This window comes from Stegostoma tigrinum, chromosome 19 (genome assembly GCF_030684315.1).
Source record: "Stegostoma tigrinum isolate sSteTig4 chromosome 19, sSteTig4.hap1, whole genome shotgun sequence".
Taxonomy (NCBI): domain Eukaryota; kingdom Metazoa; phylum Chordata; class Chondrichthyes; order Orectolobiformes; family Stegostomatidae; genus Stegostoma; species Stegostoma tigrinum.
The window spans coordinates 470666-536266 of NC_081372.1; the positions used below are offsets into that span (position 1 = coordinate 470666).

Here is a 65601-nt window from a genome sequence, read left to right on the forward strand (position 1 = left end):
AGATCCCCTGAAGTTGGTCCGGAGGGAGGAGCTTGCCTTCTTTCGAAGAGGCATTGAGTATAAGGATAGACATGTTATGCTGCAGCTTTATAGAACATCAGCTAGGCCACACATGGAATACTGGGTGCAGTTCTGGTCACCACACTGCCAGAGGGATGTGGATGCTTTGGAGAGGATACAGAAAAGGTTCACCAGGATGCTGCCTGGTATGGGGGATTTTTGTTGTGAAGAAAGGTTGGATAGTTGGGGTTTGTTTTCACTGGAATGCAGGAGTTCGCAAGGCAACCTGATATAAATTTATAAGATTGTGAATGGTGTGGAAAATATGAGGCTTTTCCCCAGGTTTGAGGGGTCAATAACTAGGGGGCACAGGTTCAAGGTGCAGGGGTGGGGTTGAGGGGGGGGTGAGTTTAAAAGATAGTGTGAGGTACGTTTTTCACACAAAGGGTGGTGAGTGCCTGGACCGTGCTGCCAGAGGAGGTGGTGAAAGCAGACAATAGCAGCATTCACAAAATACCTGGATGAATACATGAATAGGAGGGGAACAGAGGGATACCAATCCTGTAAGTGCAGACACTTTCCTATCCACCCACTCCCCCAATCGCCCCACTGCTCCCGATCACATGTTCCCCTCCTGATCTCCTACTCCACCCAGACCATCAACTCCCCTAATTGCCAGCTCCCCTGAACAGCCCACTTCGCCCCAACACCCCCACTCTCCCCAACTGCCCATATCCCAATCACCCAAGCCCCTTGGTCGCTAACTCCCCCCAGTCACCTATTTCTCCTTTGCCTTGCCAGTGAAAAGTCCTCGCTACTGTAATGCTAAAAAAGTATAGCCAATTTGCATTTAGGTAGGACCTCAAACAGTAAATAAAATATTAAAAGGATCTATTTTGGAATATTGATTGGGGGATAATATTGGCCAGGCATTTTGGAGATTCCTGCACTGCTTTAAACATGCTTTGGGATCTCTCAACAGTCTGGACCTCAGCTTAAGTCCTCATCAGAGACTGATTTTGAACAAAAATTGTGACATTTTAAAATATATCCTCAACCAATCACTTTCCAGATTTGCAAAGCTTCCTGGTGCTTGTGATTTATTTATTTGATAATAGATTCCAAGCTCTCCACCCAACTTTGTTCAAGGTGGGGCAGATTCTACGTAACACAAATGTATTAACTCAACCACAGGGCAGCTGAGCAGGACTCACTGCTAAATTATGGAATAAATGCTGCAACACATTATGACTCACTTATTGAGCCTTTTCTAGTACATTCTGCATAAAGCTCTCATTGCCTGTCCCACACTGGAGGTGTAGACATCTGAAAGAATATGCTAGTCAACAGGTCCAAAATGCTAAGAGAAAAATATTTTAAAAATTCTTTTGATGCACTTTTGAGATTTAACAGTGAAAAATTGAATGCAATACAATTTCAAAGTGTAAGCATCTCTGGGTCGTCTTAAATCAGCTGGATGCAGAATGAAACTGTTTTGACTTTGTTGTCCAGTGCCATTTGCCTGTGTGTTTTTTGGTCTCCATTTCCATCTTTATTCGGCCATGCTAAATCAAAATTTTTTTTTCCAGGAGGAGTAGGTTCAGAACCACTGAAGACTGGGATGTAATATCACACACTCAGTTCACCTTGGCCTCATGCATGAGGAAATGCCCATATATTTCCCTGACGTAGAGATTCACAATGTCGGGATTTGTAAACATTCCAACTTGACCCAAGGTTGACAAACAGCACTGCAATGCATAAAAGCAATCACTGTTCACCACAAACACACCCAGGTTCACTAGTGAATGTAGATAGTAACTAGATTCCTATCCACTTACATACTGACAAATTGACAATAGCATTGCACTAACTGAAAGGATCTAATTCTTCACCCTAATTAGAAATGTTAGTGAAATATCACTTGAATGACATGCCCACTGGTGGTGATTCACTGGTGTATTACAGGTGGAGAGGGGAAGGAACAATTCAGTTGCCATTATGAACAGAGGATTTCTCTGCTGGATGGGATTACCTTTCAAACCACCCCTTCTCCTTATGGGCTACACTGGTTATTTGAAAGAGTGTACGTAGGCTCTACCCCCACCTCTTTGACCTGTCTGTCTGCTCTCCACCTATCTTCTCCTCTACCTATCTTCTATCTGCCTCCCCCTCTCTCCCTATTTATTTCAGAACCCTCCTCCTCTCCCCCATTTCTGAAAGAGGGTCTAGGCCCAAAACATCAGCTTTCTTGCTCCTCTGATGCTGCTTGGCCTGCTGTGTTCATCCAGCTCTACAACTTGTTATCTCAGATTCTCCAGCATCGGCAGTTCCTACTAACTGAGATTAAATGTTCTGGATGTAAGTTTGCTCGCTGAGCTGGAAGGTTCATTTTCAGACGTTTCATCACCATTCTAGGTAACATCATCAGTGAGTCTCCAATGAAGCGCTGGTGTTATGTCCCGCTTTCTATTTATCTGTTTAGGTTTCCTCGGGTTGGCTGCTGTTTTAGTGTGTTGGTTACAGCAGCTAATGAACTTAAAAGACCCTATACCGACAACAAGCAAAACAAACGTCATTTACAAAATACCTTGCAAGAACTGTGACAAACACTACATTGGACAAACAGGGAGAAAGCTAGCCACCAGGATACATGAACATCAACTAGCCACAAAACGACATGACCCAATATCACTAGTATCCTTACATACAGATGAGGAAGGACACCACTTTGATTGGGACAACACATCCATCCTAGGACAAGCCAAACAGATACACGCACGAGAATTCCTAGAAGCATGGCATTCCAACCGGAACTCCATCAACAAACACATTGATTTGGAGCCCATCTACCACCCTGAGAAAAAGAACATGAAATGACGTCACCAATACAGGAAATGACATCACCAACCCAAGGAAACCTAAACGGGTAAATAGAAAGCGGAACATAACACCCGCTTCACCAGAGGAACACTGATGATGTTACCTAGAATAGTGGCAAAACGTCTGAAAACGAACCTTCCAGCTCAGCGAGCAAACTTACATCCAGAACCTCAACCTGAGCTACAAATCTTCTCAAAACTTGCTGAGATTAAATGTGCTGCCAGACATTTTAACAAACTAAACAGTCCCTGTTTTAGCCCCAATGTATATGTGTGCTTATTATTTAATGAACAGCTACTCTTAATTAATTCTTCATATTAATCACGCATATGACTCAGCTCCTGATCGCAAGCCGGCGATTCTGTTTTAGTGAATACTGTTGGACAAAGTGTTTTGGGGGCACTGATGTCTTTCTTGGTGAAATATTCTAACAGTGTTGATTAACATTGTCAGAAAGTCAGTTTAGTTCATGCCTGCAAAAGAACAACACATTGACTGTAACCTATAGACTTGTGATTCATGAGTTGCTTTTGTCCAGCAAAAACATCCCAAAAGAAACAGAAAGTTTTGATATAATTGACAAGTCTATCAGTTGTTGGTTGTATGGCATAAATGTTTCTTCTCTGGGACTTGAGGTTAACATAATTAATATGAAAACTATATTTGAAATCTTACCTCATTGAAGACAGCTTCATATTCACATTTCACTTTCCTGGTCAAGTGCGTATAACCTAAGAACACATGAAGCCACACTGTTACTTTCCACATCAGTAATGACAGGTTTCTACAGTCAAATGAGTTAAGTAATTCTAAGAAGTGATTGTCTATTCTATCCGGTTGAAGTGTGGGAACAGTTCATTTGTCAATTTGAGAAATTGTCAATATCCATCTTGTTCACTTTCTATCATCCTGGTAACCATACTACAATACAACAAAGTGTGGAGCTGGATGAACACAGCAAGCCAAGCAGCATCTTAGGAGTACAAAAGCTGACGTTTCGGGTCTAGACCCTTCATCAGAAAAGGGGGATGGGGAGAGGATTCTGAAATAAATAGGGAGAGAGGGGGAGGCGGACTGAAGACGAATAGAGAAGGTAGGTGGAGAGGAGAGTATGAGTGGTGAGACGGAGAGGGGATAGGTCAGTTCGGGGAGGACGGACAGGTCAAGGGGGCGGGATGAGGCTAGTAGGTAGGAAATGGAAGTGTGGCTTGAGGTGGGAGGAGGGGATGGGTGAGAGGAAGAACAGGTTAGGGAGGCAGGGATGAGCTGGGCTGGTTTTGGGATGCAGTGGGAGGAGGGGAGATTTTGAAGCTGGTGAAATCCACATTGATACCATTGGGCTGCAGGGTTCCCAAGTGGAATATGAGTTGCTGTTCCTGCAACCTTCGGGTGGCATCATTGTGGCACTGCAGGAGGCCCATGATGGACATGTCATCTAAGGAGCGGGAGGGGGAGTTAAAATGGTTCGCGACTGGGACGTGCAGTTGTTTACTACAATAATGGACTTACTAACTCATCACAATTTCTATCTCTAGTTTGCTCTACAGGAGGGTTAAGAGTAACAGCTGGGAGACAGGGACAAAAAGATAGAATTAGTGTGAAATCAAACCAACTATGGGCATTAGCAAAATAAACTTGCAGAGATATGGAATTAGAGCGGGAGAATCAGATTGTTCTGCAGAGTGTCAGCGTGGTCTTGATGGGTTGAATGTTTTCCTTCTTTACCGTAAAGGCTCTGCAGCTCTAAAATTGTTGCTGTTGGATCAGACTGCTGTCTATCTTTGTATTGTCTAAATACAAGTCTGATTTCATTTCTTATTTTTGTCAGTAATTGATAACACAAGGGCTATCTAACCTCCGGTGCTACCTTAGGTTTCGGGTTCAGCACAACATTGTGGGCCGAAGGGCCTGTACTGTGCTGTACTGTTCTATGTTTTATGTTCTAATGCTCATTAAGTCATCACACTGTTAGGACCCATTATTTTCTGTTTAATGATGAACATCAAAAGGATGTGGACAGGTTGGCGAAATGGGTGGAATAGTGTGAGATGAAGTTAACGCAGAGAGGTTGGAGTGATTTATTTTGGCAGGAAGGATACAGGCATAAAATATAAAGATACAATACTACAGATGAACATGAGCAGAAGGACCTCATGCATAGAGCACAAATCATTGAAGGCTGTAAGATAATTTGAAAAAAACAGTTAATAAAGTGTTCAGCTTTATAAGTAAAAATGCAGAGTACAAAAGCAAGCAAATTATAGTGAACATTTTATAAACACTGGTCAAAATCAAATGGAATACTTTGTAACAATGAGCTGAATGACCTCCAATTGTACCGTAACGATTGTAAGACTTTAATCTATATTTAATTCCAGAATCAATATTTTTACCTGGAAATATTACAAATACAAGGTGTTGTAAAATTGTTTTATTGCAATGTTTCTGATATAGGGTAAAATAAAGAGGGTCATGTGATCTGCTTTGCATTCTGCCAACAAAGAACCAGGGTGTCTTTGTTATTAAAGCTTCAAAGGCCCAGGTTGTTTCACTGGGAAGAAGTTGCAAGATGGTGTTGTCTATAAACAATGATTAAGGCATCATATTGACTTTTGTTCCTTAAAATAAGAAAAATGTTGGGATTGTTGTGTTTTATATATGTATAAGCATTTACTTATACTTTAAACAGTCCACTGAGTTCCAAGAACTACTGAAGTTAGGAGTTTAAAGGACATCTAATTTACCCTTCCACCTGTATACAAGGACATGTAACCATGCACATTAACTCAGGGAAGGGGGAGCTGAAGTCCATGGAGGACACTGGAGAACTGGTGTTCAGTTTGTCTGATAGTGTCAGTCTGCCAGATCTGAGACTGGAATACACAGAGAGCAGAGAAAGAGAACAACAATAGAGACAGCAACTCTTTTTGTTCATTATCTCTGAATCTGTTAGTAGCTCATGGTCATAATGAAGAAAAAGGATTCACAAGGAATTAAATAAAACTGGAACAATTGCCTAGCTTTGGTTAGACACAAGATCAATGAATCTTGATGAATTCAATCATTCCTAAGTTAAATTGAATTCACATTTCACCAACAAAGGAATGGTTATGGGATCAATCATCTCAGCTCCTGGACATCATTGCAGGCGTTCCCTCAGGGTAGTGTCCCAGACTCAACCACCTTCAGCTGCTTCATCAAGGACCTTTCATCCATCTTAAGGTCAGAAGTGGGGATGTTCACCGATGATTACACAATATCCAGTACCATTTGTAACTCCTCAGATACTGAAGATGTCCAAAATGCAACAAAATCTAGACAATATCCAGGCTTGACCTGACAAATGGAATTTAAAATTTGCATCACACAAGTGCATGCAAAGATCATCTCCAACAAAAGATGATCTAGCTATCCGCTCTTGACAATCAATGGTAGAACCACAACTAAATCCCAACTATCAACGCCCTTGGGTTGCCACTGTCCAGAAACTGAACTGGATGAGTCATAAAAGTACCATGGCTACAACAGCAGGACATAAGTTAGGAATCTTGAAATGAGTAACTCACCACCTGATTTTCTAAAGCCTGCACGCCATCTATAAGATGCATATCAGAAGTGTGATGGAATTCTCCCCACTTGCCTGATGTGTGCACTCTAAAAGCTGGACACCATCAAGGACAAAGCAGCTGATACAATTGTTGGTGGATGTGGAGCCATTCAGTCCCTACACAACCACTCTGTACCAGTAGTGTGCACAATCTACAAGATGTACTGCAGATATTCACCATCTCAGACAGCATCTTCCAAATCCATTACTACTACAATCTAGAAGGACAAGGGCAGCAAACGTATGGGAATACCTGCAACTTGCCTCCAAGCAATTCACCATTCTGACTTGGAAAATTATCGCCATTCCTTCACTATCACTGTGTCAAAATCCTGGAATTTCCTCCCTAATGGCATTGTGGGTCAATCTGCAGTAGATACAGTGCAGCAGTTCAAGAAGGCAGCTCACCACCACCTTCCCAAGGGCAACTAGGGACAGGTAATAAATGCTGGCCCAATCAGTGACACCCAGATCCCATGAGTGAATTTTAAAAAAGGTCTGCTTGGCCTGCTGTGTTCATCCAGCTCCACACTTTGTTATCTCGGATTCTCCAGCATCTGCAGTTCCCATTCTCTCTAACATACAAACATATCAATTACGAACAGGAGTAGGCCATTCAGCCCCTCAAGCCTATTCCTCCACTCAATCAGATCTGATTGCAAACTCAAATGTGCATTCTTACCAACATTTACATTAATATTTCTTCCAAATGTCCAATGAATACAACATGAAAAACTTAAATAAAAGCAATGCTCAAATAAAGTTGATTGTGGATTTTGTTAATTAGACGTGCTGAATATTTAGAATAATCTTTTGGATTAACTTACCCGAAATAAAGACATTAGCTTCACCCAAGATGCAGCTTAGTACTGGAAAAGGAATCTAATGTTTCAGTAATAGCATGGCAGTCTTTGATACATAAATGACCAATTCCCATTTTATTGTTTTCTCTGGTTCTCCTGTCTGGTTTCTTGTCTTAAGTGTACAATAGAGGCAAAGGCAGTAGATCGCGGAAGTGTCAGAGTTCACCTCCCAGTCATGAACCATTTTTACTCCCCCTCCCAAACCTCAGACGATATGCCCAACCTGGGCCTCCTGCAGTGCCACAATGATGCCACCCGTAGGTTTCAGGAACAGCAACTCATAGACCCCATCGGTGCCCCATTGATACATTGACCGGGATGAACCTTCGTGGAATCTCGACACAGCAGAAAATGGCCGTTCGAGCCTGAACGACCCTCCGACGAACAGCTGATGCTGTAAATCAGGAACAAAACCACAAGTTGCTGAAAAAGCTCAGCAGGTCTGGCAGCATCAGTGAAGAAAAAATCCAGAGTTAAAGTTTCAGGTCCGGCGATCCTTGCAGTTTCTTGTTTCCATTTTGTGGGCTGTGGGTGACACTATGCCAGCATTTATTACCTGTCTGTAACTGCCTTGGAGGAGGCAATGGTGGGGAAGTAGCATCTCTTACTGCAGGTGAACCCACAATGCCGTTTGGGAGGGAGCACTAAGGTTTGAAGTCCGTTACGGTGAAGGTGGTGAACATGTTGTAATTCAGGACGGTGATGGGCCATGGTGCTCCTGCTATGCATGTGAAAAAACTGCTGAGTGCAGGGCAGGAAAGGCCCCGCAAGGAGTTTCAGCCCTGGCACAACAACATGACACTATTGAAGGTAAAATCGCCATAGGGCTGTTTGCGCATTACAGAGACGACTGGTGGTTTAACCTGACACAGACCCGCCGTCCAGCTAACTGAGCTAACCGACCTCCTACTGCAGCACTGTCGACAATCTGATACTTTTTCCCTAAACTCCCGAATGGCGCTGAGACTGTCCCCGGTTTTCCCAAAACCGCTGGGACAGTGTCCCTCGGAAAAGCCGCTTTCGTCTCGCTCCTTACCTCGGAATGTGATGTGCACCTGGCGGTCATACCTCCCGCTCAGGTTGGAAACTTTCTTCAGAAGCAAAGTGAGAGACATGGTGAGCTTCAACCCGCGCTGCTACAATTGGAAACCTTGTTATTTCCCCTTTCGGAAAGTGCTAATGTCGTCCCATCTTGGTGAAATGCAGCCTGCCGCTTCGGGGGAACCGTGAGGCGGATACTTCTAGCTGGGAGTTGCCTGGTTTTGTGCCTCCTCGCTGCGTAAAACAAGTTGCTCAATCAGATTCCAGGTTTATCTGTCAAAACACACACCCAATCCAACAGCTTCACAATTAAAGCTGATGTTTCCGCCCTCCAGCCGCACATGGAGCGCTAACACGACGAATGATCGAAATAGACAGGTAACTTAGTTCTTAAAAAAAACAAACATACATTAAGAATTTTCAATTTTCACATCTTTATACGTCAGTTTTGAATTCAAACTCCCGGATTCTCTGCTTTGTATTTTGGCTATTTCTGAGTGGGGACTTTATTTTGTTATTCCAACCATTATCGCGAATGTGGCCAAGCCCATCACTGCTAGCACTTTGTCCTGAATGCCAACTCTGACTCACTAAACTGTGAATAAACTTAGTAAAGAATGGTTATCATGTTTCACACGTACTTGCGACATAAATAACAAAGAACTGTCCAGGTAAAGTATTCCTTTACCTCCCATCCTTCTATTAATAACTGCCTTTTACTAAAGAAAGGTTATGACTAGATGGGACTGCATCCTAAAACAGCAAGTTTACAGCATCAGGTGATGTTCTAATTTTTCACAATTGACTCTTTCAACACTGACAGGGAAACTGAAACCTAAACTGACGAATGACACTGCTGAAGGTCCATGAAGGGAGATGATGGCCTACTGCTATTATCACTGACTATTAATCCAGAGACTCAGGTTATGTCCGGGGGAGAGATAATGGGAACTGCAGATGCTGGAGAATCCGAGATAACAAGGTGTACAGCTGGATAAACACAGCAGGCCAAACAGCATCTAAGGTGCAGGAAAGCTGACGTTTCAGGCCTAGACCCTTCATCAGAACTTTTTTTTTCCGATGAAGGGTCTAGGTCCTGATCTTAGGAAAGATATTATTGCAGAGGAGTGCAACAAAAGTTCTGAAGGTCTATTATAATTCTATGGCTTTATGACTTGTTTCTGAGATGATGGGGCTGAGGAGAGATTGGGTAAACTGGACCTGTTTCCTATAGTTTCAATGAATGACTGGTGATCTCATTGAAACTTAGAAAATATTTAAAGGAATAGACAAGATAGATGCAAATATGTTTCCACCAGTTGTGAAGTCTAGAACCAGGCAACACAATTTAAAAATATGGACACTTCCACTTAGGTCAGAGATGAGCGGAGTTGCGAACCTTTGGAATTCTCTTCCACAGAGGACTGTGGAGGCTCGGTTTTTGAGTATGCTTAAGGTAGTGATTGATAGATTTTTGATTACCAGTGGTGTGCAGGGTTAAAAGGATGGGGTGACAAAAGATGATGAAAAGTTTGATCATTTACAATCATGTTGAATGGTGGGGCAGGCTCAAAAGGCTGAATCGCTCCTGCTCCTATTTCCTTCACAAAAGGTCATTTGTGTAGCCAGATGGCTTTGTACGGCTATTGGCATTGAGGTCATCATGGGACTTTTGCTTCGAGACATTGAAAATGTAAGTGTTACCATCTGCTGTGGTAGGATTTGAAGCTGGGTTCAAAATATTACCTGAGTCTCTGGACTATTAATACAGCAACTGCATCACTATATCATCAGCTCCCCCATTGGAGGTAACCTATTGCTATGGGCAGGCAATCACCCTTGAGCATGCAGGACCAATAGATAAAGTGGTCAAGATGGTAAAGCATAGTTTCCTATCGCTCCTGTACTCTAGGACTTGGCCAAAGAAGGTATGATGGAACTACATAAAACCACAAATGTTTTGTGAACAGTTCTATTTAATGACTTAAAGGAAGCTTGTAGTCACATTCATGCTCCAGAGGTGTACAGAGGAGATTTTTTAATCATGTTTCAAGAAACAGCTGAGGGGCAAGACTGGATACACAGGGGTTATTTTCTTTAGAACAGAGAACCTGAGAGATTTAACTGAATTCCTCGAAACATCATTAATGGGACTAGTTCAGTTCAGGAAACCTGGTAGGCATGACTGATTTGGACCAAAGGGCCTGTTTTGGTACTCTGGACTTCTATGACCCTCTATGACTCCATCAGGGTACTGACTAGATGATACGAAGTTAAATACAATGGGTGTCCAAAGAGACTTGGGGGGCTCAGGTGCAAGGATCTTTAAATGCCAAAAACAGGTGCAGAAAATAATCAGAAAGCTAATGGAAGGCTGGCCTTTACATCTTGAGGACTGAAGTATAAGGATGCAGTAGTATAAGGATGCAGCTACACAAAATCCTGGTTAGACTCTAAAATTACTTTGTGCAGGTCTGGACACCATAACTTAGGAAGGATACACTGGCCTTAGAGGGGGTACAAGGTGGTTTTACATAAATGATAACTTAATTCCTGAAGTCCAGATATGAAAAGAGATATTATAAATGTAGCCTGTTTTCCTGGAATTTAAAAAGTTAAGGGGGGATCTGATCAAGGTCTTTAAAATAATAACAGGAAAATATCATGTCAATAAAGATAAACTATCTCCACTGGTTGGAGACTGTAGAACTAGGGAACTTAGCCTAAGAATTATGGCCAGGCTATTCAGAAGAGCTGTCAGAAACAGTGATAGGCATTTGGAAATATCTTCCACAAACAAGAGTGGATGCTGGATCAGTTGTTAATTTTAAACCTGAGACAGATAAAGCTCAGCAGGTCTGGCAGCATCTGTGGAGAAAAAAGAAATCAGAGTTAACATTTTGAGTCCAGTGACCCTTCCTCAGAACCTCAGATAAATTTTTGTTAAGCAAAGATATTAAGGGATATAGGCTAAACAGTTGGTACGTGGAGTTAAACCACAGATCAGCTTTTGAATGGTGGAACAGATGAGAGAGTAGAATGGAAGATAGATTAATTTAAAAATTTGACAGAATAGAGACAAATTAATGTTTCTGGTGGGGGATCCAAAACAAAGCATGAGTTGGGGCAGTTAGCTGACCCTTGAAATGAAAGCTCAGCCATTCCAGGATGATGTCAGGAAGAACTTCTTCACACACAGTGGAGAGGAAACCTTTCAACATTAAAACCAAATAACTTTTGTTAGGAATAAGAAACAAGGTGAGAAGATGAAGTCACCCATAATCTGATTGAATGGCAGAACATGCCTGAGGACCTGAATTGTCATCTTGTTCCAAAGGCAGAACCTGGGCCGAAATGCAGGAGGTAACCACAGAGTCAAACCCACCCTGTCCCTGGCTACAAGGAGAGTAAACGTAACTAGAATCCTAACATTCCTTTCACAAACCACACAAACAATATATCATTACAGAAGTGGTGAGGAGGACAAAATCAGTACCAATCATTCTTTACTACCGTTTGCATCACAATGGTGTTTTAGTGGATATGCCACTGCTGTGTAGTGTGAGTGAGTGATAATGGGAACTGCAGATGCTGTAGAATCCAAGATAACAAAGTGCGGAGCTGGATGAACACAGCAGGCCAAGCAGCATCTCAGGAGCACAAAAGCTGACATTTCGGGCCTAGACCCTTCATCAGAGAGGGGGATGGGGAGAGGGAACTGGAATAAATAGGGAGAGAGGAGGAGGCGGACTGAAGATGGAGAGAAAAGAAGATAGGTAGAGAGGAGAGTATAGGTGGGGAGGTCAGGAGGGGATAGGTCAGTCCAGGGAAGACGGACAGGTCAAGGAGGCGGGATAAGCTGGTAGGTAGGAAATGGAGGTGCGGCTTGAGGTGGGAGAAGGGATGGGTGAGAGGAAGAACAGGTTAGGGAGGCAGAGACAGGCTGGGCTGGTTTTGGGATGCAGTCGGGGGGAGGGGTCGAGCTGGGCTAGTTTTGTGATGCAGTGTGGGGAGAGGAAGAACTGGGCTGGTTTTGGGATGCAGTGGGGGGAGGGGAGATTTTGAAGCTGGTGAAGTCCACATTGATACCATTGGGCTGCAGGGTTCCCAAGCGGAATATGAGTTGCTGTTTTCTTGCAACCTTCGGGTGGCATCATTGTGGCACTGCATGAGGCACATGATGGACATGTCGTCTGAGGAATGGGAGGGGGAGTTAAAATGGTTCGTGACCGGGAGGTGTTCTGCAAAGCGGTCCCCAAGCCTCCGCTTGGTTTCCCCAAGGAGCGGACAGGGGAGTCGCGGACAGAGTGGTCTCTCCGAAAGGCAGACAAGGGTGGGGATGGAAAAATGGCTTGGGTGGTGGGGTCGGATTGTAGATGGCGGAAGTGTCGGAGGATGATGCGTTGTATCCGGAGGTTGGTGGGGTGGTATGTGAGAACGAGGGGGATCCTCTGGGGGCGGTTGTGGCGGGAGCAGGATGTGAGGGACGTGTCGCGGGAAATACGGGAGACGCGATCAAGGGCATTCTCGACCACTGCGGGGGGAAAGTTGTGGTCCTGGAAGAACGTGGACATCTGGGATGTGCGGGAGTGGAATGCCTCATTCTGGGAGCAGATGCGGCAGAGGCAGAGGAATTGGGAATAGGGTATAGAATTTTTGCAGGAGGCTGGGTGCAAGGAGGTGTATTCTAGGTAGCTCTGGGTGTCAGTGGGCTTGAAATGGACATCAGTTTCTAGCTGGTCGCCTGAGATGGAGACTGAGGGGTCCAGGAAGGTGAGGGATGTGTTGGAGATGGTCCAGGTGAACTTGAGGTTGGGGTGGAAGGTGTTGGTGAAGAGGATGAACAGTTTGAGCTCCTCTGGGGAGCAAGAGGCACCGCCGATGAGGTCATCAATGTAACGGAGGAAGATGTGGGGTTTGGGACCAGTGTAGGTGCGGAAGAGGGACTGTTCCACGTAGCCTACAAAGAGGCAGGCATAGCTTGGGCCCATGTGGGTACCCATGGCCACCCCCGTTGTCTGTAGGAAGTGGGAGGAATCGAAAGAGAAGTTGTTGAGAGTGAGGACGAGTTCAGCTAGGCGGATGAGGGTGTCGGTGGAGGGGGATTGGTCGGGCCTGCAGGATAGGAAAGGCGGATGAGGGTGTCGGTGGAGGGGGATTGCTGTGTAGTATTGAGTTACTGACTGTAAATTTAGTCTCACTCTGCTCCTCCATTTGTACCAGAATTGCTGTTAGAAATCAAAGACACAACAGCCCCATTCCAAATCACCTGTTCCAAATATTAAAGCACAGAGATTAAAAAGCAAAATTTACAAACTGGTGTCATTTCAATTGTGCCCTCAGCCCTGTTCCCCAAAACCTACTTCCATCTAATGCCCCCATTCTTCCATCAAATTATATTCCCTACTTCTCCAGCCATTTCCATCTCCATTCCTTCTTTTACAACTGGTTCACACACCCAGTACTCACACTGAGACAACAAAGGTCTCTAGCCAAGTTGGATTCTCGTTAGAACTTGCTTTGCTGTATCGGGAATAGCTCAAGAACATTTAATGCACGCAATGAAAACACTTTGCCCACACACACATATTCAGACACATAGGCAGACATTATCTCGCAATTTTCTACCCTCAAGTATTTATCCAATTCCTTTTTGATGTTTAATATTACATTTGCTTCCATTTCACAATGCAGCAGTCAAGAAATTGCTCTGGGAATTAATGGTAAAGTTCCACGTTTGCTATAATCAGGGGTCATTTTAGCCAACTTGGAGACAGTGAGGACTGCAGATGCAGTCTCATCTTCCAGTCCACATGGAGCTGGAAGCAGCACAGCCAGTCAGACAGCAACCAAGGAGCAAGAAAGTCAACGTTTCAGGTCCTGATGAAGCGTTTCGGCCTGAAACATTTGTTTTCCTGCTCCTCAGATGATGTCTGACTGGCTGTGCTTTTCCAGTTCCACATTTATTGATTGTATTCTTAGCCAAGCTGCTTCAGTGTCTGCTGATTAACTCAGTTTGTGTTCATGTATTTGTTTTTACTTGTTCATGGGTTGTCACTGGCAGGGCCAGCATTATTGACCATTCCTAATGCTCTGGAGAAGGTGTCGCTGAGCTTCCATCTTGAATTGCTGCAGTCCTCAAGGAAAAGGAATATCCACAGTGCTGTTAGGAAAGGAGGCACAAGGCTTTGTCCCAGCAACAATGAAAGTATGTAACATAGCTCCAAGTCAAGATGGTGTGTAACTCGGAGGGGTATGGCACAAATTCAAAACAGTGACCACACCTACTGCTTTCCAGCCTGCAGAGTTCTCAGACTGAGTGATGACTTCAATGTCTTTTTTTCTGGTTAGAAGCTAATTGCTGCAATATCTCTATTCCATGTGACAAACTTTTCAAACCAAAAGGCCTTCCCATTTTGTTTTTGACCCCAGCCCCAACCAACCCATCCTTTTACTGCTTCTGTAATTGCTTAAAACGTGTTACATCTCCAATTTTTGTCGGTTCTGAAAGACCATTGCTCTGAAACACAAGGATAAATTTAGCCAAATGTCAGTTTTGGGGAACAGTAAGGAGGGTTTCACTCAAAGAACCTTAGTGACTTTCCTCATTCAACTTTACACTCCTCCCTCATTAAGTATTCACCTTGCCTCCGTTCCTGTACTGTCACGTGCTCAGCAGCAGGGAAAGTGACCACACTGGGACCTGCTGACATTCATGCTGCCAGTACCATACTGAACCTTCAGTGCACACCATTCAAACACCGCAGTCTGCTGAGAACGTGCCACCTAGGTCAGTGCAGCATTTCCACTCTGGAAGAATGCACAGCAGTGCCACAAATATGATCTTCTGCATTTTCCAAGGGTAAATGCAACCATCGTCTCTCTGTTATTTCACTCACTCTTTACTCTGCTACTGCAACCATTTCCCACCATGGCTAATGATCTATTGCTAATGCATTCAGCACCTTCTCTCAACGGTTCTCACCCACTCCCTTTATCAGACTCATCCCCTACCACCTATTAATCCTTCCTGTCCCCTGAATTTCATTTTCTCTCACCCAGGATTGGAGGCAGCAAGAACATCCTTGCTAGGGGCCAACAGGAGCAGCAGCTACAACAAATCTCCTCCAGCAATCAGAGGCAACAGCTCTCCAAATGGTTGCTCCAGCAAGGCAACATCACAAAAAAGGACAACCAGAGTGGAACTCTTGGCACCGCAGCAGCCTGGGCAGTTAGCAGACTAAGTAAGGACTCCTGGTTGCGATAAGCACAGAGCAGGGACTCCTGGCATCAGAGGCAACAGTGAAGCCAGGGAAACTTGACTTTGGTCACAATAGGCCTGCAGCAGGGATTTCTGGTTATCAGCAACGAAGTGTTAGAGCAGAGCCAGGGACTCCTGTTGGTTCAGCCTGGAACTCAGCAACAACAAAATGGGCCCAGCGGTGAAGGAATGATGTCTAAAGAGTGGTGACTCTTATGTTGGTGGGTCTGGTGCAGTGGAGGAGGGGTAGCGGCCAAGGTGTACTGGTGAACCAGTTCAAAATTCATGGTGGAGGCAGCAGAACAAAGAGAGACTCTCTTTCAATTATATCTCTTTTACTCTTTTCGTTCTTAAAATACTCAGAATGACCCTGGGCCATGGCGACAGTTGAAGCTTTTCACCATTTTGTTGTATTATTCACTGTAAAACACAAGTGACAATAAATCATTCAACTCTCATCTAACCCTTGAAAACCTAAAATGGAAAATCATACTTTTCTCAACATAAAGAATATAATTTTTTCACTCCACTGCATTTTCCCAACTGTCTCACCATTTCCCACGTCATTCAGGGGTTGGGAAGATTGTATTGATCTTTGTATTTCATTCCAAGGGCACATTGAGTATTTTCAGTATTTTGTGTTTTAAACCAGTAATAATTTTAACTTGAAGCTGATTATTTCTCCCAAAAATAAGTGGGAAAGGAAATGGTGAAGATGACGCAATGAATCTGCAGAGGGATACACAGGTTCAACATGTGGGCAGAAACTTGGATGGAATGTAATGTGGGAAAATGTGACATTATGTACATTGGCAGAAATGGAGGAATTACATATTATTTAAATAGAGAAAGACTGCAGAAATCTACAAGACGGAAGGATTGGAAATCTAAAATTATGCAGAAGGGTTCTGAGGAGGGGTCAGTCAATCCAATTGCTTCCCCCGTCCCCTACAGACGCTGCCAGAATTGCTGGGCTTCTCCAGCTATTTCTGGATTTGGGGGTCTGTGTGCATGAATCACAAAAAGCTAGCATCTAAGTTCTGTGGCTAACAGAGAAAGAAATGGATTGTTAGCCTTTACTGCAAAGAGAATGGAATATAAAAGTGACATTAATAGATGAAGAAGAAAACAAAGATGATTTGGTGATGGGGAATAAAACATTCAGGTGTTGTAAGAACCCCTCTAATCAAAAGAAAAAAAAATGCAGAAACAAAAACAGAAATTGTTGGAAAAGCTCAGCTGGTCTGGCAGTTCCTGTGGAGACAAATCAGAACTCAGGTACTGAGGAAACATCAGCTGACCTGAAACGTTAACGTTAATCTATCCACAGATGCTGCCAGACCAGCTGAGCTTTTCCAACAACTTCTGCTTTCATTTCCAATTTACAGCATCTGTAATTATTTTGGTTTTTATAAAATATATACTGACATCGGGGACAGTCCAGAGAAGGATCACCAGGGAGACACCAGGTATGGAAGGACTGTCTTAAATGGAGACATTGAGTAGGCTGGGCCTGTACTCATTGGAATTCAGTAGAATGAGCTGCAATTTATTGAAATATACAAGATTTTTAGGAACGTGACAGGATAGATGCAGAACAGTTGTTTCTCCATGTGGAACAATCTCAGACCAGAGGACATAATCTCGGAATAAAGGGTCGCACATTTAGAGTTGAGGAGAATTTTTTTTCCCCTCAGAGTAATGAGCCTGTGGAATTCTTTGCTGCAAACGGCAGTAGAGGGTGTATTGTGAAGTACATTCAAGGCTGAGATAGACATTTTTTTAAAATCAATAAGGGAATCAAAGATTATAGGGAAAAGACAGGAAAATGGAGCGAAGGATTAGCAGATCAGCTATGATCTCAATGGACAGTGGAGAGGACTCAATGGGCTGAATGGCTACTTTTGCTCCTAAGTCTTATGGTCTTAGCACCACAAATTAATAAAGTATTCTGCTTCAAACTGGCATTTTCAAACATCTGGTAACCTTTCCATATTCTGAACTAAGTGCACACTTAGCTGACTTGAACAAGTATTCCTGTACATTTAACTCCAGAAGATGGTGCTAGAAATGTTGATTTCTAGCAATAGTTTTGAGATCGTCAAGAGTTTCTAAAACATGAAATTAGCACACTGCTGCTCAGTGAGCTTGTAAAATGAGTTTCACGAATAATTCAGAATTCCCAGAGTGCAGAGCTGCTGCTCATTGTGGTGTGAATTATTTGTCTTTTATGAAGCACCTCACACCACCAGCATTGCACTTATTGTCATCAGAACAAGTTCAACAGAATGGAGTCATAAATGACACAGCACAGGAAGCTATTTGACTCACCATGCTCTTGCAATCTATGGTTAAGATTCTATCCCAACAGTTCCACTCAACTGTTCTTCCCTCAGAGCCCTGATAAGTTTTGCTTTTCAAGTATTTAACTAAATTCTTGAATTATTATATTTGCAACACATTCCAGATCATAACTGATTGCATGAAAACATTCTACTCTTCAGCTTTATTTGCCAGTCATAAGATTCAGCCATCATTGGCTGGGCCACTATTTACTATCTATCGCTAATTGCCTTGCAGAAGATAGATTTGAGCTATGATTTTGAACCACAGCTGTTGTGTGTAGTGACACCTCCAGTGCCATTACGGAGGAAATTTCAGGAACTGACCCAGCAACAGTGAAGGAACAGAAATATATTTCCAGTCACTGTGGCTTGGAACTTGTAGATTGTTGTGTTCTCTGTACTGCTTCCCTTTCCTTTACAAGTGGTAGTTATCACAGGTTTCAAAGATGCTGTCAAAGGAACCTTGGTGAATTTTTGCAGGGCAGGGCATCACGTAGCTGGTACACACTGCTGCTCCTGTGTCAGTGATGTTGGGAGCGAATGTTTAAGGTGATGGATAGCCTACCTTAACTCTGGTTCAGAGGAGGTTTACCAGGATGCTGCCTGGACTGGAGGGCTTATCTTATGAAGAGAGGTTGACTGAGCTCGGTCTCTTTTCATTGGAGAAAAGGAGGAGGAGAGGGCACCTAATTGAGGTATACAAGATAATGAGAGGCATAGATAGAGTTGATAGCCAGAGACTATTTCCCAGGGCAGAAATGGCTAGCACGAGGGGTCATAGTTTTAAGCTGGTTGGTGGAAAGTATAGAGGGGATGTCAGAGGCGGGTTCTTTACACAGAGAGTTGTGAGAACATGGAATGCGTTGCCAGCAGCAGTTGTGGAAGCAAGGTCATTGGGGTCATTTAAGAGACTGCTGGACATGCATATGGTCACAGAAATTTGAGGGTGCATACATGAGGATCAATGGTCGGCACAACATTGTGGGCTGAACGGCCTGTTCTGTGCTGTACTGTTCTATGTTCTATGTTCTAATATAATGAATTGGCTGAAGATACTGAATACTGCAGAAGACTGTGGGCCCTATAGAGTCCACATCTCTATTTTTCTTCAATATCACCAAAGTAGGAAAAAGGATACTCCTGCAGAATTGAAATAAATTACTGGGACACACTATTGCTTTATTCATGCAGTAGAGTAAGGTAACTAACACACCACAGCATCAAGGGTACTTGGAGAGCAAACTTCGCCCAGAGATAGTTTTGTATAATCAGGACTAATTGTGCAGGCCAGAAGTCATCAGCATGCCAAGTACTCTCCAACTGGGTCCTGGACAGATGGACAGTGTGTGTGAACAAAACAGGAGCAGAAATTCTCCAGAATGTAAGAGACAGCATTTTTCTGCAGTGAAGTAACCAAGAACTCAATTGTTAATCATTTCCACTATTAGCTATAAGCTTCATCTCTGAGGAGTGACTGAAAATTAACATGTCAACCTTTTTGTCTTCAACAAATAACTGAAAGGATCAGTAAACAAGGAGATTGGAGATCAAAAAGACTTGGAAAAACACATGGGACGCCTTGTCAAATCTTACAGACAGGTGTTTTTGAATTGTGTTTGCTTGGTATTATTCCATACATCTATAACATCTATGTTGGTCGGTCTGCCTGCATGTGTGTACAGAGGTTTAGAAAGGGGGTAGATCTTAATAATGGTATGAGTTGATCAATCATATTTTGTTTTCCTCTAAATCTTCAAAAAAAATTTAAATTAAATCTTTAATTTTTGTAGCGGCCCCAGAACTAGTGGCACTCAAGTATTACCGCACTTTCAAAGGTTAGTCATGACAAAACAGTGGGATTACTTTGTAACTGAGACAAAGATTTAGTTGCGGTATGAGCAAATGCATCCCACCAGCCTCCAAATCCAAAGGATCATTACTTACTATTTCTGCCAACTGCACCAGGATTTCATCACCAGACATTCTCCTGCCCTCCCTTGTCAGCCTTCTGTAGTGACCGTTCCCTCTGTGATACCATGGTGTACTGCTTCTCTATTCCCAGCACCTCTCCTCACTCCCACAGCAACTTCCCATGCAATCGAACAAGGTGAAACACTTTTCTACCTCGCTATCCAAAGCCCACTACCCAGGCACACCTTCTAGGCAAAGCAGCAATTTACCTGCACTTCACTCAATCTCACCTACTGAATTCACCGCTCACAACGTGGTGTCCTCTACAATTTACTGATGGACCATATAAGTATTCTATCTAGGTGTATAACAGCCTGGTATGGCAAATACTCTGCCCAGGACCGTAAGAAACTACAGAAAATTGTATGCACAGCCCAGACCATCATGGAAGCCAACTTCCCATCCATGGACTCAGTTTACACTTCTCATTGCCACAGAAAAGGCCGCCACATCAAAGACTCCTCCTACCTCAGTAATACATCCAACCTCTTCCATCAAGCAGAAGTTTGAACAAATGCACCAACAGGTTCAAGAACAGTTTTTTCCCTGCTGTTATCAGACTGCTGTATGGACCTTTCTAACTTCAAATAATGTTGGTCTTGCTAATGTTAATTTTGCTTTGCATACCTCCTATGCAGCAGAAACCTTGTATACCTCTCTGTCTAACCACCCTATGATTTGTATGTCCTTCCTTGCAATGATCTGCCTGCACTGCTTGCAAAACAAAGCTTCTCACTGTGCTTGTGAATACAATAAGCCAAATCAGAAAGTGTGGACAGTAGCACTATTAGCAGTAAACACCAGTCATGTTGCTACAGCTAGCTTTTATGACTTGCTCAAACTTTTAGGGTAATGCAAGGCATACTGGGTACTTTCCAGGACTACAACCAGTCTTAGGCCTGAGATAATGGGAACTGCAGATGCTGGAGAATCCGAGATAACAAAATGTGGAGCTGGATGAACACAGCAGGCCAAGCAGCATCTTATGAGCACAAAAGCTGACGTTTCGGGCCTAGACCGATGAAGGGTCTAGGCCCGAAATGTCAGCTTTTGTGCTCCTAAGATGCTGCTTGGCCTGCCGTGTTCATCTAGCTCCACACTTTGTTATCATCGTGGAAAGGAAGCTCATTTGAACGATCCAGTTCAAAAGGTAAATTTGATCACAAGATGGAGCATATTTAAGACATGTTAGGAAACTCTAACAACTGTGGATTCAAGTATAAGCAAACATACCTATACATCGAAAATATGCAAGGCGGTTTTGTGGCTACTATCAGAAACTTATCATAGAACCCAAAGATATTTAGAACATAGAACATAGAACAGGCCCTTCAGCCCACAATGTTGTGCCGACCATTGATCCTCATGTATGCACCCTCAAATTTCTGTGACCATATACATGTCCAGCAGTCTCTTAAATGACCCCAATGACCTTGCTTCCACAACTGCTGCTGGCAACGCATTCCATGCTCTCACAACTCTCTGCGTAAAGAACCTGCCTCTGACATCCCCTCTATACTTTCCACCACCCAGCTTAAAACTATGACCCCTCGTGCTAGCCATTTCTGCCCTGGGAAATAGTCTCTGGCTATCAACTCTATCTATGCCTCTCATTATCTTGTATACCTCAATTAGGTCCCCTCTCCTCCTCCTTTTCTCCAATGAAAAGAGACCGAGCTCTTTCAACCTCTCTTCAGAAGATAAGCTCTCCAGTCCAGGCAGCATCCTGGTAAACCTCCTCTGAACCCTCTCCAAAGCATCCACATCTTTCCTATAATAGGGCGCCCAGAACTGGACGCAGTATTCCAAGTGCGGTCTAACCAAAGTTTTATAGAGCTGCAACAAGATCTCACGACTCTTAAACTCAATCCCCCTGTTAATGAAAGCCAAAACACCATATGCTTTCTTAACAACCCTGTCCACTTGGGTGGCCATTTTAAGGGATCTATGTATCTGCACACCAAGATCCCTCTGTTCCACCACGCTGCCAAGAATCCTATCCTTAATCCTGTACTCAGCTTTCAAATTCGACCTTCCAAAATGCATCACCTCGCATTTATCCAGGTTGAACTCCATCTGCCACCTCTCAGCCCATCTCTGCATCCTGTCAATGTCCCGCTGCAGCCTACAACAGCCCTCTACACTGTCAACGACACCTCCGACCTTTGTGTCGTCTGCAAACTTGCTAACCCATCCTTCAATTCCCTCGTCCAAGTCATTAATAAAAATTACAAACAGTAGAGGCCCAAGGACAGAGCCCTGTGGAACTCCACTCACCACTGACTTCCAGGCAGAATATTTTCCTTCTACTACCACTCGCTGTCTTCTGTTGGCCAGCCAATTCTGTATCCAAGCAGCTAAGTTCCCCTGTATCCCATTCCTCCTGACCTTCTGAATGAGCCTACCATGGGGAACCTTATCAAATGCCTTACTGAAGTCCATATACACCACATCCACAGCTCGACCCTCATCAACTTTTCTAGTCACATCCTCAAAAAACTCGATAAGGTTTGTAAGGCATGACCTACCCCTCACAAAGCCGTGTTGACTGTATTTGATCAAGCCATGCTCTTCCAGATGGTCATAAATCTTATCCCTCAGAATCCTTTCTAACACCTTGCAGACGACAGACGTGAGACTTATCGGTCTATAATTGCCGGGGATTTCCCTATTTCCTTTCTTGAAGAGAGGAATTACATTTGCCTCTCTCCAGTCCTCAGGTACGACTCCAGTGGAGAGCGAGGATGCAAGATCTTCGCAAGTGGCGAAGCAATTGCATTTCTCGCTTCCCAAAGCAGCCGAGGACAAATCTGATCCGGGCCTGGCGACTTGCCAATCTTAATGTTTGACAAAATTTTCAGCACATCAGCTTCGTCTATCTCTATCCATTCCAGCATGCACACCTGCTCTTCAAAGGTTTCATTCACTACAAAGTTCGTTTCTTTCGTAAAGACAGAAGCAAAAAACTCATTTAGGGCTTCCCCTACCTCCTCAGGCTCCACACACAAGTTCCCTATGCTATCCCTGATCGGCCCTACTCTTTCTTTGATCATTTTCTTATTCCTCACGTAAGTGTAAAACGCCTTTGTGTTTTCCCGGATTCCTTCTGCCAAGCCTTTCTCGTGCCTCCTCCTGGCTCTCCTCAGACCATTTTTGAGCTCCTTCCTTGCCTGCATGTAATCCTCTCTAGCTGAACTTGACCCTAGCTTCCTCCACCTTATGTAAGCTACCTTCTTCCTTTTCACTAGAAGCTCCACCGCTCTCGTCATCCAAGGTTCCTTAATCTTACCCCTTCTTGCCTGTCTCAGAGGGACATATTTACTCATCACTCCCAACAACTGTTCCTTAAACCGTCTCCACATGTCTATAGTTCCCTTACCATGGAACAACTGCTCCCAGTCCATGCTTCCTAACTCATGTCTAATCGCATCATAGTTTCCTCTTCCCCAATTAAATATCCTCCCATTTTGCCTAATCCTCTCCTTCTCCATAGCTATGTAGAATGTGAGGCAGTTATGGTCACTATCACCAAAATGCTCTCCCACCACAAGATCTGATACCTGCCCCGGCTCGTTTCCGAGCACCAAGTCTAGAATGGCCTCTCCCCTCGTCGGCCTGTCAACGTACTGCGTTAGGAAACCCTCCTGAACACACCTTACAAAAACAGCTCCATTCAAATCTTCTGCTCGAAGGAGGTTCCAATCAATATTAGGAAAGTTAAAGTCACCCATTACAACAACCCTACTGCGTGCACACTTTTCCAAAATCTGTCGACCTATGCTTTCTTCAATCTCCCTGCTGCTATTGGAGGGCCTCTAGTAAACCCCTAATGAGGTGACTACTCCCTTGCTATTCCTAATTTCCACCCATACTGACTCAGTAGGCAGATCTTCCTCGACAAAGGAAGCTTCTGTAGCTGTGATACCCTCTCTGATTAGTAGTGCTACACCCCCTCCTCTTTTTCCCCCCTCCCTATTCTTTTTAAATGTTCTAAACCCTGGAAGATCCAGCAACCATTCCTGCCCATGAGAAACCCATGTCTCTGTTATGGCCACAACATCATAGCACCAGGTACTGATCCATGCTCTAAGTTCATCACTTTTATTCCTGATACTCCTTGCATTAAAGCAAACACACTTTAACCGATCCCTTGGTTCCTTCCCAGGAAAATCCTTCCCACTAGCTGGTCTACCTCCTGCTACTGCCTCACCTGCATCAACGCTCACCTCTGGTATACAGCTCAGGTTCCCACCCCCCTGCCATACTAGTTTAAACCCTCTCGAACTACTCGAACAAACCTTATTTGCATGCACTGGGCCCAGCATAGCAACACCATCTATTTGGGAGTACAAATCATCACTGAAAATGAATTCAACAACTTATGCAGTTGAGCTCATCAGCTCAATGAATACCAATTAGAGAATAAGACAGTGTAGATCCTAGATCCTCATGATGTAGTGGTGCACTGCAACTGTCTATGGCTTTTTCAAATGCTACACTGGCAAATAAGCTAGCAATATCAAATCAACCCTCAGAAATTGTATTGTTGTCAATATGCAAGCCTTGAATGGTTTTCACAAATGTGAAAGAATCCCTTCACTGTGCATTGGTAACAGTTGGCAATTTTCACACTGAAGTGTATGTGTGGTAGCATTACAAGACCTCAAGGCCAAATCAAACATCAGTAAATTCAAAGGGACTGCAATGATCATTCTTAATACACATGACAATATCAATGAACTGACCATAACACTATAAGACATAGGTGCAGAATTTGACCATTTGGCCCACTGATCATAGCTGATATCTTTCTCAACATCATTCTTCTGCTTTCTCCCTGTAACCCATGATCCCTTACTAATCAAGAATCCACCTATCTCTATTGTAATTACACCCAATGATTTGGCTTCCACAGCATTCTGAGGCTGTAAGTTCCTCAGATTCACCACCCTCTGGCTGAAGAAGTTCCTCATCTCAATTCTGAAAAAAGAGTCATCCTTTCACAAAGGATGTACTCTCCACATACACTTATAAGCCCTTGCATATTCTGAAAGTTTCCACAAGATTCCAACACCCTCTCCCCTCATTTTTCTAAACTCCGCTGCACACCACTCCTAATGGCAGGTCCAAATTCATATCCATCAGAACAGCTGGAAAAAGTGCTCAGAGATAATGGGAACTGCAGATTCTGGAGAATCCAAGATAACAAAGTGTGGAGCTGGAGGAACACAGCAGGCCAAGCAGTATCTTAGGAGCACAAAAGCAATGGGCTGCTGGGTGATAAATATAATAGGGTTTGCCCTTATAGCGCAATACACAAACGTGATGGTCTTTTATGCCCTGTATGGTCTGTGACCAGTTCTACACAACATGAAATGACCAAAATGGCTACAATCAATTTTAAGCAAGCTTTTCGTATTCACGCTCACTATAATGTTTGCTATAACTGTCAGTCATCATCTGATGCATTCTCAAATAGTAAAGAAATGTTGTTTTCCCTTTACATTGGTACCTCCCCTGAACAATCCAAAACAGGAGAACCGATGGCTTTACCCTCTCTTGTTCACAACCCCCACGAACAGTTCTGCTCCCCGAGACCCAATCTTGCAAACTCCAAGGGTGTCACTTACTTTAACTACTTCTTTTATACATTCATAGAAGCTCTTGCTGTTTACTTATATATTTCTTGCCAATACACGAATCAATTTTCTCTGCATTTATTAGCCTGTTACTCAACTGTTGCTGGTTTCTTAAAAAAAATTCCCAATCTTCTAGCCTAATACAAGTTTTCACCACTTTGTATGCCTCAATCTTGGATATGTTCCTTGACTGCCTTTGTTAACAATAGGTGATGCTCCCTTCATCGAATCCTCCTTTCTGATCAGAATAAACTTTTGAACATTATGAAATATCTGATTAATTATCTGCCACAGTTCACTCAGTGACTTTCCTCTTAGTCCATCTTCTCAACTTGCATTAATCAACTCTTTCTCCATGTTTGTAATTGCCCTTATTCAAGTTGAGTTGCTCTCCCTCAAACTGTATTTGAAATATATAATGTGATTGCTGTCCCCCATTAGATCCTTAACTACAAAGATGTCCTATCAATCCTACCTCATTCTACATTACTTAATCTAAAATAGCTGATTTCTAAGTAGCTCTGCAACATCCTGCTCCAAGAAGCAATTCCTGATGTCATCTAGAAATTAGTCTTTTCTATTTGCTTCTAAATTCTATTTGTGCCAGGACACTGGACCCAGCATGGTTCAAATGAAGCCCACTCCAACAGAGTGACTCTTTCTTTCCCCATTACTGGTCCCAGTGCCCCAAGTATCTGAAACCATTTCTCCCTGACCAATTTTTGACATTGCATTTGCCTCTTTAATCTTAATTTCCTTATGACAATTTGCAAACGAATGGTAATCTGGAAATTAATACCTCCTTGTAATTCCACAGAAGAACCTCTTTCCTAGCCATGGTCCACAACAACTGGATGCTTCCCCTCCATCTAGACTAGTCTAGTCTAGTCCCCTAGAAGTGATAGCTATAATGATGGCATCAGGTGGGCAATATCACCTTCAGGATTTTTGATCTGTGCTGCAGAAAAAAGCATTAATTCCTGTAAGCTATCCCTTAATACTACAACATTTTTCTTCTCTCCCATCTTGAACGGTACTCTGAACCAGAATGCAGCGGTCAGTTTTCTCACCCACCCTGCAGTCTGTACCTTCATTCATGCCAGGAGCAGGAAGACCACATGTATTAGATAAGGGCACTGGCTGAGGTTCCTTCAAAGCTAAATTACAAATGCCCATACCTGCCTCACATGCAGTCATAGACTCCTGAATATGGGTCAGGTATCTCTTGCCCTCCCTGATGTGTCATAGTGCCCACAGCTCAGACGCCAGCTCATTAACTCTGAGCCATAGTTCCGAGCAGCAACACTTGCTGGAAGATGTCACTGTGGAGTGGTGGTCACGAGCTCCCACACATTACAGCTGAAACATATTGCTTACCAAGATAGCTCAAAGAATACGGAACATTTAAAAAGTGATTTTTTTTTCAAACTGTACTCTTAAGCTGTGATAATATCTAATTAAACAAATTGTCCAATCAAAAAGCACAACAAAATACCCACCAGTCACTTAACTGTTTTTCTGTAGTATCATTGTTAGCTCTTGAAATAAGAAACAAGTTGAAGGGACTTTCTACTGCCGCTCTTTGTTCTCTACTGTTGGAGCCCATCTCACGCAGGCCCACACTTCTCTTTCTGTAGCTGCTGTCTTGCGCTCCTTGTAAAGCTGTTGCATGTTCTCTCTCTCTCACACACACACACGCACATAATTTCAGAAATACAGCTCATCTTCTCTTGTTTGGTCCACCTCAGTGAAATACTGAATTGCAGCATGTTCCTCCCAGAGGTCGGCTAGCAATGCTGAATTACAGTGCACTCCTCCCAGTGTTCTCAACAATAATGCCGAATTGCACACTCCTCCTGGTTTGCCTCTCAATGACATGGACGGCTGCACATTCCTTTCAATCTTTGCTGATTTGCAAAGACGAAAACTGCAATGGGTCCCACAGGTGCACAGAAAGTAATGAGAGTGCTTATAATTGCATGAGCCATATCATTCTTTACATTGCTAACAGAAACAAATCAAAGCTTAATAAAAACCTAAAGAACTGCAGATGCTGTAAATTAGGAACAAAAACAGAAGTTGCTGGAACTAAGGAAGGGTCACCGGACCCCAAAAGCTAACCCTGATATTTTCCTCACAGATGCTGCCAAACCTGCTGAGCTTTTCCAGCAAATTCTGTTTTTGTTATTGAGAAGTCAAAGCTCATCTTCTTGCGCTCGTCAGAAGTATAAACTAAGAAACAGACTTCAAGATAGTGATGTTATTTACAAAACGCAAAAAGAAAGTGCTGAACAGTTTGGCCTTCACTGGTGTACAGATGTAACAAGAACAGTTAACTGGCAATATTAATTCTCAGACCAGGTGGGTTACTGCCTGAATTATGCTCGCTTTCATTGGTTTCTCACAGGAAAATTTTGAAAGATGACATCTCGTCCAGCAGTTTCTTTCTGTTGGCATTGCAAGGATTTTGTTCATTATTAAACATTATCAGTCTCTAGAGAGTCCATAACAATGCTTGCATTATATTCTGTGATAAATACAACATTAAAATGCAAAAAAATCCATTCAGAAGCTTCAATGGCTTTTAATTATTACAGACAGAAGCAATCATGAGTTGTGGGTGAGTCAAGTTATTCTAGAATCCACTGAGTCACAAGGAGCAGGAAAATGTGCCTAGCTCACACGCTTTTTATACATGATTTTACACAATTTACAGAATTCAGATCCTACAAGATCTATTATCCAAGGCTAGAATAACTTGCGATGATCTGTTCTACAGTTGTGAAACAATCCAGAAAGTCCTCTTCTGAGATTCCATGTTTCATGTACTGATGCACATATGCTCTAAAACAAAACATCAAATCAAAATTTCTGAATAGACTAAAAGATATAATTGCAAAACAAAATAACTTGCTGCTAAAAACATTTCCAAGATTTCTATCTAAAAGTAAAATGATTTCTAAGAATCTAAGGTGTCTGAAATATATAAAAAAAAGCAAAATCAGAAGCAAACAATCTCAACTTAAAATCCAGTAGCATGGACACTGAGCAATACAGATTCACAATTCCAGTGGATGGGTGCAAAATAGAGACTCCACCTTCTATAATAGAATGGAGAGACTTGCAAATATGTTCTAATGTCTCTGAGGAGGGAAACTGCCATTCTTACCTGGTCTGGCCTACATGTGACTCCAGACACACAGCAGTATGACTGACTCTTAACTGCGCTCTAGACAATTAGGGACAGATAACAAATGCTGGCCTAGCCAGTGACATCCTCATCTCATGAATGGATAAAAAAAACTTGAGTCATAAAACAGGTCAAGCAGACAAAAGAATCACTAATAAAGTAGTGCCATAAAACATAAATAAAAGTAATTCAGAAGTAAACAGGTCCTATTTGGGAAATTTGCATTTCAATATCTTGAACTGATACTAACCGTGAAGCAAACATGTCCCAAGCTTTTGCCACAGTGCTGTCCAGGGGTTTCTGCAGACACTGGCTGTTGCTGACAACAGTTGCTGATTTTTCGTACTTGTTAAAAGTTGTGCAAGTTCTCCATATGTTGAGGGCAGAATCAGCAGGCATCCAGGTGGTGTACAGTGCTTGCTCTTTAAAACCATCTAATAATGTAAATTATCGTCACAAATTAATTTGAAGTGCTAGGTTGGAGTGGGAGAAAGCTGCTTCAACAGATTAGGGCATAAACCTAAACTACAAGAGCTCAGAATGGGAGACAAGATGTGTCCCATACAAAAAGTTATACATTGCTCACATGTTCCTGAGACACCTCAATGACTTCTTTGTTTTCTGTTAAAGCTACCATCACAGAATTGTGAAGAATGATAAATTTTAGTTTTTATTTTTAAAAACACTAACATTAGTCATGGTTTGTAATTTGAAATCTTATATTATGGAAGTCCAATAGGTTAAAGCACCAAGCAGCAATGCGATTGTGTTTCACTAATTTAAACAGCTTGGGACTGAAAAGGAATACACCATGTTAACACTCCAAATTTCCTATAACCAATGACTTAAATCTTTCGAGATTAAATTGAAATTTGCTGTCTAAAGTTTCTGAAAGAGAACAAAATGAATTATCAAGATTAACAGAGATACAGGATTATGGAATACTCTAAATACATGCCTACAGCGTCAACATATAGCAGTGACAGATTCAATTACTCAATTAGCCAGCAAACATCCTAAGCTTGTACACTTTTCTTAAGGGAAAGATTGAGAGAGACTAAACATAGTAGCCAATGTTATTTGCAAGGTTCCAGCAGCATATGAGATAACAAATCGCTGTTGGTAACACATACAAAACTTTAAGCAGAGGCCATCAGTACTTAATCATCCACTTGAATCATAAGAACAAGCAAAGATGGCTTGATTTGATCCTCCCACCAGGAAATCAGCAGCTGCAACAATGGTGCATTCCCTCAGATCTGCATTACATTAATGTGGATATCATACTCCAGTTCTTCTTCTCATCCAAGGTATAGGTTTATCAACTGAGATAAACCAGCACTCTCTGGCTTCTGTGTATATTGAAAATGAGAGACTGTACTCACCGGTGTCAGCTTGCAATACCTCCTTCCCCCGCAATACCAGAAGGTTGGTCAGAGAGGTATTGAAGTGTAGCTCCCTGTCAGAGATAAGTTTTGAAGCTGGAGGATGGCCTGCTGAGGGCAGTTTCATTTGCCAATCGATCCCTGACAACAGAAACAGATCCTGCATTTTCTCCACTGTACTAGTAACAATATGGAGGAAAAATGTCCACTTGTTTGTTCTTTGACATGCTAACCACAAAAATAAGACCACCAGGTGATGACAGGATGTAGACACAGAAGAAGGTCGCTCAGCTCCTCAGATGGCTGATCTGATAATCTACATACTTCCCTGTCTTTTTCCTCATAATTTTCAATTCCTTTGATTAAAAACTCTCAACTTTGTACATACTTATCAGCTCAGCCTTGACAGCCCTCTGTAGTGAAGAATACCACAGATTCACTACCATCAGAAAAAAATTCCTCATCTCCATCTTAACTGGATGGCCCCTTACTCTGAGATCATGTCCCCCACTGCTCCTAGACTCTTCCACAAGGGGAAATCACTTTTCCACATCTACCCTGCCACCGGAGGATCTTGACTGTTACAATAAAATCACCTCTCATTTCTTTAAAACTCCAGTATGAATAGGTCCATCACCTCCATCTAAATAATAAGGAACTTCGTTATACTTTCTGCCAAAGTACATAACCTCTCACATGCCCAGATAATGTTCCATCTGCCAAGTTTTGCCCACTTGATTAACCTGTGAATATTCTCTGTGGCCACACTGAGAGGCGATGGCCCATGTCCTTGTAGTATTATCACTTACTACAAGTCGAGTGACCCAGCCAATATTCTGGGGACTTGGGTGCAAATTCTGCCATGGCAGATGGTCGAATCTGAATCCAGTAAAAAAAATCAATTAAGAGCCTGATGACAACCATGAAACCATTGGCAACTGTTGGAAAAATACCCATCTGGTTCACTTGAGGTCCTTTAAGGAAGGAAATCGCTGGCCTATGTGTAACTCCTAATCCACAGCAATATGGGTTCAGCCTTAACTGCTCACTGGCCAATTTAGGATGGGCAATAAATGCTGGAATAGCCAATAATACCCACATCACATGAATTACTTTTTTAAAAATCCTCACCACTTGCCTTCTCACCTATTTTTGTGTCATTTGCAAACTTGGCATTCAATTTCCTCATAGAACATAGAACATAGAACAGTACAGCACAGAACAGGCCCTTCAGCCCACGATGTTGTGCCAACCATTGATCCTCAAGTATGCACCCTCAAATTTCTGTGACCATATGCATGTCCAGCAGTCTCTTAAATGTCCCCAATGACCTTGCTTCCACAACTGCTGCTGGCAACGCATTCCATGCTCTCTCACTCTCTGTGTAAAGAACTTGCCTCTGACATCCCCTCTATACTTTCCTCCAACCAGCTTAAAACTATGACCCCTCGTGTTATTCTTTTCTGCCCTGGGAAATAGTCTCTGGCTATCAACTCTATCTATGCCTCTCATTATCTTGTATACCTCAATTAGGACCCCTCTCCTCCTCCTTTTCTCCTATGGAAAAAGTCCGAGCTCAGTCAACCTCTCTTCATAAGATAAGCCCTCCAGTCCAGGCAGCATCCTGGTAAACCTCCTCTGAACCCTCTCCAAAGCATCCACATCTTTCCTATAATAGGGCGCCCAGAACTGGACGCAGTATTCCAAGGGCGGTCTAACCAAAGTTTTATAGGGCTGCAACAAGATCTCACGACTCTTAAACTCAATCCCCCTGCTAATGAAAGCCAAAACACCATATGCTTTCTTAGCAACCCTGTCCACTTGGGTGGCCATTTTAAGGGATCTATGTATCTGCACACCAAGATCCCTCTGTTCCTCCACACTGCCAAGAATCCTATCCTTAATCCTGTACTCAGCTTTCAAATTCGACCTTTCAAAATGCATCACCTCACATTTATCCAGGTTGAACTCCATCTGCCACCTCTCAGCCCATCTCTGCATCCTGTCAATGTCCCGCTGCAGCCTACAACAGCCCTCTATACTGTCAACGACACCTCCAACCTTCGTGTCGTCTGAAAACTTCAATCCCCTCATCCAAGTCATTAATAAAAATTACAAACAGTAGAGGCCCAAGGACAGAGCCCTGTGGAACACCACTCACCACTGACTTCCAGGCAGAATATTTTCCTTCTACTACCACTCGCTGTCTTCTGTTGGCCAGCCAATTCTGTATCCAGACAGCTAAGTTCCCCTGTATCCCATTCCTCCTGACCTTCTGAATGAGCCTACCATGGGGAACCTTATCAAATGCCTTGCTGAAGGAGAGATCAGAGGATAGGTTCAGTTAGGATAAAATCAGAAATGAAAATGGAAGACAAAAGAATGAGTGGATTATTCTGAAAGGGAGAAGAAAGCTGAGACAGACAAATCTAGAAGCTCCAATCGCCAAGGAGGTTATAGGTTGAAATAAGGCAGAAAAGAAAAGCTCTTGCATAACAGTGACAGCTCGGCACGACAGAAAACTAAAAAGTATAGAAAGTGGAGGGCTGAAAACAAATGCAAAATTAGAAAACAGAAGAGAAAGCACAAGAAAACACTAGCAAGCAAAATCAAGACAAACATAAAAACGTTTCATTTATACATGAAGATGAAGAGGACAACTATGGAAAGAATAGGCAAAAGATTAAACAAAGAAACCAATGTGTAAGGTTGAAGGTGTAGGTATAGTTCTTAATGAGTATTTTATGTTTGTATTCACAAGACAGAGGAACAATACAGATATTGTAACTAAGGAGCACGAGTGTAAAACAGTGGATATGATGAACATGGGGACACTGGATATATTTGTCAGATTACCATCGTTGAAAGTGAATTATCATCAGGGCTGGATGAAATTCACCCAGGCTGTTAAAAGCAGGAAAGGTGGAAACCATCATTTTTCAATTCTTAATACATACAAATATTGTGCTAGAGGATTAGAGGACCGCTAATGTAATGCTGTTGCTTAAAAAGGGAAGGAGGGGTCAACCTGATCATTTCAGTCCAATCAGTCTGACCTCAGTATTTAAAAAGCTGCTGAAATCAATTTGAGACAGGACAGACTGTCACATGCTGAAACAGATTAATTAAGGAGTCAACATGAATTTGTTCAGGGAAGACCTTGTTCAGATTTACTTTTTTGAGAAAATAACAAGGAAGGTTGGCTGAGAGTAGTGTAGTTGATGTGGTCTACATGGACTTTAGCAAAGCTTTTAACAAGGTCCCAGATGAAAGACTGGTTTAAAAAAAAATAAAAACACAATATTCTGAGGATCATAGCAAGCTGAATACAAAACTGGTTCAGTGGCAGAACATTAAGGGTAATGGTCAACAGGTGATTTTTGGCAACTGGAAGGCTGACTCCAGTTGGTTCCGTTACGAAGTTGTGTAGAATACTCATGAACTGAAAAACAGTGCATGATCCCTTTAAGAGATTGTGCTTTGTCTGTGCTTGGAAGCTTGCAAACAAGTGTACAGAGACTGTCTGAATGGAAAGATTGTGTCAACCAGCCAAACAGCATTTTTACCAAAACAACAAGTCTTTTCAAACTTAGCCAATCAATTTAAGCCAAGCCCTCAGATACTAAAAGTCTATTAAATTTAAATCGGATGGTACTGACATCATCAAACTAATCCTACATAAGAAATTTTGTGGTATCATTACGGGTATAAAGATGAGGGCGTTGGGAAAATTGGAGTGCGCCAACTGCCAAGAGACAACACCTTTTAGCCCTCAGAGAAAGCACCAGCTACTTAAAAAAGTACCACAACATTTCAAGCTAAAAGACTTCACAGAGGCAATTACAGAGAAAAACATCCCTAACAGCAGAAATTAACCAAAGAAAAACATTTGTAGCGTGAGATCAGCAGGAAAAAGGCTGAAGAAGGCAGAGTGTTCCAGAAGATAGTTTGAGAGAACTTGGACAGATTTGGTTCTAATTTATCGTTGTCTTATTAATTGGTTTATTTGAACAGTATACCAGAAGTTAGACCAGTTAGGGAGTAGTAGTACTTAGGTGGAAATTGTTTGGTTTGTTAATTATTGTTAATTTGTTCATTGTTAGAGTTAAATAAATTAATTTATTCTTATAAAGGGGATCAGGGATTTTTTTAAACAGATTACAAGGGGAAAGGGGAGTTTTTCTGGGCATGTCAGGGGTAATTAGAAGGGAACCTCTACTCCTGTCATAACAGACCAGGGCTTGTGTTTTGGTTTAATTATCACAGGGGTTATGCCATTTCCCCCAGTAACAACTTCATACTAGGTCCCCTCCTTTTGTTGGTATATATTAACAATTTGGATATAAATGTAGTGGGTAAGTATAAGTTATGCAAACAAAACAAAAGTTGGCAATGTAGTTGACGGTGCAGAGGATAGCTATAAACTGCAGAAGGTCAGGTAGGCAGAAAAGTACCAAATGGAATTCAATCTGGAGAAGTATGACGTGATGCACCTAGGGAGGTCAAACAATGCAATGGATTACAGAAAGCAAAGAATAAAAAAAGAGAACTACAGGACAGGAATAAGACATTCAGCCCTCCAAGCCTGTGCCAATTATCATGCCCAAACTAAATTTTAAAAAAAACAAACCTTCAGCCCTTATTCGGTCCATATCCCTCTATTCCCTCCCTATTCATGTAACTATCCCGACGCTTCTTAAATGTTGCCAACATGCCTGCTTCCACCACTTCTTCTGGCAGTGCATTCCGGACTGCTACTGTTCTCTGTGTGAAAAGCTTCCCTCGCAGATCTCCCTTAAACTCTTCCCCCTCTCACCTTGAACCTGTGCCCCCTTGTAATTGAAACTTCAACCCTGGAAAAAAGCCTTTGACTATCCACCCTATCTATGCCTCTCATAATTTTGTAGACCTCTATCAGATCTCCTCTCAGCCACTGTCTTTCCAGTGAAAACAATCCAAGTCTTTTTAACCTTTCCTCATAGCCAAAGCCTGCAAGATTGGGCAACATCCTGGTGAACCTTCTCTGCACTCTCAAACGCTTCCACGTCCTTCTGGTAGTGTGATGACCAAAACTGCACACACTACTTCAAATGCGGACTAACAAGGGTTTTATACAGCTGTAACATGGTTTGTCAACTCATGTACTTCATGCCACAGCCGATGAACGCAAGCATGCCATATGTCTTCTTAATCACCTTGGCCACTGGTGTTGCAGACTTGCACGCCCAGATCCATCGATATGTTAATGTTCCTAAGGGTTCTGCCATTTACAGTATAATTCACACTTAAATTTTATCCTCCAAAATTATCCTCCACCTCACATTTGTCTGAACTAAACGCCACCTGCCATTTCTGTGCCCAAGTCAACAATCTATATCTGTTGTATCCTTTCACAATCGTCAGCACTATAAGCATCTCCACCAATCTTTGTGTCATCTGCAAACTTAATGAATCTCTCTTTTGTCCCCAGTCCCCTGAACTTATTGGCCCTGCCCCACTATTTTAAACCCTCCCAAATAACTACAGCAAACCTCCCACCTAGGAAATGGAATAATACTAAGTGTATGGGAAGTAGCGGAATTGAAGTGAATGTTCACAGGTTCCTGAGGACAGCTGAAGAGGTGGATAAAATGGTAAAGACAGCATATGGGAACCTTTCCTTTAGTAGCTGAGCTATAGAATAAAAGACCAGGGAGATTATGCTAGAATTGAATAAAACAGTTCGGCCACAACTTCAGTACTGCATGCAGTTCTGATCACTTCATTACAGAAAGGATGCAACTAGACTAGAGAGGGGACAGAGGAGATTGACAAGAATGCTGCCAGGATGAGGAAAAACTTGGAGCAACTGGGATTTTCCTTACTGGTAAACAGCAAGGTGAGGGGAAATTTGATTGAAATGCACAAGGTTAAGGGGCTTTGATAGCGTGAACAGGTAGAGCAATACTTCCCTTAGCAGAGGGTTCAGTGACAAGGGGCCATAGATTTTATGGTAAAAGGTAGGATTAGAGAGTAGATAGGTCTTTTTACATCAAAAAAAAGTGGGGTTTAGAACTTGCCACCTGAAAAGAAAGTACAGGAAGAAACCCTCAACACATTTAAAAGATGCTTTGCTATGTACCACAAGCTATGGCCTAAAAGCTGGAAAGTAGGAACAGGCTGATCAATCATTTTCTGGCTGGTGCAGGCACAATGGGCAGTGTGGTGTTTCTGTGCTTCAGTATTTGTGTTTGATATATGAAACAAGCTCAAGAGCCTGAATGGCCTCCTCCATATTCCTGTGTGCATCACAGTGTGGTTCAACAGGGAATCAGTGCTGGGGCTGCAACTGTTTACAATATAAAGACTTGGAGGAAGGAACCGATGTATTGTAAATGAATTTGCACATGACACAAAAATTGATGGAAAGGCAAGTTGCAAAAGGGATACAAATAGTTTACAGACAGATACTGGTAGATTAAGTAAGTGGATAAGAAGCTGGGAAATGGTCTATAATGTGGGAAAACATGAAGTTGCTCATTTTAAAAGGGAGAACAAGAGAAAACTTCTTGAAATGGAGAAAAAGTGGAGAAGGCTGCACTGCAATGGGACTTGGGGATACTTGTGCAAACACAGAAAGCTAGCACAGAGGTGCTAGAAAGCTGATGGAATGTCGGCCCTTATTTCAAGGGGGTTGGAGTACAGTCCATTCTGTTGTAACACATGTTCCAGTAACATGAATTGGGTATAACATGACTGACGAATAGGGGAACTCTATTTCTAAAATGTGAATTTGTGTTGGCTGTAACACAATTTGAAGAGTGGAGAGTGAGGATGTTGAGGAGCTGCTTGAGTCTCACTGTGAAGACCTCTTTGCAGCTGGTGTACAACAAATTGTCGCTGACGGGGAAGTGGAAACTGGAGATGAAGAAGTAGTTGTGCAAAAGTAACACCACGAGAGCTTTCCACTTCTGTTTTGTCTTCTATCCAGAGGGAAATTGGAGAAGCATTTGCATCTCTCAGAAGACAACAATTACAATGGAGAATGCAGCAGAGTAGCTGTTCGTGGAATAAGATCTTATTTAGCACCCTATAAACAGCTTCTTCATGAAAATAAAATGCAAAAATGGGCAAAGCAGCAAAAACCAGACTTTTTTTTAAAAAAGTCAACCCCCAAGAAACAAACAGTCAGAAGATAACGAACCACAGCTATCCACTTCTGGATTAACTATTTTTTGCCCTAACACTGCAACCACAACTGCACCTGAAGGTGATGATGATGATGACGACAACAACCATCAGCCCTTGAATTAACAACACTGCAACCTCAAAACTGATCCCCCCGCCCCCATCAAGTCATCTTGATATTTTTTCAAGGTAAGGCGTTAGATTTACTTTTATTTCTTTATTAGATAGGAATTAAACATTTACTCAAACTGTGCTATCCTTTGTGTTAGACTTAAGTGATTTTTGAGCGATAATTTTTGGTGGTTTGCTCTGGCCCCATTTTTCCAATAGACCCCATTATTTCTATAGCGTGATTTTCTACAATGTGATGTTTTGCACAGGAATGCAATTATCGCATTCTAGCAGAACCGATTGTACAGGAGTTAGGAAGTGTTAGCACAACTGTACAAGGTGCTGGCGAGATCACACCTTGAGCATCATGAGCTCTTTTGGTGCCCTTATTTAAAGGAAAGATATCATTTCATTGGAGACAGGCCAGAGAAGGATCACAAGAATAATCCTTGTTGATATTGGAGGGATTGTCTTATGAGCAAAGGCTAAATAGGTTGGGACACACTCACTGGAGGAATTAAGAAGAATGAGAGGTGATCTCATTGGATCATCTGATTCTTAAAGGGCTTGACAGTGTAAATGCTGAGTGTTTGCCTTCATAGGGGAATATCTAACCAGAGGGCATTATCTCAGAATAAAAGGGAGCCAATATAAGACTGAGGTGAGGAGGAATTTCATCTTACAGTCGAGTATCTTTGGAATTCCTTGACACAGAGAGCTGTGGTGGCAGAGTCCTTGTGTATATTTAAGGCCAAATAGACAGATGCTTGGTCAATAGGGGAATCAATGTGAATTATGTCAGATAAGCCATGATCTTACTGAATGGCACAGCAGACTCAAGTAGTAAGCTTAAATAGCTTACTCTTGTTCCTATTTTTTATGGTCTTATTATACTAACATAACAAATTATAAGTAGGAGTAGACTCTTCAGTCCCTTGAGCTGCTCTGTTAATTTAGGAAGATCACATCTGAACATGACCTCAATGCCAGACTTCCACCTTACAATCTTGGACTCCTTTGACAGTCCAGAATCGATCTCTGCCTTGAAAGTACTGCACCACCCACTGGCAGGGCAAAAGAGTGTCAAAGCTCATGACCTTCAGGGTAAAGAATCCTCCTTGTCTCAGTTGCTAAATAGGAAACTGCACATTTTTGAAAAATTTTCCTGAATTCTCAACTCTCTTGCAAATGCAATCATCCTCACAAAATTCACCATGTCATGAAAGTCCCCTCAGGATATTGTATGTTTCAATAAAATCACTGTGTCCTTCTAAACTCCAATGGACACAGATCCGGTCCGTCCAATCTTTTCATGCAAGATAACCCTTTCATTGCAGAAATCAGTGAAGTGATGCTCCTCTAAACTGTGACAAACACATATACTTCTTTTAAAATAAGCTAACCAAACTGTACACAGTTTTTCAGGTATGGTCTCAACAGTGTTCTATATAAGAGCAACACATCCTTATTTTCAATAAATGACAAAACAAGCCCATTTGCTTTTCTAATCATTTGCTGTACCTGCACATTAATACACTTCAATTCCTGTACCAAGATATCTAGATGTGACTTGTACCTTTTAGTTCTTCAATCATTCTCCATTTAAATAACATACTACTTTCCTAGTGCTCCTGCAAAGAGAACACATTCACAATCTGCCAGCAAATCTGTTCAATTCTGCTGCCAATTCCCCATTCCCTCCAAATGGAGGGCCAATGTTTGCTTCACTTGTACTTTTCCTTTTTAAATTTCTTTATCAACTCCTACGTATTTTTATATTTTTAGCCTGCCTTAATTTTTGCCCTCCATATTAATCTTATTCATTGCTTTATTTTCTATCCAATCCCCTGCCTTGCCACTCATCCTTGCAGAAATAGATAACACAGTGCGGAGGTGGAGGAGCACAGCAGGCCAGCAGCATCAGAGGAGCAAGAAAGTTGACGTTTCTAAGGAAGGGTCTTGACCCGAAACGTCAATTTTCTTGCTCCTCTGATGCTGCATGACCCGCTATGCTCCTCCAGCTCCACACTGAGTTATCTCTGACTCCAGAATCAGCAGTTCTTACTGTCTCCTTGCAGAAATATATGCTTTCTCTTCCAGCTTGAAAATATCTTTAACTTCCTTAGTCACCAACGGATGGTGCTTGCCATAGAATCTCCCTTTTTAACTGGAATACTACATGGTTGCCAAGTGCTCTGAAATACTTCCTGCGCATCTAATTGTGAATGGTGGTGGACAACTAAACGTCTCACTAGAGGATGCTCCATGAACATCTCCAACCTCAACAATGGGACAGCCCAGAATATCAGTGCAAAAAGCTGACATATCTGCAACTATCTTCAGTCAGAGATGTTGAGTGGATGATTCCATCTCGGTTTCTTCTACAAGTCAACAGCATCACAGATGCCAGTCTTCAGCGAATATTATTCACTCCATATGATGTCAAGAAACAGTTGTAGACACTGGATGCTGTAAAGATTACAGGTCCTGACACCATTCCAGCAGTTTTACAGAAAGACACGCGCTTCAGAACTTGCTGCACCTAGCTAAGATAATCCACTACAGCTACCACACTGGGTTCTACCTAACATTCTGAAAGATTTTCTAGGTATGTCCTATAAACAAAAAGAAGGACAAATCCAACCCAACAAACAACGACCACACAATCAGTCTACTCTCGATCAACACTAAAGTGATGAAAGTTCTCGTCAACAATTGCTAGCAAGCAGCAATAACTTAGCAATAACTCGGTCACTAACACTCAGTTTGAATTTGAACTTGAAGTGACTGGGATATTGGGTCAAGGGTTGGTCTGTAGAGACACACTGGCAGACTTTTTTTTATTTATTCATGCAATATGAGCATCACTGACTGGGCAAGCATTTATTGTCCATCCTTAGTTGCCCTACAGAAGGTGATGGCAAGCTTCCTTCCTGAACTGTTGCAGTCCATTTGCTGCAGGTAGATCCACAGTGCTGTTGGAGAGGGAGACCCAATTTTTTGACACAGTGACACTGAAAGAATCGCAATATATTTTCACGTCGAAATCTCAAAAGCTTGTCCTGTAGCTCAGTACCCATTTTTCTCTTACTTTCCCGTGATGCTTAAAGGCATTATATAATGCAAGTTGCTGCTGTTTGTTGTGAAGACATCACGAACCTGCTTCCACTTTAGCATTGGAAATCAGCATTTGTCGCAAATTCTTCACAAGAGCTGGCCAGGTAAACGTACTGAATTGCAGAGACTTGTCAGACATCAATGGGGTGTTCATCAGGCTTAGCAGCTTATACTCTGGATGTGTCACCAAACTTTCTAGCAGATCACCTGCATACAGAGGAAAACCAAACATTAGTTGCATATCTTGAACAGATTTACTTTGGTCTGTCAAACACTATAAAAATTCAATATTTTATGTTATACATGCAGTAAGGCAAAAAGGCAAAGATAATGTGGAATAGCAAATGTTGAAACAGAAGGAATGAGTTCAATCATTACTGATTAGACTGGGCCAAGTTCAGATTGAAAAACTTATACATTTTGAAAGCATTAAGGAAAATGTGAAATTTGAGGCCCAGAATTGAAAGACTGGTATAATGACTGCATTTTATTAAGTCCAGTGAGAAGTAATTTCACATGTATTGAAATGAACGGTAAAGGGGCAATTTCCATGAGTCTGTTTAAGACATTGTAAATGGCAGACATGAATTTTTCAGAATTTTCAGGGTTCTCTAATCCTTCTGTAAACTGAAATCAGAAATTTGCTAGCTGTAAGAAGACAGAGAGTGGTGGTTGATGGGAAATGTTCATCCTAGCGTTCAGTTACTAGTGGTGTACCGCAAGGATCCGTTTTGGGGCCACTGCTGTTTGTCATTTTATAAATGACCTAGATGAGGGCGTAGAAGAACGGGTTAGTAAATTTGCGGATGACACTAAAGACGGTGGAGTTGTGGATAGCAGAAGAATGTTGCAGGTTACAGAGGGACATAGATAAGCTGCAGAGCTGGGCTGAGAGGTGGCAAATGGAGGTTAATGTGGAAAAGAATGGGGTGATTCACTTTGGAAGGAGTAACAGGAATACAGAGTGCTGGGCTAATGGTAAGATTCTTGGTAGTGTGGATGAGCAGAAAGATCTCAGTGTCCATGAGTATTGATCCCTAAAAGTTGCCACCCAGGTTGACAGGGTTGTTAAGAAGGCATACGGTGTGTTAGGTTTTATTGGTAGAGGAATAGAGTTTCAGAGCCATGAGGTCATATTGCAGCTGTACAAAACTCTGGTGTGGCCGCACTTGGAGTATTGTGTACAGTTCTGGTCGCCACATTATATGAAGGATGTGGAAGCATTGGAAAGGGTGCAGAGGAGATTTACCAGGATGTTGCCTGGTACAGAGGGAAAGTCTTATGAGGAAAGGCTGAGGGACTTGAGGCTGTTTTAGTTAGAGAGAAGAAGGTTAAGAGGCGACTTAATAGAGACATACAAGATGATGAGGATTAGATAGGGTGGACAGCGAGAGCCTTTTTCCTCGGATGGTGATAGCTAGCACGACGGGACATAGCTTTAAATTGAGGGGTGACAGATATAGGACAGATGTCAGAGGTAGATACTTTACTCAGAGAGTAGTAAGGCGTGGAATGCCCTGCTTGCAACAGTAGTAGACTCGCCAACTTAAAGGGCATTTAAATGGTCATTGGATAAACATATGGATGATAATGGAATAGTGTAGGTTAGATGGGCTTTATATTGGTTTCACATGTCGGCACAACATCGAGGGTCGAAGGGTCTGTACTGCGCTGTAATACTCTATGTTAGAGTTTCAACAGCCCTCTGGTGTAGAGAAAGCCAAAGAATTCGCCACTGCGTAAAGAAATTTGTTCACAACTCAGTCTTAAATGGCCTGCTCTTTAACCTGTGAAACATCCTATTTACATCCACCCTGTCCTGCATTAAGTTCAAGAGATCACCTCTCATCTTTTAAAACTTCCAGGAATACAGACCCATTTCCCTCAATCCCTCATTATAAAACAATCCTACCATCTAAGGGATTAATTGGGTCAATCTCCATTGAATGCCTTCCATGGCAAGTATATCCATTCCATAAGATACAGGAGTAGAATAATGTATTCAGCTCATTGAATCTGCTCTGCCATTTAATCATGGCTGATAATGATTCTCAAATCCAGTCTCCTGTCTTCTCCCCCTGACCCTTGGTCCCCTTATTAATCAAGATCCTATCTCTACCTTAAATACACTCAATGACTTGGCCTCTGCAGCCCTCAGTAGCACAGTTCCAGACAGTCACCATCTTCAGGCTGAAAAAAATTCCTTCTCATCTCAGTTCTTTCACAGTTTAGGGGGCCAAAACTAGACACAATGATCCAACTAAGATCTGACTAAGGCTCGAAACAACTGCATTTTATTTTGCTTTTATTCACTCATGGGACATGGGTGTCACTGGCTGAGACAGCATTTATTGCCTGTCCCTAGTTTCCCTTGAGAACATGGTACTAAGCCGTTTTCTTGAGGTGCCGCAGTCCACGTGCTGTAGGTTGACCTGTAATGCCCTTTACATAGGGAACTACTTTTCTTCTGTACTCGAATGCTCTTAAAACGAATGCCAACATACACGCTGACTTCCTGACTGCTTGCTTTCAGTGACTCAAGGACATGGCTACCCAGATCCCTTTGAACACCTACAATTCTCACCCTTTTTTTATTCATTCATGGAGCATGGGTGTCACTGGCTTACTTATTGCCCTTCCTCATCGCTTTTGAGCAGCTGGTGGTAAGCTGTCTCTTTGAACTGATGTAATCCATTTGTCATGAGTACAGTCAATGCTAACAAGGAGGGAACACCAGAATTTTGACCCAGTGATACTGAAGGAATGGTAATATACTTCTGACACAGGATGGAAAATAGTTTCAAAGGGAATTTGCTTTTCTTTTCTTTATTCATTTACGGGATGAGGGAATTGCTGGCTGGGTAGCATTTATTGCCCATCCCTAATTGCCCAGAAGGCAGTTAAGAGTCAACCACACTGCTGTGTATCTGGAGTTACATGAGGCCAGACCAAGTAAGGATGGCAGTTCCTTCCCTAAAGAACATTAGTGAAGCAAATAGGTTTCTCTGACAATCAACAATGGCTTCATGGTCATCATTAGATTGTTTTGCTGGTGGTATTTCTGTATCTGCCAACTGTATCTTTCTAGATGGTAGTCATCAAGCTTGAAAGATGATATCTGAGGAACCTTAGTCTCTTTTGTAGTGCATCTGACCATTTCTCACCATTAAAATTATTCTGCTTTTTTTTTCTACAGAAGTGAGTAACTTCACATTTATTCACGTTAATTCCATCTGTCGTGTCCTCTTGAAACCTCACTGAAGTTGCACTTCACTGAACAAAGGAACAGCACTCGGAAAGCTTGTGATCTGAAATAAACCTAGTGGACTATACCCTGATGTCATGAGGCCTCTGACTTTGTCCACCCAGTCCAACACCGGCATCTCCACATCCAAATCAAGGCTTATGGGGCAAAGACAGAAAACTGGAGTTGTGGATTATCAGGTCAGCCATGGCTACAATGAATAACAGAGCAGACTCAGTGGACTGAACGGCCTATTTCTGATCCAATGTCTCACAGTCATTTATATGGACTGGGAACAGCAATGGCTCCAGCACTGGTTCTTGCAGTGTCCCACTTGTAATAGCCTATCATCAGCCATAGAACTACCCATTTACTCCTACTTCCTGCTTTCTGGCTGTTAATTTCTCACTTCACACTAGTATATCACCCTAAACCTTTATGCTTTCATTTCATTTACTAACCTCCGTGTGTAACTCAGCAAATGCCTGCTGAAAATCTAAATATACCAGATCCACTGGTTCTCCTTCATCTACACACACCAGACATTCTTCCTCCATCGCATTAATGCTGACTTATCTCAGCCCCTTTGTAAATTGAAGTTGTCCATTAATATTTAAACTGATATGGCAGGTGAATGGGGCATACAGCAGCTGTAAAGTCAAGAGTAAGGCCCAATCAGATGTAGAAGGAATGCCACGGCGTCCAAAAAGTGGAGAAGACATGGGGAAGATAAGGCATATGGGAGATCTGGAATGTTAAGCACATCTACTTTAATGCCAGGAGCTTGACTGGTAAGGCAGATGAACTTGGCTAAAGGAAGGACAGAACTGGCAGCTCACTGAAGTTTCAGGTTCAATGAGGATTGGGTCGTTGCATTATTGATAAAAAGAAACCATCACTGCAGTAAATAGGGAGGATATTCTAGAAAGGACTTCAAATGAGACCATTTGGGTAGAGCTTATAAATAAAAAACAAATGGGTGATTATCTTGCTGGGATTACATTACAGGTCTCCCAAGAGTGACAGAAAAAAAAGAGAAGCAGATATGTAGGCAAATCATAGAAAAATATGAGAGAAACAGGGTTACAGTTGTCAAGGACTTCAACTTTTCTAACATTAACAGGAATAGCCTTAGTGTGAAAGAATTAGACAGCTAGAATTTTTAAAAAGTGCATCCAGGAGAGTTTTATGCCTGTACGTAAACAGACTGACTAGAGATGAGGCAGTGCTAGAACTATCCTAGAGAACGAAGCCAGTCAAACAGTCACAGTTTCAGTGGGCTAGAATTTTGGAGACAATGACATTATTCTAAATTTCAGAATCATTACGAAAAGGGATATGGATCATGCAGAAATTAAGTGTTCAAATTGGGGGCAGGCCAATTTCAATGATTAGACAGGATCTGGCAAATAGACTGAGGGTAGCTACTTGTGGATAATTCTACATTTGGAAAGTGGGTGTCTTTCAAAAGTAGCAGAATGAGAGTTTCGGCAAGATGGCAACAGGGTAAGTCACTGCATTCATAGCTCCACTCTGCTCGCCTGTTCTTTTTCTATTTCTTTCTTTGTCCTTTCTTTTCTCCTGCTAGTAAGGGGAGGTCGTGTCTGACAAACCTGTTAGAATTCTTTGAAGAGGTAACAAGTATGTTAGACCAGGGAAACCCAGTAGATGTTATCTATCTAGACTTCCAAAAGGCCTTTGATACAGTGCCTCACGGGAGGCTGCTGAGCAAGGTGAGGGCCCATGGTGTTCGAGGTGAGCTACTGGCCTGGATTGAGGATTGGCTGTCTGACAGAAGGCAGAGAGTTGGGATAAAATGCTGTTTCGGAATGGCAACCGGTGACGAGTAGTGTCCTGCAGGGTTCAGTGTTGGGGCTGCAGCTGTTCACCTTATACATTAATGATCTGGATGAAGGGACTGGGGGCATTCCGGCAAAGCGTGCCAATGATACAAAGATAGGTGGACAGACAGGTAGTACTGAAGACGTGCGGAAGCTGCAGAAAGAATTAGACAGTTTAGGAGAGTGATCCAGGAACTGGCTGATGAAATTCAATGTGAATAAATGTGAGGTTTTGCACTTTGGAAAAAAGAATACAGGCATGGACTATTTTCTAAACGGTGAGAAAATTCGCAAAGCAGAAGTACAAAGGGATCTGGGAGTGTAGGTCCAGGATTCTCTAAAGGTTAACTTGCAGGTAGAGTCCATAATTAAGAAAGCGAATGTAATGTTGTCGTTTATCTCAAGAGGGTTGGAATATAAAAGCAGCAATGTGCTTCTGAGGCTTTATAAAGCTCTAGTTAGGCTCCATTTAGAATACTATGTCCAATTTTGGGCCCCACACCTCAGGAAGGACATACTAGCCCTGGAGCGTGTCCAGCGGAGATTCACATGGATGATCCCTGGAATGGTAGGTTTACCGTATGATGAACGGCTAAGGATCCTGGGATTGTACTCATTAGAGTTTAGAAGGTTGAGGGGAGACCTAATAGAAACTTACAAGATAATTTATGGTTTAGAAGGGGTGGACACTAGGAAGTTGTTTCCGTTAGCTGGGGAGACTAGGACCTGTGGGCACAGCCTTAAAATTAGAGGGGGTAAATTTAGAACTGAAATGAGACGACATTTCTTCAGCCAGAGAGTGGTGGGCTTGTGGAATTCATTGCCACGGAGTGCAGTGGAGGCCGGGATGTTGGATGCCTTCAAGGCAGAGATCGACAAATTCTTGATCTCAGAAGGAATCAAGGGCTACGGGGAGAGTGCAGGGAAGTGGAGTTGAAATGCCCATCAGCCATGATTTAAATGGCAGAGTGGACTTGATGGGCCAAATGGCCTTACTTCCACTCCTATATCTTATGGTCTTATGGTCTTCTGTAGTAATTCTATTTCACCTTCCCCCATCCCTCTTAGCTGGAAAGCCTGGAGCAGGACTGCGGCAGTGGAAAATTGCATTTTCAAGTTTTCTTTTTTTGTCTTATTCTAAGCTAATGTGAATGGCATCATTTATGTATGGCAAAGGTACACACTTTTCACTGTATTTCTACATTGAATTGAATCATTTATTGTCACATGCATTCAATCAATTCAGGGCCTAACAGTTAAGGGCAAGGGCAGCAGGTTAAGAGAACCCTGGATATCAAGGGATAGAGAGTCTGGTAAAGCAAAGTGGTAGAGCAAAGTGTGCAGAGAACACAAAGTCTGAAGTGAGATATATAGTTTGAGTGAGTGGACAAGAGTCTGGCAGATGGAATACAATGTTGGTCAATGTGAGGTCATCCATTTTGGTAGGAATAACAGCAAAATGGACTATTATTTTAAAAAATTGCAGTGAAAAATTGCAGCATGCTGCTGTGCAGAGGGACCTGGATATTCTTGTGCACAAATCACAAAGTCGTCAGTTTGCAGGTGCAGCAGGTAATTGAGAAGGTAAATACAACAATGTCCTTCATTGCTAGAAGAATGGAGTTTAAAAATAAGGAAGTTATGCTGCATCTGAATATGGTGCTGGTGAGGCCACACCTGGAATACGGTGTAGTTTTGGTCTCCTTACTGAAGAAAGGATGGAATGGCACTGGAGGAAGTGAAAAAGAATTTCAGTAGTTTGATTCCAGAGTTAACAGGCTTGGCAAATTTGGAAAGATCAAGTAGACTGGGACTATAATCATCGAAATTTAGAAGACTGAGGGAAAATCTTATAGAAACCTATAAAGTTATTAAGGGAATAGAAAAGGTAGAAGCAGGGAGGTTATTTCCACTGGTGGGTGAAGCTAGAGCTAGCTTCAAAGTAAATGGAAGCAGTTGTAGGACTGAGTTGAGGTTGAACTTTTTCACCCACAGAGTTGTGAAGCTATGGAATTCCATGGCCAATGAAGCAGTTGAGGCTACCTCATTGAATGATTTTAAAGCAAAGATAGATCAATCTTTGAACATTGAAGGAATTAAGGATTATGGTGAGCAGGTGGATAAGTGGAGCCGAGTCCACGACAAAAATCAGCCATGATCTTACAGAATCGCAGAGCAGGTTCAACTGGCCACATGGCCTAATCTTGCTCCTATTTCTTATGTTCTTATGTAAAAGGACAAATGCACGTTGTCAGGTACAATGCCCTTCAAAAGTACAGTGTAGGAGGCTACTTTAAAGGGACATTAATTAAGCAAAGAGGAGCCAGAAAATATCTTTGGCAGATGGGACCTAGAAAAATCCTAAGGCTTTTAATAAATATTTTAACAGTGGAAACTGTTTCAGACCGAAGGTAAAAGCTGCGTATGGAGCCAGAGGATGTGGGTGAGGTTTTGAATGAACATTTCTCATCTATATTCACAAAAGACAAAGACATTGTAGCCAAGGACTTCAGTTGGTATGGTGAGGTTCTAGAACATGTTAAGATTAATAAGGTGGTGACATTAGACATTTTAACGGGCACACAGATGCACACATCCCCAGGGCCTCAGAGATATACTGCAAGCTACTATGGGAGGCAAAGGAGAAAATTGCTGGTGCCCTGGTAGAGGTGTTTAATACCTCAACGGCCACAGGTAAAGTGCCAGATGCCTGGAAGATAGCAAATGTGGTTCCTTTGTTCAAGAAGGACAAAACGGGTAGGCCAGGTAATTACAGAACAGATAGTCTGAAATCAGTGGTACAGAAATTATCAAAAAAAATTCTAAGGGACAGGTTTAATCCATATTTGAAAAAGTAGGAATTGATCAGGGTAGTCAGATTTGTTGGAGGGAGATCCTATCTAAATTTAAAGATTTTTTTGGAAAGGTAGTTAAATATACTAACGAAGGTAGTGTAGTTGATGTGGTTTATGTGGACTTCATTCGGCCTTTGATAAGGTCCCACATGGAACGCTGGTCCAAAACAGAAGAGCCCAAGGGGTGGAGTCATTGACTGGTTCGCCGATCTGACTGGTTTTCACACAAATGTTTCACCTCACTTCTAGGTGACATCGTTAGTGCTGTCTAGACATTGGACAGAGCAATGGCAGATGGAATTTAATCACAACAAGTACAAGGTGATGCATTTTGGGAGGTCTAATAAGGGCATGCACAATGAATGGCAGAGCCCTAGGGAGTATTAAGGATTAAAGAGACCTTGGTGTACAAGTCCACAGATCCCTGAAGGTGTCAACACAGGTCAACAGGCTAACGAGGAAGGCATTTAGTGTGCTTGCCTTCATTAGATTCCCTACAGTGTGGAAACAGGCCCTTTGGCCCAACAAGTCCACACCGTTCCTTGGAGCATCCCACCCAGACCCATCCCCCTGTAACCACACACCCCTGAACACTATGGGTAATTTAGCATGGCCAATCCACCTAACCTACACATCTTTGGACTGTGGGAAGAAACTGGAGACCCGGAGAAACCCAGGCAGACACAGGGAGAATGTGCAAACTCCACACAGACAGTCGCCCAAGTCTGGAATCGAACCTGGGTCCCTGGTTCTGTGAGGCTGCAGTGCTAACCACTGACCCACTGTGCTGCCCGAAAGCCCGAATACAGGCGCAAGCAAATCTTGTTACAACTTTATAAAACACTGGTTAGGCAACTTCTGGTTGCCACACTATTGGAAGGAAGTGATTGCACTGGAGAGAGTGCAGAGTAGATTCACCAGGATGTTGCCTGAGATGAAAGTTTTCAATTATGGAGGAGAGACTGGATAAGCTGAGTTTGTTTTCCTTGGAGCAGAAGAAGCTGTGGGGGAAATCGGATCAAGATATATATATTGTGAACGGTATAAACAGAGTAGATTATGAGAATCTTTTACCCTCGGAAGAAGTGTTTAAAACCAGAGCACACAAGTTTACAGTGACAAATAATTAATTTAGAGGAGATGGGAGGAAAAATCTTTTCACCCAAAGCATGGTGGATATATGGAACTCACTGGCTGAAAGGATGGTGCAGGCAAGTACTCTTGCAACATTTAAGAATCATCCAGATGAGTACTTAAAATGCCAGGGAACAGTAGGCTATGAATGAAGTGCAGGAAAATGGGTCTTTGCTGGTAGGGATATATATGGTAGGCTAAAGGCCTGTTTCTATTCTATATGATTATGACTAAATAGACTTGGGAGGAAACAGGCCATAACTTCAATTTGTTTACGTTGAGGTCTAGGTTGGATACCAGGAAACTGTACTTTTTCCCAGGGAACAGTATTCCTCTGGAACAGCCAGCCTGCTCTTGTGAATGGATGCTGAATCATAGAAATCCATCAAGCAAGAATTGGACCTGTTTCATACTGAGACAAATCACCTTTTAAAAAGGATTGGAATGCAGATATTAAATCAGAGGCCATGGTCCTTTGGATCAGTTGAGATTGCCAAATTTGGTTTGGAAGGAATTATTCAGACATCTCCTCCTCCCAGCCACAAATGAATGGGATTTTAAAATATTTTTGTTTCTCTACCATGAGATCTTGTGGCTGTCGGTGAGTGGGAAGTGTCTGAAATGTGACCACATGTGTAGGACAGGACAGATCCACCAGCAGGACTTTTCTTGACTCAATGTTAAGCAGCAGGAATCAGACACCAACAGCTCACTGTTAAAGATGGTCAAATGATCTGAAATATTCAGTGACATCCAAATGCACACAAAATAACTGAATAAGAAGTTACAACAATTTTGTGGATATTTATCGTAACCTGGCCTAAGAAAAGCTAAAAGAAACAACCAAGATTTCAGCCACATGAACAATGAGGATTCTACTGTAAACCATTAGTGAGAGACAGAAACCAATGTGCTTTTGCAATTCAGAGAATCCATAGATGGAAAGGAAGTGTGCAGAAGAGAACTTACAAAGAGTGACAGAATATGAGTTGGCACCCATTTAAACAAAGAACGTGCATGTTCAACCAGAAGTGCACAACCAGACAATGAAAGACACTACACGGACATGTTATGGACGAAGTGGATCATGTCTGATATCAGTCACTGGACATGTGTAACTGTCAGTAATTAAAGACTGGTTATGTCCCACTTACCTGATCTTACAAGAGTATCAAAGTCAGGGAACAGAAAGAAATGTAGAGGATGGTTGATAAAATGGAGTTTCTTCTTACCAAGAGGATTTGTGCCATATTCTGAAATACTCCATCTGGTGCATACCGGCTGTAAGACACTCCCGAGCTGGTGAGCAATGACTTTGTTGATGTCTGTGAAGGAAATCTGCTTTATGTTCATCAGTTGGGAGCAAATCTTGTGAAGAGTATCATTCTCATGAATCAAAAGTGCATCAGAAGACTGATACAAGTGAGACAGCGTCAGCACTGCATTATAATCCTGGACAATAACCTGACCAAGAACAAAAAGCTCTTTCAGAGAAAGAAATGTAGGAATACAAAAAGGTCATGTAGCCCCCACTGCCTTACCCCATTGTACAAATCTGAAGCCCATATCCCTGCTCTCTATCACAGTATGAGATGTTGTCTCAGAAAAATAAGGAAACCTCACACACCCTAGATAATGTTGCGTAGAGGGACAGGGAGATGGAGTGCACAGATAAACAAATCACTGAAACCAGTGGCAAAGTTTAAGAATGTCATTAAGGAAAAAGCAAAAGGAAGCACTGGGAAAACAGGAAGCACTTTTATAGAAGCAAGGTGGAAGGGAAATGATATTGAAGCAGAAGAATAGCCAGAGGGCAACAGTAGGGAAAGGGAAAAATGTTAAACTTCTTAGAGCTCTGGCTACACTATACTTGAAATAGTGGATGGTTCTGTGCGGTACTTTAAAAGAAAGGCTCTGGAACAGATGCAAAAAACAATTTACATAATGAGAACTGAGAGATTACAACCAAATACTGAGAAAGCTGGAGCTCTCACCTCCAGAACAACAGACGCTAACAGCCTCCATTGGGACAGTTTATCTTTATGAAAGGGCTTGAGAGAATACGTGCAAAGAAAATGTTTTCACTTGCGGGAGAAAGTAGAACTCGGGGCTATAAATATACAACGTCATTAATTCAATAAAGATACAGAAAGAAAGTCTTTACTCAGAAAGTGACAAACTCACTCCCACGACGAGCTGTTGATGTCAATAGTATTGATACATTCAGAACACAGAACAATACAGCGCAGAACAGGCTCTTCGGCCCTCGATGTTGTGTCGATCTGTGAACTAATCTAAGCCCGTCCCCCTATACTATCCCATCATCATCCATATGCTTATCCAAGGACTGTTTTAATGCCCCTAATGTGGCTGAGTTAACTAAATTTAAGGAGAAGTCAAATAGACACAAGATGAAAAAGAAACAAAAAGAATATGTTGACAGGATTGGAAGGAGGCTTGAACAGGGCATGAACACCAGCATGGAGCAGCTGAGCTGGGAAGCCTGTTTGTGTGTTGTAAATGTCAGTTACTGGCAAGTCGTAATTAGAGCATTGTCACATAATGACTGATCACATTTGTAGTAGTCTTCTGGGTAGTCACACCTTGTCCAGCTGAACAGTGTTAGATTGGACTTGATGGGCCAACTGGCCTCCTTCTGGGCGTTATGACTCTGAAACATTGTGGTGCTTTTTCACCTATTTCTCAGGCACTTTCATAGAAGCAAGGTGGAAGGAAAAAGATATCGAAGCAGAAGAACAGCCAGGGGGCAACGGCAGGGAAAGGGAAAAAAAACAGTGCTTCCAAACTTTGAGAAGTATTTCACAGCCCATTAAACACATATGGCATTTAGTCACCCTTGTTCCAATAGTGAAATGAAATCTTTGATGCCCATCTAAGAGAACAGACAGGACCACAGATTAAAATCTCATCCAAAAGATGGTACATCTGACTGAGTGTGTCAGTCTTCATTTCAGCACTCAAATCCCTGGGGAGGGACTTGAACCAATAGGCGTCTGACTGAAAGGTGAAGGTTTAGCCACTGAAGCACTGCAGAACCTGACAATGCCCAAATGATCAACTCATGTGAAATCCTGATTAGCTAAGACAAGGTTAGGAGGAAGTCTGCTCCCAAAATCTACAGAATTTTTTTTCCATTTCCTCATGACATGAGGGCATCACTGGCCAGGCCAGCATTTACTGACCATCCCTAATTGCCCAGAGGGTAGTTATGAGTTGACTACACTGCTCTGAGTCTGGAATCACATGGAGGCCAGACCAGGTAAGGATGGCAGTTTCCTTCCCTAAAAAATATGAATGAACCAGATGCATTTTCCAACAATCGTCAATGGATTAAAGGTCATCATTAGGCTCTTAATTCCAGACTTTTTCATTGAATTCAAATTCCACCATCTGCTATGGCAGGATTCGAACACAGGTTCCCAGAACATTATCTGGGTCTCCGGATTAACAATCCAGCGATAACACCACTAGGCCATTGCCTTCCCTTAAAAATTCGATTAAAAATAAAGGACCAATAATCTGAATAAATTTCTGCACAATGCCAAATCTCACATAAACACAATGCAGTTCTCTGCAGCACTGCAGAGCAGAACCCTCCAAGACACCTTAACCATCAGTGAAGAGCTCACATACTCAACTTTAATAGGGAAGCTAAGAATCTCAAATTAATTTTAGAAAGATTAGCAATTAATTGATATTAAGTTATAAAAAATTAATTTATCTTTTGGCAATTGTCAGATTAAGTTATTCTAATTGGTAAAAATATCATTTCCGTCCACCCCAATTTAAGTGGGCAGTGGAATTTAATGAACTTCACACCACCACCACCAGCAACCAATCCTACCTCTCCAGTTCCATAAGGCCAGGTGAGCTGGTTCAATATGAACGAGTTTGGGTAAGTATCCCGCAAACACCGAGTGATGTAAGTCCCCAAGCCAGAGCCAGTGCCTCCAGCCAGACTCATTATTGGAATAAAGCCACCAAGTCTCTCACACTGCTCCACCTCCCTTCGCACTAAATCCATCACAGCTTCTTCATGTTGAGGACCATGGATACAGAATCTAAGCAGCAAAACACAAATTAAACATTTTATTCATGCTAAGGTAAACAGGAAACTGAAAAGACTTGAATTTCTGTTGTACCCATTAATACATTCTAAAGCACATTCCAATCATTAAAGCACTTCTGAACTATCATTATAGTGACCTTCAGATTTTTCAGCTTTCCCAGACTTTCAATTTAGTGATGCCTTGACTCTCGAAGTCTGGTATGTTGCTAGCATCTTCCTCTGAAAACAGATGCAAAGTACCTATTCAGTTCCTCTACTATCTCTTGTTCCTCATTACTACTTCCCTTGCATCACTTTCTAGCAAATCAATGTCCAATCTTGCCTCTGTCTTTTTAAGATATCTTTTTTAAAAATTCCTCTTTTACATTGAGAGATAGTAAGAACTGCCAAGGCTGGAGTCAGAAATAACACAGCAGAGAGCTGGAGAGCACAGCAGGCCAGGCAGTATCAGAGCAGGAAAGTTGACGTTTTGGGTCAGGACCCTTCTTCAGAAATCATTTCTGAAGAAGGTTCCCAACCAGAAACGTCAACATTCCTGCTCCTCTGATGCTGTCTGACCTGCTGTGCTCCTCCAACTCCACACTTACCTTCTTTTACATTACGAGCTATGGACTCTCAGACTTCATCATCTCCCCGACTTATGCATTTTAGTTAGGCTTTTCTGGTTTTTAAAAGGCTTCCCACTTACCTTTACCACATAGTATGCAAACTCTTGATTTTACACTATCCCTGACTTGCCCTGTCAGCCATGGTTGCCTCATCCTCCCTCGAGTATGCTTCTTGTGCCTTGGGATGAATTTCTGCTGACCCACCCCGAATTAACCCCAGAAACTTCTGCGATTGCTACTCCACCATCATCCCTGATCGGCTTCCCTTCCAATCTACTCTGGCCAGCTCCTCTCTCATGCCTTTGTATTAATCTTTTCTCAATTGTAAAACTGTTGTATCTAATTCAATCTTCTCCCTCTCAAACCGCAGTGTGAATTCTATCATATTATGGTCCCAAGGGGTTCCTTCACCTTCAGCTCCCTACTCACATCAGTTTTAAGTCTTGCTTGAAAAACAGTACCTCCAGTAGTGCAGCACTGTCTCAACTCAGCACTGCAGATCAATTGCTTTCATATAACAATACAAAATGCGCAGATGTTGATAATTTAAAATATTCTGTCAAAATCTTGTCCTGGGGCCCATGCATATCAGCTGGGCTCAGTTAAGTTCTCAACGCAAGTTTGAAGGCTGCAGATTTGAAATATCAAACAATGGTTTTGAGCAGCAGCAGAACATTACTGTGCACATACACCTACAGGAGAAATTAGACAGGGAAGAAGCTTGGAAGATGCTCACATCTGATCACCATTTCAAAGCAATAAAACAAAGGAATACACTGGTCAGCATGCATAAATGCAAAAGATTGAAAAGTTTTTGTAAAGTACATTTTCATTTAATGACATATTCACACAACAAACATTGGTATCACTGCAAGAAACAAAGTCAATTTCTCTACAAGTAAAGGATTATCACAGGAAAGTTGCTGTTTCAGAGTGTTTTTTTCTTAAATTCACTCATGGATGTGGGTATCCTTGGCTGCCCATAAGAAGCTGGTGGTGAGTTACCTTCTTGAACCATTGCAGTCCAAGTACTGTAGGTGTTGTCGTGATGGCTAAATTCATTCTTACCCATTTGCCCAATTGTTTCCAGATCCTTGTTTCTGGCAGAAGTAGGATTGGTTTCCATAACTCCACTGCCCTGACTTCATGGCTTTGGATAAAGTGCGGCTGATGACTTTTGGCTCCATGTCCACAAGAACAGCCCGAGCAACCGGCACTGCTGGGGGAAAAACAAAATCACCCCAGTACCGGGAAGTCACAAGCTTGTATTGAAAATATACAATCCTATTATTAATTTAGGTACAGATTTATTTCATCCAGAACGTCGCTGGGTTTTTAAATAAAAACTCTGAAACCCACAGGAAGGCTGATGCTCAATAGCACAACAGACATATCATAGACGAAAGAATGGGGGAGATGGGGGGGAGGGGGGGTAAAAATAATTAGGATGCACTGGGCCTTACTATTACAGCAGAAATTGAAAAGCAATCATCTCAAGTGCTACAAAATAAAACAAACAGTTACAAATGCTGAATAGCCAATGATATTGTCCTACGCTGGAGGAGTCCAATACTAGAAGGCACAGGTTGAAGTGAAATGGTAAAAATTTAAGAAAAGGAAACAAGGGGTAATTTTTCCATATGCAAAGGGTGATGGAATGGGCTGCCGGAGGAAGTTGTGGAGGCAGGCACAATTATAACATTTAAAAGGCTAGAATTAAGAATCTACTGATGACCACGAAATCATTATTGTTGGAAAAACGCTGCTGGTTCACTATTGGCCAACAGAGAAGGAAGCTGGCCATCCTCACCTGTGGCCTATAAGGCCACCTAAGGACGGGCGGTAAATGCTCATCAGCCAGCGACACCCATATCGCACAAATGAATAAAAGAAAAAGACATGTGGACAGGTAAATGAATAGGAAGGATTTAGAGGAATATATGCCAAAAGCTGGCAAACCGGATGACATCACATTGGAATGTCTGGTCAGTGCACACAAGTTGGACAGAAACGTCCACATCCGCGCTGTAGTAACGCTATTATTCTATTTGAAACAAAAACAGAAATTGCTGGAGCCTCTTTGGTGAGAAAGCTAAGTTAACATTAACAGAGATAACAAGGTGTAGAGCTGGATGAAAACAGCAGGCCAAGCTGCATCGAAGGAGCAGGAAGGCTGACGTTTTGGGCCTAGAGAAGGGTTCCTGATCCACTGATGCTGCTTGGCCTGTTGTGTTCATCCAGCTCTACACCTTGTTATCTCAGATTCTCCAAAATCTGCAGTTCCTACTATCTCCTTAACATTAACAGATGCTGCCAAATCTGACCTTCTCCAGCAAATTCTGTTTTTCATTTTAGATGCAGTAGATGTTGTTGCCACTGCCAGCAATCGAATAAATTCTGTTCGAAATCTAAAATAAATGCTGTTCTAAATATAAAATACATGTTGTTTCAGTTTGAACAGAACATTCTTTCAGGTGAAGCAAAAATACCAGGGGTCACATTCAACACAAGTGTGGCCTGAAGATTGGACATGCTTTTTGTAATATTTCACACTGATTGCATTTGTAAAAAGTGTACCAGAGAAGACAGCGCTCAAGTGAGTAGGTTTACCACATTAACTGTCCACGTTAGTAAAAATGTGTTACAGCAGAACATTCATGTAATAGGCTGAGGTGGCACGGGGTGGCAGGAGCTCAGTGACCTGCTGCTGTGCATTTTGAGGTGTGTTGGTTTAATGAAGGAAATTCCCATGCAGTACAGAATGTGGGAGATGGCAAAGAAGACTGAACAAGGATGAGTACAAGAAGGGCAAAGGATCAGGGGGGGTGTGTATGGGAAGAGGGTGAAGGATCGGGGGGAGGAGTGGGTGTGGGTGAAGGATCAGGGGGGGTGAGTGTGGGAAGTGGGTGAAGGATCGGGGGGGTCAGTTATGGGTGAAGGACGGGGGGGGGGGCGGGTGAGTGACGGGCGAAGGACCGAGGCGGGTGAGTGACGGGCGAAGGATCGAGGCGGGTGAGTGACGGGCGAAGGATCGAGGGGGGAGTGAAGATTCAGGAGGGGGTGAAGGATCGGGGGTTGAAGGATTTGGGGGTGGTGGAGGATCAGTGGGGTGAGTGATGGGTGGAGGATCTGGGGGGGGTGAAGGATCGAGGGGAGTGAAGGAACGGGGGTGGCGAAGGATCGGGTTGGGGTGAAGGATCGCGGGGGGGCGAAGGATCGGCGGGGGTGAGGGATGGGTTAACGATCGGGGGGGGGGGGAGTGAAGATCCGGGGGTTCAAGGATCCAGGGGTTCAAGGATCTGGGGCGGGGTGAAGGATCGGGGTGGTGGGGGGGGGGCAAAGGATCGGAGGGGCGAAGGATCAGCGGGGGTGAAGGATCGGGGGGGCGTGGGGTGAGTGATGAGAGAAGGATCCGGGGGGGGTGAGTGACGGGCGAAGGATCGGAGGTGGGGTGAGGGACGGGCGAAGGACTGAAGGGGGTGAGGGACGGGCAAAGGACCGAGTGGGGTGAGGGACGGGCAAAGGACCGAGGGGGGTGAGGGACGGGCAAAGGACCGAGGGGGGTGAGGGACGGGCAAAGGACCGAGGGGGGTGAGGGACGGGCGAAGGACCGAGGGGGTGAGTGACGGGCGAAGGGCCGAGGGGGTGAGTGACGGGCGAAGGGCCGAGGGGGGTGAGTGGCGGGCGAAGGATCGAGGGGGGTGAGTGACGGGCGAAAGATCGAGGGGGGTGAGTGACGGGCGAAAGATCGAGGGGGGTGAGTGACGGGCGAAGGATCGAGGGGAGTGAAGGATCGGGGGGGGCGGCGAAGGATCGGTGGGGCAGCGAAGCATCGGGTTGGGGTGAAGGATCTGGGGGGTGATGGATCGGGGGGGGTGAAGGATCAGGGGGGTGAAGGATCGGGGGGGTGAAGGATCGGGGGGGTGAAGGATCGGGGGGGTGAAGGATCGGAGTGGGTGAAGGATCGGGGGAAGGGTGAAGGATCGGCGGGGGTGAGGGATGGGTGAACGATCGGGGAGGTTGGGGATGGGTTAACGATCGGGTGGGTGAGTGATAGGTTAACGATCGGGGGGGGTGAGTGATGGGTGAACGATCGTGGGGGGAGTGAAGATTCGGGGGGGTGAAGGATCGGGGGGGGTGAAGGATTTGGGGGTGGTGAAGGATCAGTGGGGTGAGTGATGGGTGGAGGATCGGGGGGGTGAAGGATCGAGGGGAGTGAAGGATCGGGGGGGTGAAGAATCTGCGGGGGTGAAGGATCGGGGTGGTGGTGATGGGTGAAGGATCGGTGGGGGGGGGCGAAGGATCGGGGTGGGGTGAAAGATCGGGGGGGGGGCGAAGGATCAGCGGGGGTGAAGGATCGGGGGTGGGGTGAGTGATGGGTGAAGGATCGGACCGGGGTGGAGGATCGGGGGGGTGAAGGATCGGGGGGGTGAAGGATCGGGGGGGTGAAGGATCGGGGGGGTGAAGGATCGGGGGGGTGAGTGATGGGTGAAGGATTGGGGGGTGGTGAGTGATGGGTGAAGGATCGGGGGGGTGAGTGATGGGTGAAGGATTGGGGGGTGGTGAGTGATGGGTGAAGGATCGGGGGGGTGAGTGATGGGTGAAGGATCGGGGGGGTGAGTGATGGGCGAAGGATTGGGGGGGGTGAGTGATGGGTGAAGGATCGGGGGGGTGAGTGATGGGTGAAGGATCGGGGGGGTGAAGGATGGGTGAAGGATCAGGGGGGTGAGTGATGGGTGAAGGAAGCTTCAGCAATGCCCCTCACCGTTAGCCCCAGCCTCCTGCCGGAAGAAGCGCTCCAGTGAAACAGCTCGGTAAGTGTCAGCGCGGCTCCGGCTCCGGTCACTCCGGCCATCCTGGCTGACCAGTTCGAGCAGCTCCTGGCCCACCTGGTTCCCGCACTGTCCGAGCTGCAGCAGCACCAGCGCCATTCCCCTCCCCAAGCCGCTCACCCCCGGGGCTGTCTGTCTGACTGTCTGCCGTCGCCGCTCCCCCCGACTATCTAACTGACCACCCCCCACAGGGCTGTCTGTCTGACTGACTGAACCCACCCCTCCCCTGGGGCTGACTGACTGACCACCGTCTCCCCGCGCTCTGTCTAACTGACCGGACCCTTCACGCGCGACTCGGCCTGGCCCCGTTGCCACAGCAATGCGCGCGCTCTCTCGCGGGTTAATTGCGGGTCGGGAGGGCCTCCGTCTTTGGCGCATGCGCGCTTTTCGCTGTCCCGCCACCACCAGCACAACAACAACTTACGTTTTCATAGACAGTAGGAAGTGCAGATGCTGGAGAACCTGAGATGACGCGGTGTGGAGCTGGATGGACACAGCAGGCCAAGCAGCGTGAGAGGAGCAGGAAAGCTGATGTTTCAGCGCTCTCACGCGCAGAAGAGTGAGGTCCGCAAGTGTTTCATAGGGACATTGACAAACTCTCAGACCGGACCCCAGCTGACCTAAAAAATGTTTTAAAGTAATGACAAATCTCAAATGAGGGAACATTCGGTAGCAGCCCGTGGATCAAGCAAATTGAATGTTTCAGGGCACTGACCTTTCATTGAAATACAGAATATAGGAACAAGAGGAGGCCATTTGTCCCCGCAAACCTGCTCTGTCATTCAATATGATCATGGTTGATCATTCAGCTCAATACCCTAAGTCCACCCACTCCCCCATCCCTTGAATCTTTTTGTCACAGTAGCTTCTTGAAAACACAATGTTTTAACCTCAACCATTTCTGTGGTAGTGATTTCCAGAAGCTCACCACTCTCTGCTTGAGGAAATTTCTCCTCATCTCAGTCCTGAATGGTTTGCCACTTGTCCTAAAACTATGACCCCTGGTTCTGGACTACCCCACCACTGGGAACATTCTTCCTGCATTTAACCTGTCTGGCCATGTTAGAATTTAATATGTTTCTATGAGAACCCCCTCATTCTTCAAAACTCCAGTGAATCCTAACTGACTCAATCTCTCCTCGTACATTAGCCCTGCCATTCCAGGAATCAATTTGATGAACCTTTGCCACGCCCCCTCTAAAGCAAGAGCATCATTCCTCAGACAAGGTGACCAAAACTGCATACAATATTCCAGATGTGGAACAAAAACAACATTGCTGGAAAAGCTCAGCATCCGCAGTTCTTTTGGTTTTAATCCCAGACGTGGCTATAAAGACTAACACACAGTTTGCCTTCTTTATTGCCTACTACATTTGCACACTTTCAGGAACTAGTGTACAATCACAATTTCTCTCAATTTACAGCCATTTAAACATTAATCTGCCTTCCTCTTTTTCACTACCAAAGTGGATAACCTCACACTTAACCACATTATAGTGCATCTGCCATCCATCTGTCCACTCACTCAGCCTGTCCAAATCACACTGCAACATCTCTGCATTCTCCTCACTGCTCACCCTTCAGTACATCAGGCTTTCAGGAACATTTTAAAAGAAAACAATGTTTCAGGTGGGAATTGCAGAGCCTGAGACTTGGTAACTGGAATCACAGATTTGTTAAGGTGCAGAAGGAGGTCTTTTGGCCCATCATGCCAGCACCAGCTCTTCAAGCATCATTATTTCATGTCAATCTCCTACTTTTCCCCCATACCCATGGGTACTATTTCTATCCAAATAATCGTTAAATACCATCATTAATGCCTCTATTGAACCTACTTCCACCACATTTCCAAAACAACTCATTATGTGAAATAGATTGTTTCTCACTTCGCCCTTGTTTGTTTGGTACATCATTTTAAATTTATGCCTACAGTGATTGTAATGAGGTCAGCCAGGTGGACCCATAGAATATGAGTTCCCTAACTGGGGCTGTTAATCTGGTCCAATCAGGCAGCTCTGGCTGAGAGATAAGTAGGAAAGTGTCAGACACCTTGTTCATCCTGAGAGCTGGCTCGAGGGAGGTGGATCACTGTCAAGAACATGCCTCGTGTATATAAAGTGTAACTTGGTGATGCAATACTGGCCTCTGTGGAGTTATTTCATTGGCGTCATTGTTTTCTGAGCACGGGTTTTCTCCATCTATATGTTATCAAGCCCACTCATGATTTTGAAAACCCTTATCAAATTTTCTTTCAGCACTTTTCTCTCTAAGGAGAACAAGTCCCAATGTCTTCAATCGATCCTACATTCAGTCCATAAAGATGGCCCCAAGTTTGCAGTTGCCTGCCACTTCAACACATCATTGTGTTCCCTAGCCAACATTTCTTCCTCTGGCCTGCTACAGTTCTCCATTGAGGCTCAGCACGTGCAGCAGGAATAGTATCTCATTTTCCATTTGGGGACAGTGCACCCTTCAGGAGTCAATACCGAGTTCAGTCATTTGAAAGCCTGCTACACCTCCTTCCATGTCTCTTACCCACCCCCACACCCCAGGACTTGTCATGACGTGAGTTGCTTTCAGCACAGCCAACCCATTCTCACTCACTCATAGCCCCCATTATCGCTAAACTAGCTTTTCTTTTTCCTCACTTACTATTAATAATCCCTCTGTCTGTCTAACTTTTCCCTCTATCTCTATCTCTCTGTCTTGATATCCATCTCCATCTCTTGGCTCACTCCTGCCCTGACCCCCTGTCATCTTGATAAATACTGTTTTTTCCTAGGTACCATCAGTTCTGAAGAAGGGTCATTGGACTCCAACATTAACTTTGTTTTCTCTGCACAGATGCTGCCAGACCTGCCTAGATTCTCCGGCAATTTTTTTTCAATTAACAGTTGAGTCGTCCAGTTGGACCAATGTTTTTTGCAAACATATTACAACTGCCTTGCTTGTGTGGTCTATGCCTTTATTCATAAATCGTTGGATGAGCCAGGATTTTACCTACTGCCTCAACCTGCAAGATATTTTCAACAATTTATCCATTACTAAGCCCAGGGTCCTTTTCTTTCATTCATTCATGGGACATGGGGAACACTGGCATCAGCGTTTATTGCCCATCCCTGGTCACCCTTGACAAGGCGATGGTGAGCTGCCTTCTTGAACTGCTGTAGTTCATGTGCTGTGGGTTGACTCCACAATGCCATTTGAGGGGAATTCTAGGTGTTTTACCGAATGACACTGAAGGAACAGCTTCCCCTGTCCTTCCAGATGTAGGTTTGGAAGGTGCCCTCTGAGGATCTTTGGTGAATTTCTGCAGTGCATCTGGTAGATAGTACACAGTGTTACTACTGAGTGTCAGTGGTGGAGGGAGTGTATGCTTGTGGACATGGGGCCAATCAGGTGGGCAGTTTTGTCCTAGATATGTAAGTTTCTTGAGTGTTGTTGGAACTCCACTCATCCAGGCAAGTGGGGAGTATTCATCTCACTCCGGAATTATGCCTTGTAGATGTTGGACAAGTTCTGGGGAGTTAGGAGGTGAGTTACTTGCTGCAGTATTCCTAGCCTCTGACCTACTCTTGTAGCCAGTGTTTATGTGGTGAATCCAGTTGAGTTTCTGGTCAACGGTAACTCCCAGGATGTTGATAGTGGTGGATTCAGTAAGGGTGGCACAGTGATTTGCACTGCTGCCTCAGCACCAGGGACCTGGGTTGAAGCCTGTGTGGAGTTTGCACATTCTCCCGTGTCTGTGTGGGTTTCTTGCAGGTGCTCTGTTTTCATCCCACAGTGCAAAGATGTGCAGATTGGGTGAATTGGCTATGCTTTAAAGTCCAGGAATATGTAGTTAGGGGAATCAGCTGTGGGAAATGCAAGGGTTACAGGGATAGGGTACAGCGCGAGGCAGGGTGAGATGGTCTTTGCAGAGTTGGTGTGGACTTGTTGGGCTGAATGGCTCATTTCAATCCCATAGGGATTCTATTCAAATGATGCTTGCCACTTGTCAGCCCACATCTTGATATTGTCCAGATCTTTTTGCATTTGAACAACATAGGCACCCTTTCAGAATTGTATCATTTTCTCATGTTCTCCAGGGTCTTCCAACAAAGTGGATCACTTTGCATTTCTCTGCACATTTTGTCTGTTAATGTTCACCCATTCCATCAACTTTTCTTTATTCTTTTGAAGTTAAGCCCACAGATAGTGCATATGACACACCAGAAAAGATACAACAAAATGCACTCAATGTGACTTATGAGTGGGATTCTCCAGCTGATATTTGACACAAATGAAGATTATAGTCAATAGGAATTAATCACCATGGCAACTTGAGCTTCCATAGATATTTAAACTGGGAAAGAGTTAACAAAGTAATTGATCCTACAGGGAGTGTAGCTGAGCAGTTAATAATGTGTAATGCCATCCTCGAGCATGCTGAAAATCATGCCCTGCATTTCCTGAAGTCATCACAAAGATTGTAGAGATGGTAGAAAGCATGCATATTTCCCTAACTTACCTTTCTTTTACACCCAGGTTGACAGAAAGCACAAACCAGATTTCTGTACTTTACAAAAATTACTATTCTAGATTTTAACTACAGATAAACAGTTTTGAACCATCAGAATATAACTGTGCTGATTAAAACATTATTAAAACACATATAAATGCAAGCTTAATCATATATGCAGACACACACAGACATGAAGTGGATGTTATGGGTGGAAATAAAGACTAAGAAAGCAGTTCAGTGGTTTCTGTTACAGGATTTGTTGAGATAATTCTTGTGCTGATCAGGTTGTTGCTTCTTGATCTTTCTTCTCTGGATGCTTTCACTCGTTACAGGAGACATAGGGTTCATACTCATACAGGTTTCTGGCTTATTAATTTAAATCATAGACTGCAACTGCTGAAGGAAAAGTAAACTGCCATGAGCTGTTTCGCTACCCAGAAACCAATCATGTTTATGTTGTCATTGGTAATTCCTCACTGGTCCATACAGCAGACCTTTCCTTTAAACATACATTTGGCCGTAGGCGTTCTGTAAACAGCTCCCAACAGGTAACACTCACAATGACAATCAGTTTATTTGCTTCCAGATAATAATCCTCCAACAATTCTTAGCTTTTAAAAACAGTTAATTTCCCATTTCAGTCCACAAAAAACCCCAAAAAGTAAAAAGGCTTAGCAAATAGAACATGGAGGAATGGAAGATGAATTGAACAGGAATATTACATCAGTTTTCACCAAAGACTATTCATTTGACATCTTAAAAACAATTGTAAATCAGAAAATGTAAGAGACAGAACAACTCAGGAAGATTATTATTACTAGAGAAGTGGTCTGGAGCAAATTGTTGAATTTGTGGCATCACATGACCACAGGGCCTGATGAACTTCAATTTTGAGTCTTAAAAAGTGGCTAGTAGGTGTCTGGTTTTAATTTTCCAAAATTCACTACATCTGGGGAAGATATATTCAAAAAAGGAGATAGATAGAAAGGAGGAAACTAAATGCCAGTTAGCTTCAATCTAATGCAGGGAAATGTTGAAAACTATAACTAAAGACGCTATAGAAAATTTCAAGGGAATCGGGTATTCAACATGGTTTTATATAAGAATGGCCAACCAAAGTATTGGGAGTTCTTTGAAGAAATAACTTGTATTGTGGATTAAAGGGAATTGGGATCAGGTTAATAATTAGGAGATGAACCAGGTTTAGGATCAGGTTTGGGATCAAAGTACAATGTGGTGAAAATTAGTGGGAAGCCAGAAGATTGAGAAGCCTTTGAAAGCCAGCAGAGATGGCTTAAAAGTCAGTAAAGATGTGAGGTTATGCACTTTGATAGGAGGAAAACACATCGACTATTTTCTGAATGGGGAAAGGCTCCAGAAATCTGAAGTGCAGAGGGATTTCAGAGGCTGGATCACAAGGTTACCATGCAGGTTCAGTTGGCTATTGGGAAGGCAACTGCAATGTTAGTATTCATTTCAAGAGGATTAGTCTACAAGAACAGAGATATAACTGCTGATGCTGTATAAAGTACTAGTGAGACTGCATTTGGAATAGTGAGCAGGGCAAGGAAATAGTCTCGTGGTATTAGCGCTGGACTGTTAATCCAGAGACCTGTTAATCCATAAACTCTATGGCAGATGGTGAAATTTGAATTCAATAAATAACTGGAATTAAGAGTCTAATGATAACTGTGAATCCATTGCCCATTGTTGGGAAAAACCATTCTGGTTCACTAATGTCCTTGAGAGAAGGAAATCTACCATCATTACCTGGTCTGGCCTCCATGTGACTCCAGACCCACCGCTATGTGGTTGACTCTTAACTGCCCATTGGCCAATTAGGGATAGGCAATAAATGCTGCCAGCCAGCAATACTGTCATCTCCTGAATTAATAAAGGAAAAAAAAAGTTGG

The 65601-nt window shown here is 43.1% G+C and overlaps 2 protein-coding genes across 3 annotated transcripts in view; both read right to left on the reverse strand.

Annotated features, from left to right (window-relative positions):
* fer1l4 (fer-1 like family member 4) overlaps positions 1–8590 on the reverse strand; it is a 253912-nt gene extending 245322 nt beyond the window's left edge. Inside the window, exons 1-2 of the mRNA XM_059652665.1 lie at positions 8390–8590; positions 3559–3614 (exon numbers count right to left, since the gene is read on the reverse strand). Of these exons, the coding sequence (XP_059508648.1) occupies positions 3559–3614; positions 8390–8468 (135 nt within the window). The 5' untranslated portion in view covers positions 8469–8590. The remainder of the gene's footprint in view (positions 1–3558; positions 3615–8389) is intronic.
* Positions 8591–28170: 19580 nt separating this feature from the next.
* tubd1 (tubulin, delta 1) lies at positions 28171–59549 on the reverse strand. 2 transcript variants are annotated; one of them, XM_048550161.2, is made up of 8 exons: positions 59118–59549; positions 55421–55568; positions 53520–53736; positions 50887–51118; positions 40623–40787; positions 30186–30326; positions 29051–29234; positions 28171–28454 (listed from the first exon to the last, which is right to left on the reverse strand). In XM_048550161.2, the coding sequence occupies exons 1-8, from the start codon at positions 59281–59283 to the stop codon at positions 28349–28351; spliced, it is 1359 nt and encodes a 452-aa protein (XP_048406118.2). In that variant the 5' UTR covers positions 59284–59549; the 3' UTR covers positions 28171–28348. The 2 variants fall into 2 exon arrangements, with proteins under 2 accessions (XP_048406118.2, XP_048406117.2); XM_048550160.2 differs by having other exon boundaries at positions 55421–55571.
* Between the last annotated feature and the right edge of the window lie 6052 nt (positions 59550–65601).

What these genes read in the sequence shown, in the direction of transcription:
- tubd1 (XM_048550160.2), bottom strand. Translation starts at nt 59,283, where the DNA reads ATGGCGCTGGTGCTGCTGCAGCTCGGACAGTGCGGGAACCAGGTGGGC. An exon ending in GCAGGAGGCTGGGGCTAACG is followed by an intron (nt 55,572 to 59,117) that starts GTGAGGGGCATT and finishes TTTTTCCCCCAG; the next exon opens with CAGTGCCGGTTGCTCGGGCT. An exon ending in GGAAACAATTGGGCAAATGG is followed by an intron (nt 53,737 to 55,420) that starts GTAAGAATGAAT and finishes TTTGCTGCTTAG; the next exon opens with ATTCTGTATCCATGGTCCTC.